We start from the raw sequence: 72,089 nt of genomic DNA on the forward strand, positions 1-72,089 counted from the left end.
GGAAAATCATGGTTACATTTTCCCCTTGCTTTCACCGGTTAGTTCATGAGGGCTAATGTTACAAGTTCTGATCAGTCAATTATCCGTACTATTTCCCCTGCAATTACTGAAAAGGCTGCTGCTCCATGTCTGGCCCCTCCCCAGTTATTATTACATTGTGTTTGCACTTACGGCGTGACTATCTCTATCGCTAAGGCACGCAGGTCACCCCGCCTCGTTATGGTCCATGGTTTATGGAGGGTGAGGGGAGAGGATGGAATAATTGTTAAATTGATCAGAAAATGGTACTTCCTATATTGCAAAAATTGGTAGATGCATCAGAGGTAGATGTAGATAATACGTAACTGCAAGAGATCAGCAATTCAAGAAAGTCCAGCTTTAGCATGTAGAGTGTGCAACACACTCATTAAAGAAGTAATGAATAAAAGCGCCACCTCATAGGTCATCATATAAACTATGTCCTATTAAGTGGCCTATTATAACAAGTATAAGTCTTATTAACAGAATATTCCGTCGGTTCTTGGTAGAACAACATTATAATAATATTGTAGATTAAAAGTAACTGGTGCTTTTCACTTATTAAGTATAAGTCTGTGTACACACTCATATTGAATCACATAATTTTTTTAAATATTCAACATAAATTAGACAGCTAAGAACTGTAAACCAAGAGCTAATGCATGTTTCTTTCATCATCTCAATTCTACATGTTTCCTCTCTTAATTTAGACATATTACTTTGAACCATAATTGTTTACAACATAAGTACGCTAACATAATTAAGTCCTCTTTCAAATCATCATGCCTCTGTAATCAGTAACCAGCTGCGAGGTAACTGTTTAAAATATGTCAGTATATTTAAACTGAATAAGTATGCAAATGCCTCTTCGTGTAATAAAGTTCATCAATATATATACAGAATTTTCAAATGCATATGCAAAGCAATAAGCATGGTAGAACACATTATTTGCTATAATCCAATAGCTTATTAATAGTACGTATTAAAATTAAAATTATTGAAACATGGATTAGCGCCTCGTTTCTTATAATCAGCATATAACAGCAATCGTTACTCCCATACGCAAAAAATGTAACTGTATGTAGAGATCATTGAAAGTGCGCAGTCGTTCTACAACATGTATTAAAAACAGTCGTTTCTTCACGGTAGTAAAGGATGTCAACATACACTCCTGGAAATTGAAATAAGAACACCGTGAATTCATTGTCCCAGGAAGGGGAAACTTTATTGACACATTCCTGGGGTCAGATACATCACATGATCACACTGACAGAACCATAGGCACATAGACACAGGCAACAGAGCATGCACAATGTCGGCACTAGTACAGTGTATATCCACCTTTCGCAGCAATGCAGGCTGCTATTCTCCCATGGAGACGATCGTAGAGATGCTGGATGTAGTCCTGTGGAACGGCTTGCCACGCCATTTCCACCTGGCGCCTCAGTTGGACCAGCGTTCGTGCTGGACGTGCAGACCGCGTGAGACGACGCTTCATCCAGTCCCAAACATGCTCAATGGGGGACAGATCCGGAGACCTTGCTGGCCAGGGTAGTTGACTTACACCAAGAGCACGTTGGGTGGCACGGGATACATGCGGACGTGCATTGTCCTGTTGGAACAGCAAGTTCCCTTGCCGGTCTAGGAATAGTAGAACGATGGGTTCGATGACGGTTTGGATGTACCGTGCACTATTCAGTGTCCCTCGACGATCACCAGAGGTGTACGGCCAGTGTAGGAGATCGCTCCCCACACCATGATGCCGGGTGTTGGCCCTGTGTGCCTCGGTCGTATGCAGTCCTGATTGTGGCGCTCACCTGCACAGCACCAAACACGCATACGACCATCATTGGCACCAAGGCAGAAGCGACTATCATCGCTGAAGACGACACGTCTCCATTCGTCCCTCCATTCACGTCTGACGCGACACCACTGGAGGCGGGCTGCACGATGTTGGGGCGTGAGCGGAAGACGGCCTAACGGTGTGCGGGACCGTAGCCCAGCTTCATGGAGACGGTTGCGAATGGTCCTCGCCGATACCCCAGGAGCAACAGTGTCCCTAATTTGCTCGGAAGTGGCGGTGCGGTCCCCTACGGCACTGCGTAGGATCCTACGGTCTTGGCGTGCATCCGTGCGTCGCTGCGGTCCGGTCCCAGGTCGACGGGCACGTGCACCATCCGCCGACCACTGGCGACAACATCGATGTACTGTGGAGACCTCACGCCCCACGTGTTGAGCAATTCGGCGGTACGTCCACCCGGCCTCCCGCATGCCCACTATACGCCCTCGCTCAAAGTCCGTCAACTGCACATACGGTTCACGTCCACGCTGTCGCGGCATGCTACCAGTGTTAAAGATTGCGATGGAGCTCCGTATGACACGGCAAACTGGCTGACACTGACGGCGGCGGTGCACAAATGCTGCGCAGCTAGCGCCATTCGACTGCCAACACCGCGGTTCCTGGTGTGTCCGCTGTGCCGTGCGTGTGATCATTGCTTGTACAGCCCTCTCGCAGTGTCCGGAGCAAGTATGGTGGGTCTGACACACCGGTGTCAATGTGTTCTTTTTTCCATTTCCAGGAGTGTATATTGAAAACTCCAGTGCTGTTACTCATTTTACAATTATTTGCGTGATGATGAATGATCACATTTTCAGATGTCTTATAAGTAATTTTAACAACAGGTATGAAATAATCTCAAGTAGAACCATTAATTTATGTTAGACGATTACAAAAGTAAATATTGCTTTACGTGACTGGTTACAATTATTTGGCCGATACTATTAATGAATGTTTTGGAAACTATGACATTCTGTCAATGGATAGGCGTGATTACTGCACTATATAAATTTTTATTTGAGACATAATAACAAAATGTGGTATTCATCGTAGCCGATTTAGTCCACACATTGATCATCTTCAGATCTGTATTGCACAGCCGGCATTCGGTGAAAAGAATTAACAGCCTTTCCGAATTAAATGTGAAAGAGTTGTGTATTTAGTGAATATGCTGTTCGGTTATTCAGAAATATTATCAAGGGGTGATCTTAAATCAGTACATTCTGTCAACATCGGAATATGCACGTAAGGTATGGAAACTCGAGCAGGCAAAGCGAGGGTCCATGAACGGTGATCAAGGAAATTTGGCACTTGTTTCAATTTAATGAAAGTGCAAGAAAATTCTCCGCATTTCGAAGGAAGGAAATATCTGAAGAATTTATATTGTTGCATTGCTGCAATATTAATATTTCATCCTCATATGCGATGTACGTTAAACAAACAGATTCGTAGCTAGGCTGAAAATCTAATCGAGTCTAAGACTACCTAAGAGCTAAACCATAAAGTTGTGTGATGTACTCCTGTTTCTTCGAAATTCTAGTAAAAGGCAAGCAGGCCATTCGGAGTTCTTTTTACAAGGTGTTCTCTGAGTGATGACACAAACTTACAGGCATATTAGGAAAGGGCACATGTACAAATTTGGGGTGGAGAGCGCGAAACTGGCAGCGAATGTTGCGGAGCCAAACTTGTAGGATCAGTTTGATGAGGGATACGAGAACCTACTAATCGTTATTTGTACGATGTAATAGACTGCTTCATTTTGTCAGCAGTCGATAGCACTGAGCGACTGAGAAATTAGACCAACATACTGGCGTACATCACGAAGACGAGGAAACAGGAAACTCAAATAACGCACTACAGAGGCCGGCGGGTGTGGCCGAGCGGTTGTAGGCCCTACAGTCTGGAACCGCGCGACCTATACGGTCGCAGGTTCGAATCCTGCCTCGGGCATGGATTTGTGTAATGTCCTTAGGTTAGTTGGGTTTAAGTAGTTCTAAGTTCTAGGTGACTGATGACTTTAGAAGTTAAGTCCCATACTGCTCAGAGCCATTTTGAACGCACTACAGATAGTGTGATGTTTACTCCACCGGGGTCATACTGATATAAGGAAATGTAAGACAGCATTCTCTTCACAAGACGAAGTGTAAAGTCTATTATTCATAGCGAAATTGTATTTCATATAATTATGGAATTATCAGATTATATTTTCGTGTATAGATGAGCAAATGGGAACTGTGAGAAACTAACAAAACTGACAAATTTCGCTGGATTCCTTACGGAATTGACATACGTAGCATACTGCTTACTTACCCAAATGTAGAGTCAGCAGCCACCTGTTAATCAGTTGCACGTGAAACGGTCGGCATGTGCACTACTTTGTGGAACGTAATGGGGGTAAAGCAGCTGGACATCTACTATGCACATAAAGTGCAACTTGTAACTACTGGTGTCTTCGGAGTTCGTTTTATACTATCTGAGTCAATGGATCCTGCAGACCTGAGCAGTCGCTCCTGTATTTCTTTGTTTTTCTAGTTTCGTTAGATAAAATCTGTTTATCGGGAAATGGAATGGTGATAACAATATTCGTGTGTGCAGCGCTTCAGATGTGAAGGGCCACCAACAAATATTTTCAATTAAACTGAATGGGGACATAGTGGCTAATTAACAGTCGTGTACTTGCTCCTTTCTTTCTTGGCAGCACCAGTGTACATAGTCTTCTAAAAACTTATAGAAGTTTCACATTATCATAGAGAACTTCGTAGCGTTTTCGGTGTATGGTACTGCACATAAATAATCTAATGAGGTTATCGTAAAGTACTTTTATAATATAAGCTACAAAGTGATTCGTTTTTTATTTCACTTGTTGCATGCACGGCAGGGACATCTGGTGAGTGGTCAACGCTACACAATACGCGGTAAACACGTCAGATTACACAATACCCAGCTTGTCGATATTCGCCGATGGCAACAAGAAATGTCTCCTACAGCTTACAAATAAATAAATGAATCAGTATTCACTATTACGTATTTTTTCAGTATGTCATGGCGTCTCTAAGTAGTAACCAAAACGTAAAGGGTACGGCGTTCAAATCCCTCCACTGCTTACAATTTGAATAAACATCTTCAAAAATGACAGCCGAAGACTTCCGCCATTAGAAGTCACCCTCATTCTGCAAACAGCCTTGTCAAAGAGGATGGAGGAGCGGACGGAGTTTCAGGGCACTTCCTTGCCTTTGGGATGGGAAACTGCCCCGAAAAGGCGGAAGACTCAGCAATGATCAGCGCCATGAGGATGCAGTAGGCAATGAAAACCACTGTATGAAAGACACAGTGTGTATCCACACAACTTGTGTCATGACGATCTCTCAACTGATAAAAGTTTCAGATTAGCCCCCCTTCTCATCCCTGAGAAAGGACTTCAAAAGGGGAGATAACTATGGTCAAAAGACTGAATAACCAACAAAGGGGTACTACTCTACGGGACAGAGCGCTGAGTATCAGGATTCTGAATGCAGAAGAAAAGCTAGAGAAACTGAACAGAGAAATACAAGGGCTCATTCTAGATATAGTGGCGGTCAGTGAAGTGAAATACATAGAAGACAACCATTTCTGGTCACATGAATATAGCGTAATATCAACACAAGCTAAAAATGGTATAACAGGAGTATGGTTCGTTATGAACGACAAAGCAGGGCAGAGAGTGAGCCACTGTGAACAGCTGGGAGATAGGGTTACTCTCGTCTATTTCGACAGCTAACCAACGCCGGCAGTGGAAGTTCAGGTACACACGCCGTCGTCGCAAGTAGAAGATGACGAGATAAAGAAACTATATAAGGATACTGAACGGGCAATTCTGTACGTGAAGGGAGGTGAAAATATAATAATCATGGTGGATTTGGTGCGGTTGTAGGTGAAGGAATAGAAGAAACGGTTATGGGAGAATATGGTATAGGCAGTATGAATGAAAGAGGAGAAAGAGTAATTGAGTGCTGCAATAAATTTTAAATGCTAATAGCTAATATTCTGTTCATGAACAAGAAGACGAAGAAGTAGTCAGGCAGAGATTCGAAAATCAGATATTGGTATGTAAGGCATACCCAGACTGATTATAAAATCTTAATTTAGCGGTGATGAAGCGCAGACTGCAGTTTAATGTAATCGTGCTGAAAAAGCAATGTGGTAGGGAGTGAGATATTGAGGAATAATAAAAAGCGTTTGAAGTTCGCTACCTACTAAAGATGTGAGGAATTGAGCAGTTACTTCGGCTTACAGAAGAAATACTTCAATTGACGGACGAAAGAAGGGGGAAAAACACGCTCGCCGAACACAGTAATACAACAGTATAAAGCACTTAGGAATGAAGTAACCAGGAAATGTAGGACAGTCATGGTGAAATGGCTGGAGGAAAAATGTAAAGAAATCGAAAAAGGTATGAAGGTATGATTCAGAATACAAAAAAGTCTTAACAACCTTTCATGAAATTAAAAGCAGGGATGGTAACATTAAAAGTGCAATGGAAATTCCACATTTAAAAGCAAAGGAAAGATCATGTACGCGCAAAGAGTACGTTGAAGGCCTCAATTATGGGGAGTACTTGTCTGATGACTTGATAGAAGAAGAAACTGGAGTCGACGACTAATACATATCAGAACCAGTAGTACACCCGGTATTTAAAAGAGCTCTGGAGGACTTGAGATCAAATGAAACAGAAGGGATAGATAACATTCCATCAAAATTTCTAAACCCACTGGAGGAAATGACACTCAAACTATTATTCAAGTTGGTGTGTAGAATCTATGACGGTGGCGACTTACCGTCAGACATTCGACACACTATCATACACAGAATTCCGAAGATAGCAAGGGCACATAGATTTGAAACAGTGGCACAACCATGTTAGCATTTCTTGCTGCAGACAACAATAATGTACAGAAGAACGGAGAAGAAAATTGATGATGTCTTACATGACGATCAATTTCGGTTTAGGGGAGGTAAAGGAACTAGAGGCAGTTCTGACTTCGCGCTTTACAACCTGAGTAAGGCTGTACGAATATAGAAATACGCGCATAGGATTTGTAGGTGTAGAAAAAGCGTTTGACAATGGGAAATGGCGAAAAATGTTTGAAATACTTCAATTGACAGACGAAAGAAGGGGGAGAAGGGAGAGAAATAGGAGCAGGCTACAGGGGAAAGGTGGGTGATATACACAATATGTACCATAGCGAAGAGGGAAGAATAAGATTGGAATACTGAGAACTAAGTGGTCATATTAAAAAGCGCGTAAGACAGGAATGCAATCTTCCACCTCTACTTTTCAGTCTGTACATCGAAGAAACAATGACGCTAATAAAAGAAATGTTCAAGGGTGGAATTAAAATTCAGGGTATCAATGACAGGATTCGATGACGACATTGCTATCCTCAGTAAAAGTGAACAAGAATTACAAGATCTGTTGAATAGAATGAGCAGTGTAATTAGTACAGAATAAGGTTGGAGGGTAAACCAGAAAACCACAAAAGTAATGAGATTCATCAGAAAGGAGAATAGCGAGAAACTCAACACCGAAAGCCTGGTGTCAAAAAGAAGACGAAGTATAGGAATACTGCTACAATGGAAGCAAAAGGATACACAACCGACGAAGCAATGGAAAGTAGGAAAAACGGAACAGAAGAGAATCGAAGCGTTTGAGATGTGCTACATAAGAATGTTGAAAATTAGGTGGACTGACATGACGAGCTTCTCCGCAGAATCGGCAAGAAAAGCAGTAAACGGAAAACTTTGACGAGAAGAAGGTACAAGATGATAGGACGTCTCTTACGACATCAGGAAATAACTTCCATGGTACTGGAGACAGTTGCAGAGGGTAAAAACTGCAGGCGAAGACAGAGGTTTGATTGCATCCAACAGGTAATTGAAGATGTAGGGTGCAAGTGCTAGTCTGAAATGAAGAGGTTTGCTCAGGAGAGAAATTCTGATTAAAAAAGAAAAAAAAGAAATGTGGCGCGCTATTGTTTATCGCTGGTGAAAAAAAACAGTTATGATGTTTATGAAACAGAATTAAAAATCATTGAATGATGTGCACTGCTATATGTCCAAAAAGTAATACATTCCTTTGTGTCTAATAGGGACTTTTAACCGATTATTTAGGCACATAAGCCAAGTTTTTTAACATTGAAAAACGCATAAACTGAAAATTATATCTTACTTATTGTTACGTTTCGACTACGAAGGTTTACAAAAAAGTATTTTTGTGTTTCACAACGGAAATGGGAACAAACGGTTTGTTGATGAAAACTTTACACTTAGCTTAACTGCGAATTATTCCTGTTGTCCTTTAACGACGGATAAAGTTAATTTCAGATAGAACTGCCAGCGCAGAAACCAACGATTTTGTTGTCTGTTTAAACGGAATTACTGGTTGTCTGGCTGATGGTGAAAACAAATAACTGATAGAAAGACTTTCCTTTCTTCGCAGTATTCTTCCACAAATGAGGTGAACCTGCATTTATTCAAGACATTAATGTTATAAACGCAAATTCTGTAAGGCATCAGACTGAGTTGAGTTGGACATAGGAAAGCACACAGTCATAAGGTGAATATTTATATTTTTACACAAAAACTCAAAACTTAGTCAAAATCAACCCTTTTCACCACTCTTATTGAAATATGGCAACTGCCTTGCCGCAGTGGATGCACCGGTTCCCGCCAGATCACCGAAGTTAAGCGCTGTGTGGGGTGGCCGGCACTTGCATGAGTGACCATCCAGGCCGCCATTTATTGTTGCCATTTTTTCGGGCTGCACTCAGCCTCGTGGTGCCAATTGAGGAGCTACTCGACCGAATAGTAGCGGCTCCGGACACAGAAAACCATCATAACGACCGGGAGAGCGGTGTGCTGAACACACGCCCCTCCTATCCGCATGCTCAGCTGAGGGTGACACGGTAGTTGGATGGTCCCGATGGGCCACTTGTGGCCTAAAGACGGAGTACTTTTTTTTATTGAAAGATGCATAAAAATGTTGCTGTCGGAATTATCATAGGATATTCATACACAAATGGTGTTGAACTATATTGTTTCCAGTGCTCATAATGCACTTCGTATTCGTGAACACACAAGGCAGGCGTTCTTAAGACTGCGCATCTGTGGAGCCTCGAAGGTTGAGGTTTGCACCGACATTGTTCAAAAGAAAGACAGTTTTAATATATGTATAACTTTTATTCACAAAAGTTTACACTTTCTTCCATGTGTTGTTGATACAAAACATATAAAAACGTATAACATAATAATTAATAGTATAAAAATAATGTGCAAGAAACTGCGACATACGTTTCGACGTAATCGCCTTTCTTCACAGTGGATCAGAAGCAGTATGCGCGCGACGGCCCTCACAAGTTGAGAGGCAGACAGAGGTGGAAAGACAGTAAGCGAGCAGTAAGGTATTGAAGAGCGGAAAGTCTCGGAAATGAAATAAGTTACTAGATGCGAAGTTACTGGCAACGGGCTCTGAAGTGGTCAGATCCTTATGTAGAGGCTGCTCCTCCGCCGACCCGCAGGCGCGTCCTGAGCACCAGCAACCAGACGAGCAGGAAGGCGGCGGCGGCGAGCGCGCAGAAGCCGGCCAGCGTGAGGACCCCTCGCAGCCGCGCCGGCTAGTAGTGGTAGCCGCCGCCGAAGCCTGCGCCGGCGCCACCGTCGCCGTGGAAGCCCCCGTGCAGGCCGTGCGCGTGCTTGTTGGCGTTGGCCTGCGCCGCCTGGGCCGCGGCCGCCGCGTGCAGCGCCGCCTGCTGCGTCGCCTCCAGGTCGGCGCGCGCGTCGCGCAGCTGGCCCTCCACCTGGCCCAGGCGCGTGCGCGCCGCCGCCACCATGTTGGACTGCGAGGCCAGCTCGCCCTGCGGCCACACATTACCAGCGTAAAGCAAGGGAAGTTACAGCTTATGGAACAGCTACGCAGATAACTGATTCGCCCAGATGGACAAAAGAATCCGTAACCTTCAGTGTGGAATCAGCAGGAATCTTAAACTGGCGACCTTGAAAGGCATGGATGGGGACAGCAGATAGGTGGCATTAGGCTGGAGTGTGGGTCCGCTGCGAGAGGTGGCAAGATAGCCTGCACGTTTGCCATGAACACTGTGTGCAGGTGGCGCAGTGGTTAATCCAAGTGCCCAGTAAGCCGGAGGTCCCAGGTTTTCACCCATCGCCGCTGAATCCGCATAGTCCAATGCTGCTGGTATCATTAGTTCCTTTATTTTCTTTTATCCCCCTCCACCTTCCAATTACGTAATAGATGGGCATATGATATTTATTAACTACGAGAAGGCCTATGACAGTGTGCCAATTACAAACGTATTAGAAGCTAAGGAAGACAGTTCAGTAGAAGCTTAGTAAGGATTCTAAACATAAATCAAAATATGTAAGAAATTCGAGTTAACAAAGGGGTTGGGACGAGGTTGATACATCTGTCTCACTGTGCTCGAAATATATATTGATAGCACCTTTGAAAACTATAGCAAGAAATGTCATAGTATGAACCAGCAAGTACAGTCTACTGTTTGTAAATGGGTAACTCACTGCAGCTAAGTAGAAGGAGATATGTTACGAGTTTAGAACATTTGGGAGCGCGGGGAACGCTAAGAGTGATGAAATGTAAAGTCTGCGGTGCAACCAATTGACTCGACTGTCATATAGAATACAGCCTTTTCATTTGCTCAGCACTAGAAGGTGGAAGATTGGTGAGTCCTTCGCCCTGGCCGCCTTTTACCCCTAAGGAAAAAGCCACGGTACTCATTTCGACAGCGGGCTGAGTGGAGCAGTGGCCGTCTCGGATGGAATGGACTAAAAAATTCACACCAGTGCATAGGACTGAACCCAGAACCCCCACGGCTGTATTCGAGCATTACACCCTCTATAACAGCTTGATCATGAAGAGTAACGTATGTACATAAATGATGATGTAACATAATGGGTGGGAGTAAGACTAAAAAGAAGCTCATATAGTTAATAAGGTCAGCAGCTTGAATTGGAAGGAAGAGGTGATCAAGGAATACAGACGAAAATACGGAAATAAATTATTGTAATTAAGAAGCTATTTCGAGAACAATCGAAACACAGAATGTGCTAAGCTACACAGAGGTGTCTATACGGGAGCTCTGTGCAAATCAGTGGGACGGAAGTCTTGACACTGGCAAAGAAACTAAAAGAAAGATTCCACACTATGCAATTGATGCATTACAGAAGCTTTTGCACAACTTTAATAACAGACGTATTAAACAACAAAAATACCAGTCAAGTAATGGAAGAAAGACACTTGCAGAAAAACAGTATAGGGGCTACTGGAATGATATGGCCATATGCTACACATGAATGGTAATATAATTCCTCAGAATATGTGGCTGTGGAGACTTCCAGGTGCGTGAAACAAAAGTAGGCGCAGAAAGGACAGGAATGCAGGATTTGCAGTGAGCATGTAAGAAAGACAGCGGTCAGGATATATTTGTGCTGATAAAGAAGCACAGAGAATAGTTTGTGTTACATGACTAGCAGTACTGGTCTCAGAAGACTGAATGATACCTGTTGCAAGTTCACACTTCAGAAAAATTCTGGTAGTAATCAAAGATAATAAGGTTGCAATAAATATTAAATGTCGACATCAGCCAGCAGCAAAGACTGACAGCAGTATGGAGACTGTCGTAAATCTCTCATAGACTGCAGGGTTTGGGAGATAAGTTGAACAGACTTAATAGTGTCATGTAAAAAACAGGTTAAGATTAACATTAACGAAAATAGAATGAAGGTAGTTGAATAAAGTCAGGTGATTGTGATGAAAGTAGGTTGAACTTTGTAGACGAGTTTTGCTGTTCAGGTATCAAAATAACTGAAGTCTAGAGAAAATAAAATTCATATTGGCAACAGTGAGAAACACTTTCCGGAAATACGGTAACAATGAATTAAAATTTAGTTCTTAGGATATCTAAGATAGTATTTGACTGAAGTGTAGCCTTATATAGAAGAAAAATGTGAACTATAAGCCATACAGATAAGAAGTGTGTGCTATAAATTTCCTTTTACTTTGGCTTTGCTCAGTATCCAGCCAAACTAATCTTATGCATTCTAATTCGTAATATTAGAAGCCAAGATCACTTGATGTGAAATAGTTTATTTCGTGACTAGTTTGACAGTAACTGACTGTCATCTTCAGATTACTAATGGTTCAAATGGCTCTGAGCTCTATGGGACTTAACGTCTGAGGTCATCAGTCCCCTAGAACGTAGAACTACTTAAACCTAACTAACCACACACATCCATGCCCGAGGCAGGATTCGATACTGTCATCGGAGCGGTCTCGCGGTTCCAGACTGTAGCGCCTAGAACCGCTCGGCCAACCCGGCCGGCGAGAAAGTAGGCTGCAGTATTTATACAGAGAGAAGGAGTATTAGTGACTGCTGCACCCAACGAGAGAGCAGCTGAAGTTTGCTACGTCTGATGGGAATCGCCGTGTGTCACGTGGTGCGCTCACCTGGGCCTCCTGCTGAGCGCGCTGCGCCTGGTCAGCCGCTGCCTGGGCGGCGTTGAGGGCGGCGGTGACGGCGCGCACCTGGTGCTGTGCTTGTGCGGCGGCCTGGGAGGCGGCCGTGGCGGCGCGCTGCGCCTGCTCCAGCTGCAGCAGCTCAGACTCCACCTGGGCGTGCGTGTCGCGCGCCTGCTGCTCCAGGTTAGCCACGATCACCTGTTCACCGAACACCACACCAGCCTGTCACCACACTGCGTGCCAGGAACTACACCCTAAACAAACTTACCGACTCAATAAACCTGTCAGATCAGCAATGTCATTCTTCCGTATTTCCTGTCTCGCAGTCCAGCTTAAAACGCACGAGACACTTTGCAAGAAAAACGTAACCAAAATATGAGGTAAACATCCCATCTACAATGCCATTAGAGACTGAGCACAAACTTGAATTGCGAAAGAGATCGGTTGATTGGATGGTTTGGGGGAGGCAACGAAATGCGAGGTCATTGGTTCCATCGGATTATGGAAGGATTGGGCCATACCCTTTCAAAGGAACCATCCTGGCATTTACCTGAAGAGATTTAGAGGAATCGAGGGAAATCTATTCAGGATGGCCGGACGTGAGTTTGAACCGTCGTCCTCCCGAATGCCTGCCAGTGTGCTAACGATTGCGCCACCTCGCTCGGTAGAGATCCGCTGTCTCAGTCTGAAGAAGACAACTAGTGCTCTCCTTAAGCGAGTTAGTGAAATCATGGAAAACTTAAATCTTGATACACAAATAACTACATGAACTCTCCTTCCCAGTAAGTGTCCAGTGTCTCACCACTGCAGTTGCTCACTTTGTGAAACTATCTGGAAAGACTATAATAATTCAGTGAAGGAACAGGGATGTTTTCTTGAAATAATCTACAGAAATGGATCATACACAAATAAAGCTGATTTTGGTATAATACAGTTACTTTCCCACGCCCTGATGGAACATCTGCCACAAAATCTGTGAACTCAAAAACAGAAAACTTCCTCTGGAAAGCCCAAGACCAATATCCTTTCATCTCCTCTCTAATCCCAGCTTGTGCTATTTCTCTAATGACTGTTGTCGACAGAAGTGTAAAATATAATCTTCCTGCCTTCCATTTCTTGAAGTGTCACCATAGTGACTTGAAAATAAGTCACAAGTTACACTTTTGTAATTTATAACATTTTTCCATGATACAGAAACTGCCATGGCTTGCTACATTTTGCTGGCAGCGTTATGCTCAGCGTTATAAAAGTTTTGTTACTCTGATGAAGGGTACCAATTAAGACAGCTGAAACGATTGTCATGATTTTCGATGCTTGGCCTTCTCCTTAGTTCTGCCACACCACAAACATGAGGCTGATTAAAGACGAAACATTCTAGCCAAAACTGGCGACATTAATGTTGTGCAATATGGGACAAAGTCAAGAAAAAAATGGTTCAAATGAGTCTAAGCACTATGGGACTTAACATCTGAGTCCCATTGACTTAGAACTACTTAAACCCAACAACCTCAACCTATGGACATCATACACGTCCATGCCCGAGGCAGGATTCCAACGTGCGACCGCACCAGCAGCGAAGTGCCTAGAACCCTTCGACCACAACGGTTGGCAAGGTGAGACGTAACGTGCCGTGATCATGCAGTGGTTGTGTGTGGTGGGCAACTAGAAACGACTGAGAAATACGTTCTGTTGTCCCCGAATGCATGGTGAGACCATTCCTCTATCACCTCTACTGACATGTGATTGATTAGTTTTGAAAACAGAGCCTCCAGTATGGTAAGACACAAAGGGATAGCGTTAATCTGATGGTGATATCCTACAGTGAAATTGTATTCTATACTGTTTCAGCTGTGTGTCATTACTTTGAAGTTGGTGAAACGAGTAGCACACAGTTATTATGATAAATACAATGTAACACGATATCCCTAAAAATGATTGCAGCACTCACTGACAATATCCAAGCAGTCTAGTGTAGTTATCTCCAGAGAGAGAAAAATTGTTGTCAACAGATGAAGGTCCCTGTGATGTCTTCTTCATAAGGGACACAGCTGTAGAAGACTCAGAGTGAGTGCAAAGAATATTCGTGGCGTGTGCCTGAACTGTATATGTTCACCTGCAATGTTGTTGTTGTTTTTGTTGTTGTTGTTGTGTTCTTCAGTCCTGAGACTGGTTTGATGCAGCTCTTCATGCTACCCCATCCCGGCACTTACTGCAACCCACATCCTTCTGAATCAGCTTAGTGTATTCCTCTCTTGGTCTCCCTGTACAATTTTTACCCTCCACACTGCCCTTCAATGTTAAATTTGTGATCCCTTGATACCTCAGAACATGTCCTACCAACCGGTCCCTTCTTCTAGTGAAGTTGTGCCACAAACCCCTCTTCCACCCAATTCTATTCAATACCTCCTCATTAGTTATGTGATCTACCCATCTAATCTTCAGCATTCTTCTGTAGCAACACATTTCAAAAGCTTCTATTCTCTTCTTGTCCAAACTATTTATCGTCCATGTTTCACTTCGATACATGGTTACACTCCATACAAATATTTTCATAAACGACTTCCTGACACTTAAATCTATACTCGATGTTAACAAATTTTTCTTCTTCAGAAACGCTTTCCTCCGCATTGCCGGTCTACATTTTATATCCTCTCTACTTCGACCATCATTAGTTATTTTGCTCCCCAAATAGCAAAACTCAGTTTCTACTTTAAGTGTCTCGTTTCCTAATCTAACTCCCTCAGCATCACCCGACTTAATTCGACTGCATTCCATTATCCTCGTTTTGCTTTTGTTGATGTTCATCTTACAACCCTCCTTTCAAGACACTGTCCATTCCGTTCAACTGCTCTTCCAAGTCCTTTGCTGTCTCTGACAGAATTACAATGCCATCGGCGACCTCAAAGTTTTTATTTCTTCTCCATGAATTTTAATACCTACTCCGAATTTTTTTTGTTTTTTTTTTTTGTTTCCTTTACTGCTTGCTCAATATACAGGTTGAATAACATCGGGGAGAGGCTACAACCCTGTCTTACTCCCTTCCCGACAACTGCTTCCCTTTCATGCCCCTCGACTCTTATAATTGCCATCTGGTTTCTGTATAAATTGTAAATAGTCTTTCGCTCCCTGTATTGTACCCCTGCCACCTTCAGAATTTGAGAGTATTCCAGTGAACATTGTCAAAATACCCGCGTGAAAAGCCTGTACTAGTGACGAGTGGATGCAGTCACTGCCCTACGTGCTTCACGTTCAATTCTGGGCTAGTGGAAGCGAGTGGACGCACCTGCTTGCCGGCGAGGGCGGCCTGCGCGGTGGCGGCGGCGGCGGCGGCGTTCTGCGCCAGCTGGTTCTTGGCCTGGAAGGCGGCCTGCCCTGCCGCCTCGTGCTGGTTGGACACGGCGTTCCTGGCCGCGTCCACGGCTCCCTGCGCGATCGAGACGAGTCCGGCGCCGATGCTGTGTCCGTGCCCGCCGTGGCCGCCGCCGTGGCCGCCGCCGAAGCCGCCGCCGAAGCCGTGGTGGCCCGAAGCCGCGCCGAAGCCGCCGTACTCGAAGCCGCCGTCACCGCCGTCGCCGTGGTCGCGCTTCACCTGTGGGCGATACCCGTCAGCGGCCACAGGCACTGGAAGCGGCAGCATTGTCGAGTGGCGGCGCATCACCAGGACACGAGGTGCAGGTGTGGGGGCAATGAGGTAAGTTCGCCGAGGAGACACGGGGAAACAGGCACTTGTGGAGGGCAGGTCATAGCAGAGGAACGTGCGGGTGGAATAAATGTACTGGAAAGCAGGTAGTGGAACTACTTTCATCTCCTCAACAAATGGCCTGTTGAGTAGAGAAACGCCTCGACGTACTCGGACATTGCTGCTCGTCTGTAAAGTGAAACACTGACTCAAGTCTACGGCATAGAATACCAGTAACGACTCTTAAAGGAAGTTTTGCATGTATGGGTCCAAGGCTGCTAATTTGTAACATTTGTTCCTTTTGTTTTGCAATAAACTCTTTATTTTACCAAAGCTGGGCAGATTTGTCACAGAGAATTATCTGCGATAGCCGTATACACGAAATACGCTTTCTCTCTCTCTCTCTCTCTCTCTCTCTCTCTCTCTCTCTCTCTCTCTCTCTCTCTCTCTCTCTGTCGATGGCTGTTTCCATTTCAAAATGATCGGTTTCGGGCAATATCACCCATCTTCAGGTCATATTTCGCAATTACAGAGTAACAGTTCACTGTCGTGTATGTCAGTCACATATGACAGTTATCTGATAGTTCCTTTTCTAGTGGTAACTGCAATGCATCATTTGATGATGGCGACATTGACCAAAACAAGCCATTTTGAAATATTAGAGGCTTTACTTTCAGCCAGACATATAGGGATAGAAATGTAACAGTTTTCCTGGGTCCTACGTAGGCTCTGTACTACACTGAAACCAGTGAACTACTTTATGTTAGTGTAGTAAAGAATTTAAACTGCTTTATGTGGTTAACAAATTATTTTGGATTTTGGCAGGTCAGCTAAAAACAGTTCGTATTTAAAAACGAATATTTCTCTACATGCTTTATGTTTAACTATACTTAATTTTCCCATGGCAGTTACATGAGCAACATACGCGAGAACAAGACTGACAGCGAGAGAGCACAACTCATCGCTCGTTGGTGTGGACTTGACACGATCTCGATGTCGGACGCCCGACACTGCTCGATTCTGAGTCAGCAGTTATAAATGACGATTCCCAGTTTACTGCTTCTGGAGGAGTTGAATACGCTCCAGGCACAAAAACTCTCGCAACGTGGATCTGAGTATATGCAATAGGTTGCGATACAGAACTTTAAGGTTGCCTATTGCAGAAACAATGGCTCTAATGATATCGATTTGTTTTAAATTACTGAAACTGAAACGGCAACGGCAATTAAAACTGCAACCTTAGAAATTACTAATGAATACTTTTCTCTGAACTAACCTTAAACGAGATGAGTGTTGCAAATTATTTTTTATGTTTCAAATTCTACCCTATTAAAAACTGAAAAAGCTGCATTAAATGCAACGCCTCTCAAGAATCCAAGTTTACGTAAATCTAGAATCAAGAAGTTTATGAACTAGAGAATTTTAAAACTTTATTTCGTCTTAACTCTTGATACTAACTGAAATGAATTTCGTTCTCTACTGAGAAACTTCCGCGACGGGTGCACAGTGCTCCTAGGATTTTGCAGAAGCAGGTGATATCGTTTGTACGTGGCGGCACACTCGTAAAAGGACCGTCATTGGATATAGTCTTACGAAACTAGACTAAATATGTAGCATGTGACGCTGTGATACTCACCCTGACTTCTGCTGCAGCAATTTCTGAAGGAGCTGCCTCGCACAAGGCGACGGCTGTTGACATAAGCAAACAATATCGCATAAGGAACATTGTTTTACATAGAAATGTAATTGCAAAAATTATGACTCTGTTCTTCCCACTTACCGAAACAGACTAGAGCGATGACACCTGTGGTCTTCATCTTGTTGCTAGTCTGTGTGTAGCAAGGATCTGCAAAGTATCAGTTCATGATTTACATTAGAAAATATCTGAACTTAAAATTGCCTTTCACAATATGGACTTTGAGTGGAAGTATCACTAACGTTTCTCACAGCAAGAGGGAACCAACACGTAAAAGAAATCTGACACAGATGACTAAAGGCATCTGAAGCTAATTAATTCATGTACCGACAGCAAACAAAATTTTCCTTTTGTCGTCTTCTCCGAATTCGTCATAGATGCTGTCAGAACTATCAAAGGCTGTCACAGCTACTCTTAGCTCTGACAGTTTGCTCTGAACAACCCAAGTATTATACAACTGGTTAGAGAGACTTTCGAATATGATTCCTGAAGGTTACCTACGTCACAACGCCTGAGGAGCTTATGTGACATCGTACAGAATGGTGAACCATAGTAAGCCTGTGTAGTTGCGGCGGTACATGAGATCAATTATCAAGATAAAGTACCTGATAATGAAGTTTTAAAGCTTGGAAATTGATCGCAAATAGACAAAGTGCGATGAACAGAGCTGATTTGAAAAAATATTACGAGAGTTTATAGTTATCTTTCCTCGGAAGTAAAGTATCTAGCAGCTGAAGTCCCTGCTGGAAGCTACATGAACGTAAAGGGCGAGAATAATTATGGCCAGTAATGATTGACGCTGGTTATAATTCTGTAAACTGTTTACTATCATGACCAAGTGGATACTTTCTACCGTTGAAGAAAAGTCTACAAAATATTTTATGCCTCATTCCAGAGTAAACACCTGTCGTCCACACAAATATTTAAAGACGTAAACACTACATCACGCTTTAATCTGGCATCTCTTAGTTGCCTAGTAGTCTCGGCTGATGTGACTATGAGGGCCTTGAGCACTATATGTTAAACTGAAATATACTGCACTGCGAACGTAAATGTGCAGTCGAGATACGTACGGACACACATTAACATTTTAGTGAAACACGAAGACATACTTGCTCTCCGTGTTACTCCACGCATTACAGAGATTATTTTGTACGGAGAGTTGAACTTACCAAGAGCGGACTCTCACGAAACGTAAGGCGGCAGTGAGGAGGAAGAGAAAGGGAAGAGAGGGCTTGTCGGCGCTGTGGAGCTGCGACTGATGCCGAACTCTGCCCGCCGCTCAGTATTTATACGGTAGCTCACCCAGTCTCGCGAAAGTACCGCTGTGGGCAGACTGGCCTAAGGTGGGGACGGGGGTAGGAGGTGGAGAATGGAGAAGGTTTCGGTCAAGCGTCCCTCCCCCCCCCACCCCCACCCCCGCGCTCCACATTCCGTGGCATACTCGTCTCTAGAGTTTTGTTTGGAATCTCTGGTCCAGCGTTATTCCCCTCTGTCCGACACTCCACCTCTCGGGCATTGTCCCGCCACACTGTTACAAAACCGTTGCTATCTTTTTGCGCGCGTGAGATCTCAGAGGCAACTGTATTGCAGGGGCACACTGGCGCAAACGTGCCGGCAGTAAGGAAAGGAACTGGCAGTCAGAAGTAGGGCGCGTGTAAGAAACCACGGGACGAAGAGCCGCTCAGCTGCCGTTAGTGACTAAAAATCGCCGGCGCGCCGAGTTCACTTCTTGCGGCGACACCCAAAAACGCGGCAGCGGCAGCCGTTCCAGCCGGCGCAAGGCACGGCGCGGGAGTCCACCGGAGGGCGGCTTTGCGTCCCTGCAGACTCACCGGCGCCGGCCGCCATCCGCCGGCCGTACGAAATGCCACCGACGAGACCTGCAGTTAGTGGTCGCTGCCTTATCAAATAGTTCAAATGGCTCTGAGCACTATGGGACTTAACATCTGAGGTCATCAGTCCCTTTAACTTAGAACTACTTAAACCTAACTAACTTAAGGACATAACACGCATCCATGCCCGAGGCAGGATTTGAAGCTACGACCATAACGGTCGCGCGGTTCCAGACTGAAGCGCCTAGAACCGCTCGGCCACAGCGGCCGGCGCTGCCTTATCAATCGCGTGTCCACTGATGAGATGCTTTCATTAATAAGTTCACCTGATAAAGTGGTAGCCATATCCGTGAAGGAGTATATTGGTCGTACTAAAAAAGACTAACTCCGCCCGAACAGGCCATGAAGACCCAATGGTAAGCCGTCATCCTCAGCCCACAGGCGTCACTGGATGCGGATATGGAGGAGCATGTGGTCAGCACACCGCTCTCCCGGCCGTATGTCAGTTTACGACACCGGAGCCACTATTTCTCAATCAAGTAGCTCCTCAGTTTGATTAAGAAGGGCTAAGTGCACTCGTATTGCCAACAGCGCTAGGCAGTCTAGATGGCCACACACCCAAGTGCTAGCCCAGCCCGACGGCGCTTTAACTTCGATGATCTGACGGGAATGACCTGCTCTTTCTTCCAGTCGCTAGGAATGCTGCGGTACAGAGCTACTAGAAGAGGAGCAAGTTCTTTTGAACAACTATATTGTTAGTCCATCAGGTCCAGTAACCTTTGCTTCGAAGAGCGATTTCTGTTGCCCTTCTATCCTGTGGTCATTTATTTAAATCTACATCCATACTCTGCAATCCAATGTGAAATATATGGCATTGGGAACACGTTATCAACGCTTTTTCCCGTATCATTCACGTATGGAATGCCAGAAGAATAACTATTTAAACGTCCCTGTGCACGCAGTAATTTACCTAATCTTGACCTCAAGATGCCTCCGGGAACAGTAGGCGCCGGCCGGTGTGGCTGATCGGTTCTAGGCGCTACAGTCTGGAACCGCGAGACCTCAACGGTCGCAGGTTCGAATTCTGCCGCGGGCATGGATGTGTGTGATGTCCTTAGGTTAGTTAGGTTTAAGTAGTTCTAAGTTCTAGGGGATGTTAAGTCTCATAGTGCTCAGAGCCATTTGGACCATTTGAACAGTAGGCAGTTGGTTGTAGTATATTCCTATAGCCATCGTTTAAAGCCGGTTCTTGAACCTTTGAAAGAAAGCTTTGTCAGGATCGGTTGCGTTTATCTTCAAGTATCTGTTAGTTCAGTTTCTTCAGCGTCTCTGTCAACTCTCCCATGAGTAAACCAAACATGTTAGAATTCGTGCTACTCTTCTCTGCAGACTGCCTTACTCCTTTCCGAGTAATATTCTATGATAGCTCACGCTGTGAATTCTTAAGCAATCTCCTTTGTAGACTGATTACATTTTCCTAATATTCTACCCATGAATGTATGTTCACCACCCGCCTAACCGCCTTCTTTACCTACGACTGAACCTATGTTATCGTTCCATTTCATATTCCTGCTAAGTGTTACAGCCAAGTATTTGTATGAGCTGATCGATTTCAACTACGACTCGCTGATATTATAGTCATAACATACTACGTTTCTTCGTTTGCTGTCATGTACAATTTTACAGTTTGAACATTTATAGCAACTAAAATCTTTCCACCCTTTCCAGATCTTACCGAGATCTCATTGACATTGGGGCACCTTTTTTCAAATAGTTCATTATAGATAAGTGCATCACCTGCGAGGAGTTTGAGGTTACTATGAGTATCATTTGAAAGGTCATTAATATACAAGACGAACCGTAAGTGTCGCTACAGACCTCTCTGGGCATAGTTACATTTACATCTCGTGATCACTTTCCATCCAAGAAAATGTACTACTTTCTCTCTCCCAGAAGGTCCTCAATCCAGTCACAATTTGCGATTGGTACCCGATACAACAGTACTTCTGATAATGAGCGAATATGTCGTATCGAGTCAAATTTGTTTTGGACACAGAGGACTACTACGTCTACCTGATTGCATTGATCCGTGACTTCCAGTAAATTTTTCACACGATCACTGTTTTCGTAGTCCATGCTGGTTGGCATGGAGGTGATACCTCGATATTTGTCATTTAGACACTCAAGCGACGGTTAAATGAGGAACCACAGAGCGTCCTTCGTTAGTGAAACTGTCCTGAAAGTTCCTTGACGCTTTCCTCGGATGACGCTGTTGTATATACAGCATATGTTTAAGGACGTCTTCTATACACCTTGAGGTACTGCCAAAACCGGTTTTCGGGTTTATAATCCATCATCAGTGGCATCTGATACAGAGCAACAAACAACTTTTTTACATCACTGTCTACAAAAGGATAAGTGCATATTTAGTATCAGTAATATAAGTCTACTTAGTAATGACTTGCATGTTCGTTGATACGATAGGATCTGAAATCTGTCTTATAACGTAGTATACAGATAGTCATGTAAGTCACTGCTTTAAAATATTAGGCAACATAAAGATAACGTTTGACGTGACTCTCATACAGAGTAAACATGGATCTTACAGGTTAAATTGCCTACGTTACCTGGATTCTGTTATTTCTAATATCATATTTATATATGTGTACGACATATATTCCTGTATATAAATTATATTTTTTGAAAACTTTTATGTGAAGGCAGACTATTAAAAAAAGGGCGATAAAATTGCAAAGTAATATACGATATCATTTTAAATTAGCCTATTTTACATGCAGAACATAGACTTAAAACCAAAATCAATCGATTAAGACATTGTTGAAATTCTGTATATACATCTTATCTGCTTGTTCATTAGGTATTTTCTCCGATTGTTTTGTCATGTGGGTGTATATTCCAGTTTCTTCTATAATACTTAATAATCTACCTTTTTCTCCTTTATGGAGAATGATGATGTTTTCGTTAGTATCATTAACAGAATGCTTGTATGCTCTTAAATGAGCACTAAATGCTGTGACAATGACTTCACTAACATTAATGCGTTCTCTAAACCTAGGCTTGAAGTTTCTCCCTGCTTGTCCATGGTAAAATTTACCACATTAACTACATGTTACTTTATACACATCAGACATATTTTTGCCTCGTATCTATACTGTGTTTAAGAGGTGATTTCACATTTTTCTCTGACCTGAAGCGAATTTGCAGCCCAGCGTTTCGAAAGAAACAACTTATTATGCCGGAAATGTGACTCCTGTGTGGTATGGTTATAAACTTATCTATTTGTACCTGCTTGCTCTTTTCCAATCGGATGAAACTGATGATGGACCATAAACCCGGAAATCGGTTTTGGTAAATAAAACATTTGTCGTACAGCCCATAGTGAGTTGAAGATGTGCTTTAATAAAAATTTGGAAGCTGTGGAGCATTAACATTCAGAATGTGTATATGGAGCAATCGCAACGTCAGAAAATTACACTGAAATGCAGGAATATTTGCAGAGGACTGACCCGTGGCCCAGCGGTTTGCAATGTAACGTACAAATGTAACGTACCGCCTGTAAGTAGGTAGAAAGACCAATTATTGAATGATTTCACAATCGCAGAACAATCAGTGGAAGCAGTCACAAACCCTCTGGTGTGGCCGAGCGGTTCTAGGTGCTTCAATCTGGGACCGCGCGACCGCTACTGTCGCAGGTTCGAATCCTGTCTCGGGCGTGGATGTGTGTGATGTCCTTATGTTAGTTAGGTTTAAGTAGTTCTAAGTTCTAGGGTACTGATGACCTCAGATGTTAGATCCCATATTGCTCAGAGTCACTTGAACCAAGCAGTCACAAATATATCTATTAGTACGCTTACAGAGTGGTTTAAAGAGGAAAATCACGCGGGTAAGGCAGGTCTAGACAGAGATTCGTTGAAAGAATCCTCAGCACGTATAGTTCACCCATAAAGGAGGTAGCTCACAAAAACCTCGGTCGATCAACACTTGAGTGTTGCCCGTCAGTCTAGGACCCATACCAGATAGGATTAATAGGGGAAATAAAAAGATCCGAAGAAGGACAGTGCATTTCATTACAGGCTCATTCATTTAGTAAGCGCGAAAGCGAGATGCATAACTAACTGCAGCCGCAGACTTTGAGAGACATGCGATGCGCACCACGGTGTCGGTTAGTATTAAAATTCTAAGAGCGTACTTTCCAAGAAGAGTCAACTAAAATATTGTTTCCCCAATATATACCTACATCTACGCCTACTTACTCCGCAAGCTACCGTACGGTGAGTGGAGGCTGGTACACTGTGCCATTACTAATCGTTTTCTTTCCTGTTCCACTCGTAGATAGAGCGAGAGATGTTGGCAGCAGCAGGGTCCTTCGGCTGTGGGCTTCGGATGGCGATTCTCTAAATTTTCTCAGTAGTGTTTCTCGAAAAGAACGCCACCTTCTCTCCAGGAATTCCCATTTCTGTTCAGGAAGCGTTAACGTAGCACCCGTGTGACGTTCGAACCTACCGGCAACAAATGAAGCAGCCCGCCTCTGAACTGCTTCGACGTCTTCCTTTAAGTCGACCTTGTGAGAATCCCAAACACTCGAGAGGGACTCTAGAATGGGTCGCGCTAGCGTCCTATATGCGGTCTCCTTTACACATGAATCAAACTTTTCTAAAATTCTCCCAATAAACCATTCGCGTTCTCCAACGCAATCCTCACATGCTAGTTCCATTTCACATCGATTTTGCAACGTAACGCCTAGATATTTAAACGGCATGACGGTGTCAAGTATGACATTAAGGGTTTCTTTTCCCTGGTCATCCACATTAACTTACATTTTTCTACATTTAGGGCCAGCTGCCAGTCATCACACCAACTAGAAATTTTGTCTAAGTCATCTTGTATTATCCTACAATCACTCATCTTCGGCACCTTCCTCTACACCACAGTGTCATCAGCAAACAACCGCAGACTGCTGCCCACCTTGTTCGACACATCGTTTACGTAGTACAGAAAATAACAGTGGTCACTGTCGATAACCTTGTCTCTGATGAGCACTTGCCACGGAGGACAACATATTGGGATCTATTAGTTAAGAATTCTGCGAGCCACTCACGTATCTTGGAACCTATTCCGTATTCTCGTTAGTTTTCTCGGAAAGAGCTCATGAACGTAAAACTGGTGAGATTCCAACTCACACTGACGCTTCGTGATGATCGTTCTTCCTGCGAACCATTAGCGACAGGAGCAGGGAGTGGTGGAAATGACAGCGGCACCTCTAGTACCCTCATCCATACTCCCGTAAGATGTCTTGCGCAGTACATTTTATGTTATCTCTATTTTGGCCATCACAAATTATTTTGCTATGCATATAGCAAAATTCAAATACTACTTTTAGCTCCTCATTTCCTAACCTAATTACCTCACCATCACCTGACATAACTTGGTTACATTTTCTTGCACTTGTTTTACTTCTGTTGATTTTCATCCTTTTTTTTTCATCAGTCTACTGACTGGTTTGATGCGGCCCGCCACGAATTCTATTCCTGTGCTAACCTCTTCATCTCAGAGAAGCACTTGCAACCTACGTCCTCAATTATTTGCTTGACGTATTCCAATCTCTGTCTTCCTCTACAATTTTTGCCCTTTACAGCTCCCTCTAGTACCATGGAAGTCATTCCCTCATGTCTTAGCAGATGTCCTATCATCCTGTCCCTTCTCCTTATCAGTGTTTTCCACATATTCCTTTCCTCTCCGATTCTGCGTAGAACCTCCTCATTCCTTACCTTTTCATCCATAACCTCTTTTAAAGATGCTATGAACTCCATTCAACTATTCTTCCAAGTCCTTTGCTGTCTCTTACAGTCTCATCGACGAGCTTCGAAGTTTTTATTCTTTCCCTGTGAGACATAACATTCTTTTCTAGATATCTCCTTGATTTTCTTTACAGCTTGCTCAAAATACAGACTGAATATTACTGTCTTACTTTCTTCTCAACCTTTGCTTCCCTTTCGCGTCCGCCTTTTACAAGAGCAGTGGTATCCCTGTTACCTTCAGAATTTCAAAGAGTCTATTTGAGTAACAGTGTTCAAAAGCTGTCTCTAAATCTACATATATTTATCTTTCTTTAGCCTATCCTCTAAGCTAAGTCGTAGGCTCAGTACTGCCTCGAGGTCGGCTTATAACAGTTTTTCCATTCTTCTACAAATAATTCTTGTCAATATTTACCATTATGACTTATTAAACTGTTATTTCGGTAAAATGTGCACCTCTCAGCACCTGCCTTCTTCGGATTGCAATAATTACGTTCTATTTGTAGTATGAGGGCATTTCGCCAGTGTCTTATATCATGTGCACCAGGTGAAATAGTTTAAATGTGTCTGGCTCGATCAAATCTGTCACTAATAATGAGAAAATGTCATCTGTTCCACATTAATTACGTGAATGCAGGTTTCTATAACTATTGAAGACCAGTTTTGTGTAACCAGTCACGAATAGTGAATTACCTCGAGTGCGCGTCACAGGCCAGTTTGCCTTGTTTTTCAAACTAGCGCTGTCACTATAGAATCGTCAGGTAACTGTTCGTTATGTAATGTAAGTAGTTTTGAAATACGTGCCTCTCGCACACTGTTCATTTCAAACCTCGCGCCACTAGAAATATTAATTTCTAACCATTGATTCCTTACCATATTATTATCGGTTTATAGTCCTACACGGTCTTTTTAATTTGGCTGAGACACACTGTATTTGTATATACGTGACGTCCTTGTCTGTTCTTGTGTTTCATTTTCTTTAGCCCCTGAATTTTTTGTCATAAATGTGAGTGTATCGCATTCTGGAGAGAGTTCAAATTGCATTACACTGTAGTTTGACCTACCTTCTTTGGATTCCACCTGACTTTCCTTTGTAGATTTGTATTAATGAATACTTGCATCTGCATGTGTGCCACTTAGATCCATTTTGATAGCCTGACAGAGAACTTTTCAAGCTCTTCCGTGTCTTGGTCCAGTGTCTCACGTTACGTTTGGCTGTGTCGTTGAAACAAAATCTCTGTGTTCCAGCCTGCCATGTTTTAGTTCGTAGCTTTCAGTTAAAGATCTATAGCGGGGATTGATCGTACATTCGGTTTAGATATGCGTCCAACTTGGCTGCTACCATATCTCAGGAGAGTCTTAGTGCATATACACTTTAGCATATCGGCGTTCCTCACATATCTCAACGTGATATATGTACCAGACACGTTTCAAATGGAAACTGTCCAGTTTCTTGATAGGTATCCGATATGAACACCAAATCTGAGCTGTATAAGGGAGTACAGAGTTCAACATTTCTGTAGCAGAGAGCTTCGTATCATGAATTTTGTAACAAGAAATTGCTAAACACAATAGATTCCGTCACATTGATACCCATGTATTCCACGACGGATTTTAGTTTCTCAGCACCAAAATGGAGATCTACAAGACTCATTACTTCAATTCACATCGCATTAATTTTTAATTTAAATCTGTTTCACGACTAATAGTACCTATTAAACGTTTTCCCAAAATACGTCTCTATCGCTTACAACTATGACCAGGTCATTGAAAAGCATCGGTGTAATTATTATACCCTGCTCGGTCTTTCTGCAGATTCGAGACTTTACAGATCCTCTGTATACATTCCCAACAGTGGATAATTGTATTGGATTTGCAATTGTGCGTTTCATTTTGAAGATGGGGGAAATTCACAAACTAGGCAGTTACAATCAATATTGTGTCTGACTGGTGTATTTTATTCCTCTGAAGATCAAAATTGTAAATCTTACGTGAACGCCGTTTTACTTGTTGCTCTTTCGTTAGCATTCTTGTTTTGTTAGTACTGTTGGCCCTGCTTTGCTGTCCCATGGACATATGCACTGAATTTCACAAGGAAATGTTTCAGAATATCATCACATAAATAAATAACGATCCTACTTAACGCTTTCGGACCCGACTTTTTTCTGGAGGAAGGAAATTTTTTATTTATATGGTAATATTCTTAGATGACATTTTAAAAAATTTATATGCAAGTTTTATACAAAATTCTGTGCCTGTTTTCAAAACATATTTCGTATATTTGACTTCATTATATTGACCAAAATAACTAATCTCGAAATTTTCTCTGTTGTATTTATTCAATAATTATCATGCAAAATAAAAATGAAAACATTCGATTATACGGTTTAATATATCGAACCAACCACAACCGTGTATACTGTTGTTCATCATTTGCTACACTGTCTTGCTGATATTTTCACAGTGAAGCTCAAGAGTTGGCAGCACTTGCACATGATGGAAAGATTGAACACTCACAAATGTATGCTTCAGGTTAACATTGGTAAAAAATACTTCTGGTGCAGCCAGGGCACAGTAACATTTAATGTACACAATAGTAGCCAGAGGGTCTGAAAGGGTTACAGTGGGTGCGTGGCGGATGCTGAGTCAAGTTGATACTTGCGATTCATGAAACGAGACTACTTACTCAAAATGACATCGCGTGCGATACTCGTCGTTAAAACGACGGTGCGCACTTTACACAAACTAAATGTGCTGGCATGGCGTTCGTGCACTGAGTTTATGAACTGTAACAGCCATCGCTGTCTGTGGAAAATCATGCTGACGGTTTCTTTCAACATTTTCCGCCAATCTACACATGAAAGTGCTGTAAAAATTACGCCAAGATGCTTTATAAGTTTTTCAGTGTCAGTCATGGCGATAATAAATTTCTTCCATTGTATTTTTGTGGTAGGGAAATTTCTAACTCCTATTAAGTGCATTCGGAATCTTCACTGTTCAAGCTTCTAAACTCTTCGCAACATCGTACACACCGTAATACGCGTCGTTAGAAGCAGTTCAAATCCGCCTATGTTTTGCATATTGCATCTCTCTGAATGTGTAGCGAGTCGTGGTAACCAAGTGCTAGTACGAGCAAGTGAAAAATTCCTTTAACAGGTACTCACAGTTTTCGAAACGGGCGCCTTAAGCTGACGTGTGCTTTTCGGGGAATATCTGCACATACTATACATCATCTAGATATAACACTCCCGGATTAGTCGATTCGCCATAGTGCTCACTTTCATTAGTAATTTAACTGTCTGAAATTGTAGCCTCATCTGTTACGATTTGTACGTTCAACTATCTACAAATATATTGTTTCATTGAGTCATTTATCTGCTCATTTTTAATTTTTGTATCAAATCAAGTACTTGAGAGCATATACAGAATGAAAAGTGTGTACACCTTAATACATAAATTTTGTCTAACAGTTTTCGACAATGGCCTCACAGAAACAGTTATCACTCTTCAAACTACAGATTTTTTGATTGATCCCCTTCTCCTTGTTACGTCCACATGTAAATGTGCTTGGTACATTGCTTGGTGGCGGATATTTGATACCAAAATTAAGCATTTTCTTTCGTTTGCGGATGAAACAAAGGAAAAAAAACTGTAGTTTTAAAAGCTGCGACATAGTCGCAAAGAAAAACTTGGCCCAGGAACTTCAGAATTTTCTTATCTAATTCGTGTCGATGATAAAAAATAAATTGTAGTTATTATTTTATCGACTTTCGCTGGAGAACATCGCAGCTGTTTTAATAAATTACACTGTAGCAAATATTGCAACCAGCCACAAGTTTTCTTGAAATAATTTTGTTATAGCATTAATAGTTTCGAGCATGAGTTAGTCGTCACCACGCTTTGCTCTCTTGACTGGCAAACGCACTCTATGCAGCATCTTCCTATCTGTAACCCTATTGTTTGTTCTTAGCGAACCTCTTCCACTCCTTCTGTCAACATGGAAGTTATTCCCTGATGTATAAACAGATGTACTATCATACTGTCCCTTCTTCTTGTGTTTGCCATATGTTCCTTTCCTCGTCCATTCTGCGGAGGACCTCCACATTCCTTACCTCATCAGCCCACATAATCTTCAACATTCTTCTGTAACATCACATCTCAAAGGCTTAGATCCTCTTCTGTTCCGGTTTTTCCACAGTTCATGTCTTACTACCATAAAATGTTGTGCTCCAAACGTACGTTCTCAAATATCATTTCCTCAAATTAAGACCAATGTTTGATACTAGCAGACTTCTCTTGACCAGGAATCTCATTTTTTTAGCGATAGTCCTTGCACCAGCCGTAATGAGTTATTTTGCTGCATAGGCAGCAGAATTCCTTAACTTCGTCTACTTCTGGTCACGTGGTGGCTATTATCAACTGATGTTCACTGCCTAATTCAGTTAGTCTTTCTCCTCTGTCATTACTACTGTCGAGCACACATTCTCCCGTAACCATTTCTTCTTCTCCCTTCCCCGCAACTGCATTCCAGTTCCGCATGACTATTAGATTTTCATCTTCCTTCACGTACTGAATTAACCTTTCAATATCTTCATATACTTTCTCTATTTCTTCAGCGTCGGCTTGCGACGTAAATGCGTATATCAGAACTATTGTCATGGTTGTTAGTTTGCTGTCGATTGTGATGAGAAAAACCCTATCAGCGAGCTATTCACAGTTACTCACTGTTCACTATGCCTTCTTATTCGTAACGAATCCTACTACCGTTATAACATTTTCCGTTGCTCTTAATATTACTCTATACCGGTCTGACCAGAAATCCTTGTCTTCTTTATGTTTCACGTTAGTCACCCTCACTGCATCATTTCATCCCCATCGACGCGCAAGTCGCCGAAGTGGCGTCAAATCGAAAGACTTGCACCAGGCGAACGGTCTACCCGACGGGAGGCCGTCGTCACACGACATTTCATTTCACTGTAAGTAGACTGAGCCTTAGCGTTTCCCTTTTCAGATTTTGTATCTTTCCTATCACGCTCAAGCTTCTGACATGGTCATTCATCAACCTAAAACACATAACAGCGGAGACACTTTGTGTGATCATATCTTGCTTGGTAGTCATTCTCCTGTCTCATTACTACTGCCGAGCACACATCAGGAATCTATCTGTTTATCTGTATACGTTGTTTGCCACATCCCGTGTATGAATAAAGCAAGCTGTCTTTCCTAAATACGTCCTGATTATTTGACAAAAACTTGTTTTCTCCAGTAATGTCCTGCAGTAGATGGACATCAGTTGTATTGGTCTGTAATTTCGTGCACAAAGACCTTTATTTTTTTTTTTTTTTTTTTTGTAAACAGGAGTGAACAGCAATGTTTTTAAGTAAAACAAGACAGTTCACTACTCAATACATTATCGATAATGCTTCACACACAGGATGAGACTTCATAGTCTGTGACTCCCCATAGTGAATTACAGCCTGTTTGTTACATTCATTCCTTGTTTGATCAAATCGTCATTAACCAGCGGCCTTTGTTAGCCACTGCAAACATCTGACGTTATTTTATAATCACTGAAATAAAATCACATAATGTCCATCCAAAACAGCCGTCAGTGTAGAATGTGTAAGTTTTCGCTGAAATTATTGCTTTCTGCTTGAGCTACTCTGTAACGCTAGTCACTCGTGGTAAACGTCATGCAGTGCAAAAAAAGATGTGTTGCTGAACACGATTTTTCCATAGTTCAGTGAACCACAGCTCGTTTCTCTGCTAACAGTATCAATATGTTCTAAACTCAGAGATAATTTACTTCTTTCTAACCCGGCAGAATAAGTAAAACATTGGGAAAACGGTTTCTTGAAAGACCACGTGCCTGCCCGCCGGATCAGAACAACTTCTGCTCTACGTGCCTATGACTACATCACGGTAATCACCGTAAGTCTATGTGATCACGAGGGATATCGTCTTGAGCGTATGATATACAGTGGGCATTTCTGCTCTCACCTTGACAAGCACAAGATTATTTACTATTGTAGTTTGGTCTCCAGTGTCGGTGTACACCATGCAGCAACGATGACATCATAACCAATGTTCAAGCATCATATGACGTCAGGAGTACTATATGTGTAATCTACAATTGTGGGCAAAATTTATCCGGGGAAAGGAGGTTGGTCCATACATTCGTTGTGATTTTATTTGGCATATTGGTATGAAGGTTTTTTTATTTCAAGGTCTAGTATCGCTCTTGCATTAAAATCGTGGTCGTAGCATATTTAAAGATTAATACCGTTGTTTACTTCTTAGAAAATAAAGTGTCAAACTGAAGAAAGTTTAACACTTGTACATTCTGTTCTCTTTGGATTTAATAGTGGTGTGAAAGCTGTGGACGAATCTCTAACATTTGTGTCTTGTATGGAGTGAGTGCTATAGAAGAAATCACGTCAGGTAGGATCGTTTTGACATAACTTGTTGGCCACATTCAGGAAGTCTATGGCTGTAGCTTTGTCTATTATGAGACAAAATGCTATTCCCCTTGGAGACTTGAACGTAGAACCAATGCATCCTTCCCATTACATAACAACGACATTTAGATAGACCTAGGGACCAAATGTAGCATTTGTTGCTCCCTCACTGTCCTAGTGATATGAAAAGTCAAAATTAGTTGATGTTTCTGCTCAAAATTAACTTCTTGGGCTAAAAACACGCTTTTGATAGTTAGAAGACACATCATAACTGAATTTAGTTCAGAAAATTTAATTAAAATACCAAGAAAATATCAAATCAATTATCAGGATAATTCTGTGTCACTCCAAGAAGTAATTCGACTCTCACAGGTTCCCACACATTTTCTACAAGTACCAAGCACTCTCGCACCAGAGAGAGCGTTTCTTGAGCGTCCTAGCAATCCGACAATGAAGTTCCGCTTGAAAGAGGCAGTGGAAACAGTCATCAATCTGATAGATTCCTGAAATACGACAGCTATAAGCTAATGTATATAAGCCAACCGGAAAATCATAAACTGAGAGCAGGGCAGCTCTCCTCGTCATAACAGTTTTATTTTATTTTTGTTTGAGTCTCTAATTAATAAGAATGTCCGTACGAGAATTGTTGAAGAGTAATTGTTAGAATGGACTGCTACGATAAGTGTAAATTAGAAATTAAAAATGTTTCGGCCCTCGTATGAAAGGCAAGTCCTTAAATACAAAGAAATTTTTAAAAAATTGGTGTTTAAACACAGCGATCTAGAGCAACATCTAGGGATACGAATGCGATGGTATAGATGAGTAGACGGTGCTGGGATGTGTGTATATTATTCAGATGCTGATCATACATTAACTCAGTCTAACATGATTCATTAACAGTGTTGGTTGGCAGACAGATTCTAGCTCAGACTTAATTTCTGCCGCTGAAAGAATCGCTCAGCAGTTTTTGAAGAGTATCAACACCTTTCTATCCCACATATATAACACAGTCCGGTCACATTCTAGTTAATTACAACAATACATCTTAAGCGCACATATTTTTGTAGATGTTTTTGTTTCTTCCTAGAAGACAGACACCTCGTTTTAGAAGCGATGAAGAAGAGTAACAGACTACCACACCATCATACAGCTCATACAGCTCTACTACTGTGCCCTTCCTCATACTCCATTGAGGATTTCTCGTAAACTATGATCCTACACACGGAACATAACTTGTAGTCACGTTGCCTTTTCGCACTCGAAATAAGCTTGGCAATTCCGTTGGGATCTCAAATGTTTCTCATATGAAATTGGTGTACTACCGAAAATAATTAACATGTTCTGCGTCCCTCATGGCAGTAGGACTTCTGTTCTATCCTCGACAATGCGTAAGCCGCGGGGTGACCACCGACTCCTAAATTCTGTGAGCTCAAAATGGCCCATGAGTTTCTTTATGGTCCGCACAATTTCGCCATCAGCATGGTACGTACACTTTTATTGGCAACTTGCTTCATCTATGGGTTTTCCACTAAAGACACTATTCTACAAAGCTTAAGTAACTCTCTCGCTGTGAGTATTAGAATATTTAATAGCAAACCACCCTATCAGCTACAGGACAGGCGACAAAAGTTGCATCTCATCATTAATGGTTGTGTGCCAATGGATGCTCCCAGCTTGCGTACTCTCAGCTCCTATTTCGTTTAATTCACCTAAGTTCTTGCAGTTCTGTTAAGCTCGTCAGTTAGACCCTCAGTAACAGAAGACTTTCGTTTCTGCTGCGGATAAAGGCGAATACACCGCTCGTTTGAGAATTATATTTACGAGCGGTAGACGGGAGCAACCTATTTTCAGTTATCTGTGTGGATACTAGTTTAGTTCCTTTTATAAGTTCTTGTGTGTTTTTGTACTTACTAGACACATTTTTTTGTTTTAATAGCAGGGTAGTGTAAAGTACTCCAGCGCTTGTATCGACTCTCGTATTGCCAGATTTTTGTTTGGTTGTTTTGGCTATATTAGCTCAATGTCGGTTAGACTGCCAGCGAGAGAGATATACGTTCCTGCTGCAGATAAAGGCGAGTACTGTTGCGAATTATGATTACGAGTACTGTGAGCTGACATAGCCTCTCTTAAGAGGCGAATGGTTTTAAATTTCGTCAGTGTTCTTTAGCTTAATTTCCTATATTTCGTGCGTGCTTGTGTATTTGTCAGGTCATCTTTATTACCGGTAGGAACCTTGACTGCTATGTTCGGATGCGAGCTGAGTTGGTGACGCTTCGCTCACAACTCGAAGCAGGTTTGGCTTCGGTCACGTTGCTTGAGGCTGTTGCTAATGGGCATTACCGTGTGGGATGGACGGAGCGATCCTAGGGATGTCGTGTGTGACCTATGTGCCCCCTGATCGATCCACTACTGCGGCTGCCGTGGGTACTGACCACACTGAGATTGATCCCCCACCTGTAGTCGAGCGAGAGGTCGTTCCAAGACTGGCTGGGACTAAAAGACTTCCCAAGGGGCGCATGGAACGGCCTGCCCGGTTCGTCTGATGAACAGGGACGGACACTGTATTTGGCCGACCAAATCCCTGATCCAGATGAAGTGGTTCGTGCTGTTCCAGAGGAAGTCTCTCTGCCGGCAAGATCTGGACATTCACAGAGGTTGGGATTGGATGCTAGAAGCTCCAACGTTGGGCGCATAATGGCGCCCCTTACAGATATGGCTGCCAGGGAGGCGAATAAATCCAATGTGCAACCGTGTGCATGCCGGGAGTTGTCATTCCAGATCTGTATGGGGGCTTCCGGATGCCATGAACAGCACAAGTTGAAACCAACAACAGGTGGTGGCTCATGTTGATACTAACGATGTGTGTCGCTCTGAATCGTAAGAGATTCTCTCTGGTTTAGGGTGACTAACTGAACTAGCAAAGACTGCCCGATTTTGTTACGAGATGAAGGCAGATATCACAACCTGCAGTACCGTCGACAGGAAAGACTGTGATCCTTGGGTACAGAGCAGAGTAGAGGGTCTAAATCAGAGACTCAAAATGTTCTGCGACCGTGTAGGTTGCAGATTCCCAAATTTGCGGCATATCATGGTGAGTTTCCGGATTCTGCTAAATAGGTTAGGAGTCCACAACACAGAGCAAGCAGCTGCATGGGCAGCGAGCGCTGTGTGGTTGTTTACATTCGAGGGTCTCGGGAAAGTGCAGCAAGGGCTTCAGTTTTGAAGGGTGAAGGACGAAAAAAAAGAGGGTAGGCTTAGGAACAATCAATGTCATAAATTTAAACTGTAGTAAATGTGTTGGGAAAGAACCAGAACTCCAAGCGCTAATAGAAATTTCTGATGCTCAGATCGTTATGGGTATGAAATCAAAATTCAAATGGCTGTGAGCACTATGGGACTTAACATCTGAGGTCATCAGTCCCCTAGAACTTAGAACTACTTAAACCTAACTAACCTAAGGACATCACATATATCCACGCCCGAGGCAGGATTCGAACCTGCGACTGTAGCAGTCGTGCGGTTCCGGAGTGAAGCGACTAGAACCGCTCTCCCACCGCGGCCGGCATGGGTATGAAAAGCTGGCTAAAACCGAAAATAAGTTCACCCGAAATTTTTATAAAGGACCTAACCGTTCAGAAAGGGTAGATTAATTACAGTTGGTGGCGGAGTGTTTATTGCTGTCAGTCGAGGAAGATAGTTCCTATGAATTCTGTGAATTAATATGCGTAGGGGTTGTACTTGACAGCTGGAAGAAACTGATAATTGGTTTGTTTTGCCGACCTCCCCCCCCCCCCCCCCGACCTAGATGATATAGTTTCTGAACAGTTAAAAGAAAACTTGAGTCTCAATTCAAATAGGTACCGCACTCATACAATTGTAGTTAATCGTGACATATGTTGGAGAAAGTACGTTTAAAGTAGGTGGCAAGCATAAAACGTCGTCTAGTTAATGCTTTCTCAGAAAATTAGTTAGAACAACTAGTTGAGGAGGCTACTCGCAGTGTAAGTGGCTGCGAAATCATAGTTGATCTCTTAGTAACAAAAAATCCTTACCAAATAAGGAGCTTAACGACAGATACATGGATTAGTGACCACATCCAAACGCACCAAAAATAAAGGCAAAATACATTTATTCAAAAAAGCAGGTAATATTCTCTTGACACTTTCCAGAGAGACACTCCTTCCAATATGGCCAAACATAGACAATATGCGGTTTAAATTCAAAGGAATGGTATCGACGGCAGTTGGGAGATATTTACCAAATAAATTAATAAGAGATGGTACTCTTCCCCGTATAGGACACGAAACAGGTCACAACACAATTGCAGAAGAAACGAATGAACCATGCCAAATTTAAAAGAACGCAAAATCCTCAAGGTTTGCGATGTTTTGCAGAAGCTCTAAATTTAGGGCGAACTTCACAGCGAGATACTTTAAATAGTTTCTACAGCGAAACTCGAAATCTGGCAGAAACCCGAAGATATTCTGCTCATATGTTAAGTACTCCAGCGGCAAGACGCTTTCAGTACCTTCACAGCGCAATAACAATGGTAATGTCACTCATGACAGTGCCACTAAAGCAGGTTACTAAACGTGGTTTTTCGGAACTCCTTCAGCAAAGAAGACGAAGTAAATGTTCCAGAATTTGAATCTACAACAACTGACAACATGAGAAACTTAGAAGTAAATATCCTCAATGTATCAAAGCACCTTAAAGCATTTAATACAGAAAAGACCTTCGGTCCAGATTGTATTCCAATCAGGTAACTGTGAGATAATGCTGATATAAGAGCGCCATACTTAGCAATCATATACAGTTCCACTCTCGACGAAAGATCCGCGCCCAAGGACTGGAAAGTTGCAAAACTGCCACCAATACCCAACAAAGGAAATGGGAGTGATCCGCTGAATTCCATATAACTAACGTCGATTTTGCCGTGAGATATTGGAACATATTCCATGTTCTTGTAAAACAAAACTATCACTTCATATTCAGGGAGTAATAATTGCTATCGAAAGGTAATACCAAATTGATTTCTTTTCTTTTTAGATGAGGCCTTCTTCACCGTTCCTCACAGGCGACTTCTAATACGAAAGCGTAACTTTTTGCGAGTTGGGGCACGTTTGAACGTGGTAGGGAAGCTAGAAAATCTGAAAATCATTCACAGAATTTCGAAGTTTGTAAGAGCCGACAGGTATGAGAATTATCCCATAATCAGCTTAAAAGATCCTTCATGCGAGTTGCCAACAAGAGTAATATACAGCACAGTGGAAAAGAAAACTAAAAATCTGTTAAATGACGATCAGTTTTGCTTTAGAAAAGGTAGCAGAGAGGTACTTCTGACGTTGCGGTTGATAATGGAAACGAGACTAAAGAAAAATCCAGACCCGTTCACGAGATTTGTCGACCTGGAAAATACGTTCGACAGAGTAGAATTGTGAAAGTGTTCGAAATTCTGAGAAACATTGTGGTAAGCTGTTGGTAAAGACGGGTAATATACAATATGTACAAGAACCTAGAGGGAACAATAAGACTCGAAGACGAAGTTCAAAGTGGTTGGATTAAAAATGAAGTAACGCAAAAATGTCGTGTTTCACCACTACTGTTCAATCTGTACACGGCAGAAGCAATGATGGAAATAAAGTGAAGGTTCAAGAGTGAACATCAAGTGAAATTGAAGCTGAAAGGCTGTCAATGATAAGATTCTGTGACGCAATTGCTATCCTAAGTAGAAGTGAAGAAGAATTACATGATCTGCTGATGGAATGAAGAGTCTTATTAGTACAGAATATGAATTAAAAATAAATCGGAGAATGAGGGACATAATAAGAAATAGAAAAGAGAATAGCGAGATACTTTATACCGGGATTGGTGATTACAAAGTATTTAGATGAAATTAAGGAATTTTTTTCCTGGGCAGCAAAGTAGCCCATGACGGCTTGAGCAAAGACGACATGAAAGGCAGACTAGTACTGACAAAATGGGCACATCTGGCCAAGGGAAGTCTTCTAGTATCACCAACCATAGACTTTAATTAGAGGAAATAATTTCTGAGAATGTACGTTTGGAGTACAGCATTGTATGATAGTGAAATAATGAGGAGGTTTTCCGTAGAATCGGAGAGGAAAGGAATATGTGGGAAATACAAGGATAAAGGACAGAATGGTACGATATCTGTTCAGACATCATGAAATAACTTCCTTGGTACTAGAGGGAGCTGTATAGGGTAAAAGCCGTGAGGAAGACAGAGATTGGGCTGCATCCAGCAGATAGTTGAGGACGTAGGTTGCAATTGTTACTCTGATGAAGACTTTCGCCCAGGAGTGGAATTTATGGCGAGATGAAGCCGTTATGAAGCCAGTCAGAAAATTGATGACTCAAAGAATATATATATATATATATATATATATATATATATATATATATATCGCCACAGTTGTGCGGCTCAATTAGTGAGTTCCTGTCAGAAAAGTCACATTTCGTAGTAACAGATGGAAAGTCATCGCGTAATATCTGGCGTTCCCCAAGAAACTGGTATGTGCTCTCTGTCGTTCGTTATCCACACGAATGACATAGGACACAATCTGAATAGCTCTCTTAGATTGTTTACTGATGATACTGTCATTTACCGTCTTGTAAAGTCACCGTATGACCAAAACCAATTGCAAAATGATACGGAGAATATATCTGTATGGTGCAAAAAGTGCTAGTTGACACTGACTCATGAAAAGTGTGAAATCACCCTCATGATCACTATAAAGAATCCGCTAAATATCTGTTGTACGATAAATCACACAAATCTAAAAGCTGTAAACTAAATATTTAGGAATTGCTGTTACGAATAACTCAAACTGGAACTATCACATGGACAATCTTATGGTAAAATCAAACCAAAGACTATGATTCATTTGCGGAACACTTAGAAATTGCAACAAGTCTACTGAAGAGACTGCTTACACGACGCTTGCCTGCCTTCTTCTGGAGTACTGCTGTCTAATGCATCAGAAGGGACTGGCAGAAGACATCGAAAAAGTTCAAAGAAAGACAGCTGTTGTTGCGTTATCCGGAAATTAGAGAGAGAAAGCCACGGACATGATACCTGAATTCGGGTGGTCATCATTAAAAAGAAAGCGCTTTCGTTGCGGCGGGACCTTCTCGTGAAGTTTCTGTCATCGAGAAATTTCAAACTTCAACTTTCTTCTCCTGTTGGCGTCCACCTACATGGGGAGAAATGATCAACATGATAAGATAAAGCACAGCTTGCACAGAAAGATTTACGGGCTCGTTTTTCCCATACACTGATCCAGAGTCGACGGTAGAGAAATACCTTAAAGGTAGTTCAATGAACCCTCTGCCAGGCACTTAACTGTGAATTGCAAAGTAATCATGTAGATGTGCATGTAGATGTAGACTCCCCGTCCAACATAGAACTGTACGTTAGGTTATTTCGAGTTTGTTACTTGTAAATTAAATCATGTTTAACATCTTTCGTGATTAGTTTGTAGGGATAATAGTTGCTGACTAAGGCAGAGCCCAGTACGAAGATTTTCGTCTTCTAATTTCAAGTTCAGGTTTACTAGTTAAAATGAAGAATGCCAAGTCTCTTTATGTCTAGTCAACAATGAAGAAATCTTTGTTTAGTCTCCATTGCCTACAGGGTTTGAATCCATATCCAGAACAAAACAGTTGATCATTTCTTGTAAAGTTCGAACACATGCACAACATGCTGCTTAAGACTTTTAATGTCACATTGCGTTAAATAACAAGGGTGACAGGCGACTTTTGAATTGCATATACATACACATGCTATCATGAATACAGTAAAATTACTAGTGATATATTGCTGATTGTGTGGTATCCATAGATCGCGGTTTTCGAACTGGTCAGTTCACTAACCAGATTATGCAAATGACGAAAATAGGTCATTGGAAAACATTTTGGAGAGGAAGAGTACTTCGAATTACGTAGTACATGCTTCGAATGATATCGTACATAGCGTTAGGCAGAGTCTCACCTCTAATAAGATGTTTCCTGACATTTGTAGTATCGTTATATTTGTTTACATCGGAAATTACTGCCACGCAGAACAATATTCTCTAGTAGCCACTTGTGGTAACCATTTTGTATAGACCAGCTACTGTGCCGAAAAGTGTTTAGAGGACCTGTAAGAAAGTCACGATATGTGGGCTGCATACAAATCTTGCGGAACGCAATTCATATCATTCGAATAGTTTTGAGCGTGGTTGTGCTGTGCATATAGAAAAAGATGGAAGTGACTTATTTCAAATTGTCAGAAGTATCAGCTCGTAGCTGCAATTTATGGGATTCGTGACGATGTTCAATTTTCGTTTACAATGAAAGCATGTTTTTACTTTTGTTCAATGGCACACTAGTATTTAAAGTTAGCGGACAGCCAGGTTTAATTACTTGTATGAATTCGTAGAGACCAGACCTGTGTATATGTGCAATGTATCACTCACTGCTATGATTAAACCTCTTTGCATCGGTTAGTGGACATAGAAAATTTTCCCACAGATGGATTTTCGTACTTTATGTCTTAACTTCTGCGTAGTACTCGTATTTACGACTTAATAAATTCTTGTACGAGTTCACGGAACAATCTGTCATTCCATTCATAACATTTAAGCAATTGTAAAAATAAACTTTTTTATTTATTTTTAATTAACTAACTACTGCATTGCTGGCTTCCCTGTAACTGACTGATTTGCGAGCAATATATGATTGGCGAATTATAAGCGTTCTTAACTCATTACGGTCACTTTTTATTCAATAAACAGTAACCATTACAGTAAGACATTACTGCCACTGTTTGTTTAATGAACAGTAACCACAATATGTTAAGAACGCTCTTATTTCGCCAATCATATACTGCTCGCAATTCAGCCAGTTATCACGAAGCTAACAGAGTAGTAGTGAGATAATGACACTGGTGTGTGGCCAAAACCGCAGATATGAGTGCAGCCAACGAACTTCAGTGGCGGCCATAAACTTTTACTAAGACCGTGTGACGTTCAATGAATTCTATAAAATCGCAGCATGTTTCTTTGCTAGTAACATATAGTTCATGCAAATTGTGCAAAATGCAGAGTACTATGCATGCGAAATGTTTAGACCAACGTTACTAATCTAGGATGCAGAATAATCCAATTCTCGCTCATCTTTCCTCTCGCAAGGTAGATCGCTGTACGTTAACCTGAGCAAAGAAGTTATCGTAATCTACACTTATTATACACTCCACGATCTTCTGTACGCGCATGATAGAGTAAATCTTGTACTGCTGGCAGCTATTCCCACTGACGTTCCACAAGCAAATGGAACGAGGAAAAATGACGTACTTCCGCAGGAGATCCGATTTCTCTTGTCTTAGCGGTCCTTATGCGACACGTAGGTTGATGGCAGCAGAACCTTTCTATAGTCTGTCGCAAACGTCGGAACTTTTTCAATAGTGTTCCGCGAAAAATAAAAAAAAAACGCCATTCTTCCTCTAGGGATTCTTATTTTAGTTCACTGAACATTTCCGTAGTACTCTTGTGTTGATCGAGTACGGTACTCAAGGATGATTCGCAAAACTGTTCCGTACGTTGTCTCCATTACAGACGAGTTACAGTTTCTAAGAATTCTCCAAAACTGAAGCCGACCAATCACCTTCGCTACAACCAGCCTTAAGTGTTCTTTCCGTTTCACATTCCTTTGGAGCCTTAAGCCTAGGTATTTAATCGACTTGACCTTATCAATTAGCACTTCACTAATACTGTATTCCAACACAGAACTGTTTTCCCTATTCATTTGCATTAACAGCATTTAGAGCGAACTACTATTCATCCTATGAAATGTAAAATCTGTGCAAGGTGTCCTGTATCCTTCTAGAGTCACTTTCTGGTGACACATTCGCGTTTACTACATTATCGTCAACAAACAGTCGCAGATTGAAACTTCCTGGCAGATTAAAACTGTGCACCGGACCGAGACTCAAACTCGGGATCTTTGCCTTCCGCTGGCAAGTGCTCTACCAGATTGCTGCTCATCCTGGCCGTCAAATGGTTCAAATGGCTCTGAGGACTATGGGACTTAACAGCTACGGTCATCAGTCCTCTAGAACTACTTAAACCTAACTAACCTAAGGACATCACACAACACCCAGCCATCACGAGGCAGAAAAAATCCCTGACCACGCCGGGAATCGAACCCGGGCATGGGAAGCGAGAACGCCACCGCACGACCACGAGATGCGGGCCCTGGTCGTCAGATCGTTTGTGCGCATAGAGCACAATGAAGTCCTATCACAATTCCCTGTAACACTCGGACAGATACCTTGGTTTCTGACGTACACTCGATGTCCAGGAGATGAACTAGGTTCTTAAAAAGTCTTCCATTCACTCACATGTATGATATGACATCCGGTAACACTCCGCAGTGTGACACTGTGTCAAAATATTACTAGAAATCTAAGAACAGGGAATCTGTCAGTTGCCCTTGATCCACGTTCCGTCGGATACCGTGCAACGAAAGGACCAACTGAGTTTCCTACGAGCGATGCTCTCGAAATCAGTCTTGATTACCGGATGGAAGCACTTCTGTCTCATGGAAATTTTTTATATTCGAAATTGTACTGCCCAGACACATTAATGTGACCACCTGTCAACAGATTGAATGGTGGAGGTGGACCGTTGCAAGCCATCCCGATTCCAGTGCCGTACCCATCATCGCTAGGATCCATGGTGCGAACTGCCCGATCGAGATGGTCCCACACATTCTCCATTTTGCATAAATACGGATAGGTGACCAGAGGAGTCTGGAAAACAAACTCTGTGTTCTCTAAACCACGCTCGTACATCTCGAGCTCTGTGACACGTTGCATTGTCTTGCTGGTAGATACCAAAAAATGGTTCAAATGTCTCTGAGCACTATGGAACTTAACATCTGTGGTTATCAGTCCCCTAGATCTTAGAACTACTTAATCCTAACTAACCTAACGACATCACACACATCCATGCCCGAGGCAGGATTCGAACCTGCGACCGTAGCGGTCACGCGGTTCCAGACTGAAGCGCCTAGAACCGCACGGCTACTCCGGCCGGACGTAGATGCGAAAGTGCCGAGGAAAAACCGACTACATGTAGGGATGGACATGATCCCCAAGGGTAGATGCATGCTTGTATTGATCTACTGTGCCTTCCACAATGAGGAAGTCCCCCTGATCATAGCGCTCCGACGGTTGCTGTAGTGTATAAGGTTTGAAAAGTTTCACGCCGTACACCCTAACGGCCATATGTCCGACGGAGCACTCATCTTGGAAGGCCACCTGTCACCACTCAGCAGAGGTCCAGTTGCGTTACATGAACACAGCACTGCGGAGACCCAATGCAGCTAGTTTTGCTGATCGGTCGTTGAGGAGACATTGTTAGCAGGCCCTTTGGTTCATTTGGTCGGCCAGTAGCTCCACATTCGTACGTCTGTTGGCCCTTACACATCTCCGCAGCCGTCCTTCACCCCTGTCACCTCTGGCCAGTGGCGCACCATTTTGCTACGCGCAGTTTAACTACTGCAGTATGCGGTCAGTTCACAGACATACCCGTTGCAGAAATGCGTCCACACTTGACCCAAAAGCCAATGACCATACCCTTTTGGACAACTGCACAGTTTTCCGTTCCCCTCCGACACGCTTTATATATGTGAAATGATAATTAACTCGAAACCCTTAGCTGCCGACAGGTGTTGTTGATATACATCAATGGGGACAGCTGAAAATGTGTGCCCCGACCGGGACTCGAAGCAGGGATCTCCTGCTTATATGGCACAGGCTCTATCCGTCTGAGCCACCGAGGCATTCTGACCTTCTACTGTGGGAACGTGCACACTTTTGCCGAACTCTTACGGGGCTCCTCAGCTTAGCCTGGCGCGTTAATGAGTGAATGCGAAAATATCTATTAGGAACACTACGAATTAGGTTGTAGACAGTTGGGAATGTGTGTCCCACAGGAAACGTGCGTGGGATAAGTCCCTGTAGTAGCACTACCCTCTGTGCACTCGGTGGCTCAGATGGGAGACGGCGCAGTAGCTCAGCGCGTTCGGTCGGAGGATTAGCTGTCCTCTGTAATAAAAAACTGAGTAAACGGCTTAACACTGAACCTGAACGGGAAATGGGACATCCGCACCGAACAAATGCAACGAACAATATCGAACAAAATCAGGAAAAAATTGGATAGAGCGTCTGCCATGTAAGCAGGAGATCCCGGGTTCGAGCCCTGAGCGAGGCACACATTTTCAGTTGTACCCATTGACGTATACTGTAAGTTGGCTTAGCGCTCTGTATGAAAATCACTGGCTGTGTTGTGTGCAGTCTGTGGTTGATTGGCATTGTTGGAATATTCGCTATTGTAGTGTTGGGCAGTTGAATGTGAACAGCGCGTAGCGTTGTGCTGTTGGTGGTGAGCCTCCAGCAGTGGTGGATCTGGGGAGAGAGATGGCAGAATTTTGAGAGCGGACGATCTGGACGTGTGTCCATCAGAAAGAGTAAATTTGTAATACTGTATGTCGTAAACTTATATATATAATGACTTTTGAATATTATTAAGGTAAATACATTGTTTGTTCTCTATCAAAAGCTTTCATTTGCTAAGTATGCCTATCAGTAGTTAGTGCCTTCAGTAGTTAGACTCTTTTATTTAGCTGGCAGTAGTGGCGCTCGCTGTATTGCAGTTGTTCGAGTGACGAAGATTTTTGGGAGGTAAGTGATCCGTAAAGGTATAGGTTATTGTTAGTCAGTGGCATTTTTTTGTAGAGATTATTGAAAGTCAGATTGCGTTCCGCTAAAAAAATATTGTGTGTCAGTTTAGTGTCGATGAGGATAAGTAAAGAGAGAAATGTCTGAGTGCGTTCAGTTCTGCTTAGCTGTTTGAAAATCAAATAACGTAAGGGGTTAATCAGTACAGAAATTCCATAAATTTTTCTAAGGGGAAGTTTCATTATCAACAACACCTGTCAGTAGCTAAGTGTTTCGATTTAATTATCATTTCATTCTAGAGAAGCTGCGCAGTCATCAATGGTATTTGTTCTTTCTGGAACAGATACCATCTTCATACTTTACATATATCTTATGTTGTGTTGCCATTTTCTGTCTGTGAGTGGTTCTTGCATGTTGACGTTGAACATAGGCGATGGTCACATTCATCTGATTGGACCATGTAGGATAGGTTCAAGAATACTGCAAAAATCTGGCGTTAAGGTTATTGCTCTGTATTGTGGTGTGTCCGTTCTGATATGCGAGGATCACCTGACGACGTAAGTAGAATTGTAGCGTTACAGTCAGGATTCAAAGGACCTGCAGAGAAGAAGGCTACAGCTGCGAGCGGCTTCTGCGAGTACAAGTCCACCGTTGCTCCCTCGCTTTTCCTGCCGCTGACCCGCAGCGGCACCAAGTTCCCAGGAGCAGAGTCGTCGCCTTTCCGATGAGTATCTGCTGCCACGTCGGGGCAGCCCCGGAGATATCGGCGGACCATCGGCAGCGGGTGCCGAGGACAAAGCACGGCGCAGAGCAGGTGGACGCCGGCACGGCCCTTCGCTGATAGCAGATAGCGGACACTCTCTCTCTCTCTCTCCGGGCGGAGAGCGGCGCGCGGCGCGCGGAGCTCCAATTGCTGTTATTAAAGCCGCACCTCTGCGGCCCTCTCCGGCCCTGGGCGAAAGGAGGAGCACGGCCGCAGACACAGCACGCTGGATTACGGTGGGCTGGACGACGCGAAAGCTCCAGCGATCGCCCACCGAGTACTTACTCGGAAGACTGGTAAAGACCCTCCCGCGTGCTTCCTGCTCTTACGTCTACCAGCTGGTCCGTGCAGTGCCGGAACTGCGTCGTAAAACGTCCACCGTGCAATCGCTACTTTCGCTTCCTTGCCGTCCAACCATAACTCATTCCAACAATACAGAGAACGCAGCGCTCTGGAGAATGTAGTATGTTCTCCAGCTGAAGTCTTGTGTTGCCCGTGGTATGGCGCTTCACGTCTTCTTCGTTCCAACCTTCGCTATTCAAAGTGACCATAAAGTCCAGCAATCAATTTAAAAAAGTCGTAACTTGGGGACTACATCTACATCTACATACATACTCCGCAATCCACCATACGATGCATGTCGGAGGGTACATCGTCCCACAGCTAGCATCTTCTCTCCCTGTTCCACTCCCAAACAGAACGAGGGAAAAATGACTGCCTATATGCCTCTGCACGAGCCCCAATATCTCTCATCTTATCTTTGTGGTCTTTCCGCGAAATATAAGTTGGCGGCAGTAAAATTGTACTGCAGTCAGCGTCAAATGCTGGATCTCTAAATTTCCTCAGTAGCGATTCACCAAAAGAACGCCTCCTTTCCTCCAGAGACTCCCACCCGAGTTCCTGAAGCATTACCGTAACACTCGTCTGATGATCAAACCTACCAGTAACAAGTCTAGCAGTCCACCTCTGAATTGCTTCTATGTCCTCCCTCAATCCGACCTGATAGGGATTCAAAACGCTCGAGCAGCATTCAAGAATAGGTCTTATTAGTGATTTATAAGCGGTCTCCTTTACAGATGAACCACGTCTTCCCAACATTCTACCAATGAACCGAAGACGACTATCCGCCTTTCCCACAACTGCCGTTACATGCTTGTCCCACTTCACATCGCTCTGCAACGTTACGCCCAAATATTTAATCGACGTGACTGTGTCAAGCGCTACACTACTAATGGAGTATTCAAACATTACGGGATTCTTTTTCCTATTCATATGCATTAATTTACATTTATCTATATTAGCTGCCATTCTTTACACCAATCACAAATCCTGTCCAAGTCATCTTGTATCCTCCTACAGTCACTCAACGACGACACCTTCCCGTACACCACAGCATCATCAGCAAACAGCCGCACTTTGCTATCCACCCTATCCAAAAGATCATTTATGTAGGTAGAAAACAACAGCAGACCTTCCACACTTCCCTGGGGCACTCCAGATGATACACTCACCTCCGATGAACACTCACCATCGAGGACAACGTACCGGGTTCTATTACTCAAGAAGTCTACGAGCCACTCACTTATTTCGGAACCGATCCCATATGCTCGTACCTTAGTTAGGAGACTGCAGTGGGGCACCGAGTCAAACGCTTTCCGGAAGTCAAGGAATATGGCATCCGTCTGATACCCTTCATCCATGGTTCGCAAGATATCATGTGAAAAAAGGGCGAGTTGCGTTTCGCAGGAACGATGCTTTCTAAAGCCGTGCTGATGCATGGTCAGCAACTTCTCTGTCTCAAGGAAATTCATTATATTCGAACTGAGAATATGATCGAGAATCCTGCAACAAACCGATGTTAAGGATATTGGTCTGTAATTTTGAGGATCCGTCCTTCTACCCTTCTTATATACAGGCTTCACCTGCGCTTTAGAGTTGCAATATCCATGGATTGTTGTAAAACGTTTAACTGTTCTCCAAGTTTCTTTTCTTTTCTGCCTAAGAATTTCTAAGTTATCCCACTCGTTCCCTTGCAGGTATTAGAGTTCTGCCAACTCACGGTTCCGCATAGCAGCATCAAAATCTGCATCTACATACACACTTCGCAAGCCAGTGTATGGTGCGTGGCGGAGGGTGCGTTGAACCACTGCTAGTCATTTCCCTTAATGTTCCATTTGCAAATAGAAAGAAGGAAAGACCACTATCTACACGCATCCATGCCAGCCTTAATGTCTTTAATATTACCTATGTGGCCCTCAAGTAAAATGTACATTAGTAGGAGTAGACTCGTTCTGCAGTCAGCCTCAAATACCGGTTCTCTAAATTTTCTCAATAGTGCTTCCCGAAAAGAACGTCGCCTCCCCCCCCCCCCTTCAGTGGTTCCCTTTTGAGTTCGTGAAACATCTCCATAATATTTAGGAGTTGTTCGAATCTATCGGTAGGAAATCCAGCAGCCCGCCTCTGGATTGCTTCTCTCTTTCTTCAATCCGACCTACTGTGGATCTCAAACATTCGAACAGTACTCAACAATGGATCGCATAGTCTTGATTGCTTCAATGATTCGTGGACGAAGTGTAGATATCTCATTCGCTGTTGCTGTATGCACGTGATCTTTGACGTAATCCCTCAAAATGAAGTCTATTGGCGGGACGTCGGGAGATCGCGGGGCTTAGCGAAGGGAATGTCAAGACCCATCTATCTCTCAGGAAATGTGTCATTCACCAAATCCGGCAGGTTCAGACTCTAATGTGAGCGAGCACTATAGTGCTGGAAGGTGATGAATGGCTGCAGTTCATCGGTCTATGGTAGCCAAGAACTGTTCGATATGTCCATGTAAACCTTCCCCGTTATGGTTTATCTCTTCGGAGGAACATGGCCTATCACGCTATCGAGCACCACTCCACACAAGATATTAATCGTTGAGATATCACTAGTGTGTTCACGGGTGTTCAAAAATGGTTCAAATGGCTCTGAGCACTATGGGACTTAACATCTGAGGTCATCAGTCCCCTAGAACTTAGAACTCCTTAACATAACCAACCTAAGGACGACACACACATCCATGTCCGAGGCAGGATTAGAGCCTGCGACCGTAGCGGTCACGCGGTTCCAGACTGAAGCGCCTAGAACCGCTCGGCCACACCGGCCGGCGTTTTATTAGGCAACCAGTTTCGACGTTCCAGTATGTCATCTTCAGGCCTATCATATCAATGACACCAAGTGCCAATTGAGCATTTACAAGACAAGGTACCAATAACGGTATCTGGTTCCACAGATACACGACCATCATGAACATGTGCACTCTGCACACGAGTGACAGAGGATATCTGCGGAACCAGATACGACAATTGCTGCCTTGTCTTATACATGCATACGTGTTATTCATGCAATAGGCCTGAAGATGATGTGACTGGAACGTCGAACCTGGTTGCCTAATAAAACAAATAAAGTAACGGCTGTTGGTAGAGTATTACACGTTACATCAATTAGCCGCTGTCCCACACTTCTGAACCGAAGATGGTGTTACTTTTACTTGATATTTCTTCCTGAAATTTGCGTGATGCATGAAGAACTGATTTCTGGGAGCTGAGTCGAAATGAAGCTTGTATTCTGTCAGCACGTTCGTGGGAGAAGGGGGCATCAACTTCGTGGAAGGTCTTTGAACTGCCTGTCTAGTAAAGTTTTGAAACCACCACATTACTGTTTGCCGACGGTGCCCTTCCATACTGACGACGATAATTCCACGTTATCATTGTCAAAGATTTGTATTTTGCATGTTAAATGATTTATTGCGCCTTCTTCTGGCCTGTCGTCATTTTGTTGCGCTACAAGTCAAAATTGCAACAACGGACAAAAGAAAAATTTTGAGAGCTGGTGAACATTTTACATAAACCCCGACTGTCTATATCCGACAGTTTCCAATTATGATTTCTTGAAATTATAGCGGCACGTTATGGACACCCTCTAACCTGTGTCTGTAGCCAGCCCGCAGTTTATCTTCACTGCCTTTAATGATTTCACCATATCTCAATCGAACTAACAGAGAAATATCTACTTCGGTTCTTCGGCAGCGTGCTGTTGCAGCAGAATTACGTCATTGGGTGCTGTAACAGTGGAACAAAATACCGCTCACTTGTATGTTACTAGTGCTTGAATTCTGGAACGCTCGACACGTTAATACCACGAAGGAAAGCAAGTTGAAATCATTACTGACAGCGTGTGCCCGAACACTGCATGCCGACCTGTCAACAGGTTTCCAAGTACTAAGACATCAGCTTGCGCGTACAAAAACATTATGAAACATGGAAAATGTAAAAAGTCAGAGACTTGCATGTAACTAATGATTCCTTCTTTCAGGTAAATCTGCTTACGAAGGACGTCCAAAAAGTAGGATACACATTACACTATGACGGCAAATTAAATAACTTTCATTGAATGCTTCACTACATTTCAAAGCGACGAAGATGCAAGACACTATTGTTCAACATAGTCACTATGTCTCTTTAAACAACGTTCGGAACATTTCTGCCGATTGTTCACTCTTCCTTGCTCACGGAGCCGTTCAGGAATTTCTATGTGACTGTCCTCATATCTGGAAAATATTCTTCCCCCAAGATGTTCTTCCAGCTTGCCGAAACCTGGAAATCGTATGTTGCAAGATGTGTACGTCCTGATCGGCATGGCCCACGTCAGCGCGGCCTTCGTCAAATTTTTTGCACCATTTCACTACTGCTGGACGCGAAACTGCATTTAATCCGTATACCGCCAGAATTTCACGATGAATCTGTGTGCAATTTAGACATTTTTCCCAGAAGAATCATATTCTCCTGCGTACTTCAGCTTTTAAGTACATTCCTGGTTGCCAAGCCATTTAACTCGCACACTTTGATGCATATGGTACCCGAGCCGCACAAAACTGCACCTGCGGGAAGCCATGAACATGAACTCTTTTCTGAAACTGCGCAATGGTCTTAACTTGGAACGGCGGGTGTACCTCGCTTTCCGAAGTTCCTATGCACATATCCCGCAAGCCACCATACAGTGCAAGTCGTAGGATACCAACACTACTAGTCATTCCATTTCCCTTTCCACCCACAAACTGAGCGCGGGAGAAGCATTTATCTACAATCTGCCGTACGAGCCTTAGTTTCTCTTCCCTCGTCTTCGCCATTCTTACACGAGATGAATGTTGGTGGCAGTGGGATCGTTCTGAAGTCTGTCGACAAAGACAGTTCTCTACACATTCTCAACGTCCTAATAGTGTTTCGGAAAAATGACGTCTTCTGCCCTCCAAGGATTCGTAGTCGAGTTTAAGGAACAGTTCCGTAAACCGCTTATTTTGATCGAACCTACTTGCAACAGTTCCAGCAAGACCCCTTCACTCCTCCTCCACCAGCACTTAAATAACATTCATTAAATATCGTAATTAAGTGAACTTTTCCGCAAGCATAAAAGGAAATGTTCAGTCAGTAAAGTGCTACAAGTTTACACCAAACAAACCCCACGTAATTATCAACAGGCTGTCGCAAACCCCCTCGCCTCAAAATTTTACGTATTGTATTCTATGTACTTTGAGAAAACCAATCGTCATAATTGAATACTTGGTTCAAATTTTCGCTGGTGGGATATCCACGACAGTTATACGCATTGGTCATGATAAAAACATCCGCTACAGTTGACAAGTTATTTGTTGACTGAAGTCTTAACACCGCCAGGTTTCAGGGACTCCGCCCCTCTAAACAATAGGTCGAAGCGTCCATGCCAAAGCTAATTAACCAGACAATACATCTGCCATACATGGCTCGTTAGGTTGTAACGTAAATCAGACTGAAGAAATATGTAGGCTCCCCTAAGGCAGATGCGTTGCCTTGTAAGTTAGTTCTGACACGGACGCGTGGACCTATTTTTTCTGATGCACTGTACACGGGACTGAGTCCCTAAAACCTGTCACGGTACAGATGTCAATCAGTAAATAAGAGTGGAACAGTATCGGATGTTTTAATCATGTATATTTAGCTCTCTTATTGATATAATTGTCAAAACTTAAGCTCATAGCAAATGTTCAAAATTATGATCGCTAGGATCAATGTACACAGTTTTCCAATGAAAACAGAACAACCTGAAGGCGGTAACAAACAAACGTCAAATCAGTGGTGAGGTGTACTATCTGCTGTAACCGCAAGTACAAGGTACGAGTAAGACAATCTATGACGGGTGTTCTAAGGAGATGTACGAAACGACACTGTGATTATAACTGAAGTTTCCATTCGTAAGTAATTACTAGAGACCTCAGCACAGCTATCCCACTGTTTCACGAGCTGCAGGATTCTCTGTTCCCAGAATTCCTATGGCTGTGTCAGGAGTCTGTCGTTCGAGATGAAGCCCTCCCTCTGAGATGTCCTTTAGCGGACCAAACACACGGAAGCTACAGGGCGACAAATCCAGGCTGTAAGGCGGATGACCTAGCTGCTCCCTCTTGAATTTCAGGATTCCACTTGATAGTATAGTCGCGCGTTATTGTGAAGCAGAATCACCTTCTCCGTGAGCAACCCTGGCCACTTGTTCTTGATGGACTTGCAGAGGCTTCGGAGTGTCTCAGAGTACATGTCGCTGTTGATGGTTTTTCCGTGCTCGAGAAATTCGACGAGTATCAGATCTTGGACATAAGAACGTGCCTGTTGACGGCACCGTTTTTAATTCTCCTAGGGGGAGGTGACGACACTGCATTTGCGATACTAAATATCTCACTACTTTATCGCAAAGCGGCGTATGCAAATTTCAACCGGTTTGGTTGTTAAGACGCTTCGTACCTTCTCATTTGAACACTCCTTATACAATCGGTATGTATGGAAAGATTACTCAGTGGGTTTCTCATTGAAAAATTGCATTTAAACGGTGTTTGTATGTTAAAGGTCGTAGTATAGCTCGCGTAAAATGAAGAAACGTCCGCCAACATGTGTCGGAATTCAACACCAAGCAGTATCATGGCCTACCGAGGCTGTTATTCATCGTTCTGCGGTATCACCGCTTACGCTGGTCAGGATCCCACAATAGATATTTTGTGGTTTTAGTTTGGGAGATCCTAAGAAATATTTTTCGATTAAAAATGTCTATACTCTCGGCATTCATCATGAATAAGCAAACGTACTATACTGTTGTAATGAATTTACATCAGTTACCATTTAAGAGGTCGATTGTGTAAAAATGATTTATTTATGTAACATGTGCTAGACTATGTTTCTGCCTCAGTTTTGTAGTTTCTGTTGCCATCATTCATTGGGCTTAGTGTTGTGTTGTGAATGTAGCGACCTACGGTATGACGTCAGCACAGATGTAGTACAGAGGCCTCAAAACCGTACGTCGCTCTTCGAGCAGAAGTCTTCCGTGGAAAAACATTAACAACAATATAAAAAAGGCAGTCAACTGAATATTAGGTGGAAGGAGTGGTTTGAGATCCTTTAGGTTGAAAAAGTCTGCTATATCAAAATACGGCAATAAATCAGATTGTTACTCTCCTGTCTATGTCTACTCAGTGAAGTCGGCTTGAGCAATGTATGTTTAGTTTCGTTCTGAAGAAGAAGGAGGGCGTGAGTTCTGTAGCTCCCAAATTCATCTAATTTTATTCTGCGGAACCCTCGCAAACTATCACGTGAATAAGGATTCGTCGGATCAGGAGAGACACTTGTAACGCCGTGCAGTATCTCACTTACGAAACTAACGCAAGAGACTACGTACACCATAACCCAAAAAGTTTCGAGACTGATTTTATGCCTGGAATATAAGAGACGTAAGTTAGTAATTACGGTGGCAGCTAGCACTAGCAGCTTCAGATATCCATTCAACCAGCCACGTGTGAGAAGGCACAGTGTTAAGCAGTGGACTTGCGACCATATGCTGTCAACATTGTTGTGTAACGAACTGCAGTGGAGCAGCATTTCTAAAGCAAATGTTCAGGACATTCTCCAAAGCAATAACATCTTCTTTGCTGTGAGGGTGCATCATATTTCTTCTACACGATTGACGTTACGACCCCTTCGCTGGGATCTTCTTCAAAATCTTGTGGTGTCCAAGGTTAACATTTATGGAACAGGAGCAGACATTAGTACCTCCTTAAGGACAAGAAAAGACCTTTCTAGTGCCTCATTTCAGGGAAATTTGGAGTCTACCTGTTTTTACAAGGAACGTGTCTTGGTACGGAAGTCCTTAATGAACGTTGCTATTTTTACAAATATCCTAGTACTGGTATTTATATAAACATCGAACATTACAGATGTGCAGTACAAACGTTGCAAAAATAAGATATTTCAAGAACCTTCCAGAAAAGGCAAATACGAAATAACGGATAACAGCTGGTTGTCAGGTCTGAACTGTCGAACTGGAGTGATGCTACTCACTACGTCATATCGCATTCACCACAGCTCCCTGCAGTATAGTCGTTGGTCATAATTGTGGCATTATTAAACTTCGAGTTCTGTAAAACAATTGACAGAGTCACCTAAAAATACATTAGGTAGTTCGATTTAGTATGTCGTTATGTAAGCAGGTTCTGTAGCACGCCTTGTGAATCAGTGGACGCACAAGCTACAAGCTGGTGAAGATGATAAGCTTTTACAGTTTTTGAGTCATTTGTGTGTATTAATATCACATTTCTTACTTATGAGGGGCTTTCAGTAAATAATGCGTGCCATTTTTTCTGAAAGCAGGTTGGTTTTATTCGATATTCCAGTATATCATGTTAATCCCCATTCTTTTGGCTACAATACCCTATTTTCACCATAATGTCCATTCAGTGGGATAGCTTTACGCCATCTTAGTAGGAGGACCCATATGGCCACATGGTACTACTCTACTGGTCAACGTCGGAGCCAACGTCTTGTTGCATCGACAACTCCCCATCATCCACGTACTGGGTCCAGCAGAGCGCATCCTTCATTGGGCCAAAGAGATGGAAATTGGAAGGTGAGAGATCCGAGCAGTAGAGAAGAAGAGGAAGAACACTCCAATGAAGTTTTGTGAGTTGCTGTCGAGTGGGCAGATTTGTGTGAGGTTCTCCGTTGTCATGGAGAAGTCGGTTAGCATTTTGTGGCGCCGAACCGTCTGAAGTCGTTTTTTCCATTCCCTGAGGGTAGCACAACACACCTCAGAGTAGGTCGTTGCACGATGAGGGAGGACATAAGTGAGAATAACACCTTCAGAGTCCCAGAAGACCGTCGCCATCTCTTTATCGGCAGAGGGTGAGACTTTGAACTTGTTCTTCGAAGGGGGATGGTATGGCGCCAGTCCATGGATTGACATTTTGTCTCTTGTTCGAAGTTATTAGCCCATTTTTCATAGGCTGGATGATTATCGAGAAAATATTGTTACGAACAGCCTCTTACGGCACAGGTAGTCCTTCATTGCACGTTATATTGTTCCGCATGGCTGCCAAGAACCCAGTGAGAACACACCTTTGACTACCCTAACAAGAGGAAGAGTGTGTTACCACTACCAACAGAGACGTCCAGTTGAGTGGCGAGGTATTTGATTGTGATGCGTCGATCACTTCGAAAGAGAGTTGGATATTGCAATGCCTGTATTATTTTGATTACGCTACAAAGTTCCTTTGGACATGCATGCTTCTCCAAAGGAACAGGCACTGCAGTGACCACAGTTACACCACAGTCCGTATCACGACAGTATATAACTGCTGGATTATGTATGCCAACACTGAATAAGCTGATCTGGAATAACAGAGAATGATAGAGACATTACTTACTTGAGACTCATTAAATCTAACTCAAATACAGTTAAGAACTCGAGAATAAGGGAAAAAAATATTCGGTCTGACTCAGCATTGGCGTAGATATCAACAAAATATTTTTATACATCCACTGATCAGCCAAAACATTATGACCACCTACGTAATAGCCGATATGTCCACCTTTGGAACGGATAACAGTGGTGGCGCAACGTGGCATGGCAGCAGTGAGGCCTTGGTAGGTCGCTGGATGGAGTTGGTTCAAATGGCTCTGAGCACTATGGGACTTAACATCTGAGGTCATCAGTCACCTAGAACTTAGAACTACTTAAACCTAAGTAACCTAAGGAGATCACACACATCCATGCCCGAGGCAGGATTCGAACCTGCGACCGTATCAGTCGTACGGTTCCGGACTGCAGCGCCTAGAAACGCGTGGCCACCGCGGTCGGCCGATGGAGTTGGCACCACATCTGCACACACAAGTCACCCAATTCCCGGAAATTCCGGGGAGGTGGGCAATGGACTCTGATACCACGTTCAATCACATCCCACATGTGTTCGATCGGGTTCAGATCCGACGAGATGAGGGACCTGTACATCAAATTGAATTCGAAACTGTGTTCTTTCAAGCACTCCATCACACTCCTGGCCTTGTGTCATGAAGCATTACCTTGGTGAAAAATGCTGCTGTTGTCAGGAAACACGATCGTCATGAAAGGTTTTGAATGGCCTGCAACCAGTGTACGATACTCCGTGGCTGTCATGGTACTTTGCATGAGCTTTCTGGACGCATGGATGCCCACATGAATGTTCCCCAAAGCATAATGGAGCCTCCGCAAGCTTGTCTCCGTCCAGTAGTACAGGTGTCAAGGAGCTGTTCGTCTGGAAGACGACTGTTCGCTCCCTCCCGTCGGCTTCATGAAGGAGGAGTCGGGATTCATCAGGCCATTCATCGCTCTGTCATTGCGCCAGTCCAGTGCCGATGGTTCTGTGTCCGTTTCACTCGTAGTTGCCGATTCGTTGTGCTAATATTATTTCATGCATAGGTCGTCAGCTACGAAGGCCCGTCGACTAGGCTGTTCGGTGCACTGTCTGTTCAGATACTTGTAATCTACCCAGCATTAAAGTCTGACGTTAGTTCCGCGACAGTTCGCCGCCTGTCATGTTTTACCCGTCTGCCCGGTCTACGACGTCCGACATCTGTAATTAGGGGTGGCCGCCCAATCTAACGAGGTCTGGACGTGGTTTCTCTTTCTCTTTTGTTTCGTCACGAGCTAAAGACACCCAACACTCTTCGAACACCCAACAAGTCGTACAGTTCCAGAAATGCTGCTGCCGAGCCTCCGGGCCATCACATTCCTTCATCGCTCAGACTCAGATACATCGCTCGCCTTGCTCATTCTACACACAGACAGCACTCTCACTGATACTGTATTCACCGTGCGTATGCCTGACTAGCAGTCATTCGCCACCAGGTGACGCTGCTATCGCCTGGACGGGTTTATATCGACAGTAAGTCGTTGGTCATAATGTTCTGGTAGATCAGTGTATGTTGGTACATGTTTGTTAGTAACGTGATCTTTGTGTCAAATTGACCTGTAGAGTAAATACGTCCTTTCAGCTTTTGAATGTACCAGTTTTCCGTGTGTTCCTTTAAAAATATAAACTAGAATACTTTGTCATTAAAAAAATCAAGAAAGATTATTAATGCACAGTTAGTACAAGTTTATAAGGAACCTGCTCATTCATTTTCAAGAAACGAACGTCTGAATTGAAACGTGCTCGTACTTTCATTGAGTATGATGCACCCGACCGCCAAAAGATACCTTCACTTTTTGAACGTAGCAGTTTCCTGTGTCTTCCTTTAAAACAGATAAACTATCGCTAAAAATCGTGAATGAATATTAATGAAAAGATAGTACAGTATTACAAAGAGTCTGCTAATTAATTTTCAATGAAGGAAAAACCGAATTCAAACGTGATTGAATGTCCATTCAGAATGGTGCACCTGATAGACCACTGGTGGATCTTTTGAGAAAATGTGCTGTGTACTATTGGGAGCTGCCAAATCAAAGTTGTATGGGATATCTGACGGTACATATACGCCACAAGGAAGAATACAGTTATTTTTGTATCAATAAATCTATGACAAAGGTTTTATGCAAGATGGGTGACAAATCTGTTGAGTGCAAATCAAAAATTGAATTTCTTAGAAAGGTTTGGAGGGTTTTAAAATAGTCCACCATACTTCATGTGAAAATTTCTCTCAAAGACTTGTGTACCTTAATGCTATAAATAACACAGCAGTCAAAAAGTTGTTGAAAGGTACTAGTCTTGCACCAGAAAACACCAAGTCGATGTCGTACCCTCTCGGGTACTAAAGATCATTCAACTGAATGTTTTTAAAAATTGAAGTAATAATGTAGCTATTACTTTCGTTTTCTGAACTAACTGCAGAAAAACAGAGAAGAGGAATCTTGCACAGTGGAATGTTTCTTCAAACAATGGTGCTTTGTCGGTAGGAAAATAAAGGTAATTTAAGTCCTAACAACTAAGCTATTGAAGGGATACAACATCCTCTGATTTCCATTTATTCGCTCAATACTTGTTTTTTTGTTGTTGTTTTTTTTAGTCCAGAGAAGATTTTATGAAATATAAGTATATGAATTTTCAGCATAGAAATCACACAGGTGAATTTTGTAGACCTTCCAAAATCACCGATCAGACTTGTAATCTGTTTACTGGAACAAAATCGGACAGTGTGCATTGACATAAGGGAGACATGCAAATTTTAAGAGCAGTTTCTACTCCAGAATCCAGTCTACAAATACCAGAAAACCTTTCTTCTGGCCGTCTTTCCGCGTAGACGTCATCTGCTTTCAATTGTATTTATTAATAGTTTGGAATATTCCACTCAACTATATTTTTTATATTACAGATACTTAAATGATACCTATTTCATAATTATACAACCCCATGTTCAGTCGTACACAGCGCAGTCCACATGAGGCGTCCATGAAGTAATACAGTAACTCAAATGCAAGACCATAACTTAATGACAAGTCAGGTGCTGATTTATAAATGGCTGCTAATCAGGTTTACATTGAAATTAGTAAATGGTTTAAATCTAATTCACTGTCACTAAAGTTCGGAAAGACCCACTGTATGCAGTTCAGAACCTGCAACAGATATCCTTCCAGAATGTGTGTAACATATGGAGACTTGCAGATGGAAGAGATTGAAAGTGTTAAATTACTACGATTACAACTCGATAATAAATTCAATTGGGAATGTCATACAGAACTGCTGAAGCGCTCAAACAAGTCTGAAATTGCTGTGCGAATGATGTTAGATGTAGGAGATATAAATATAAGGAAACATGCAACTTTGTTCATTTTCATTCTATTATTTCATGTGGGATCATATTCTGGCGTAACTCATCAAACCGAGAAAAAGTCTTTAGAGTGCAAAAGCGTTTCTGGTGTAAATAATAGAGCATCATGTAGAAACCTGTTTAAGGCACTGGGTAGTCTAACCACTGCTTCTCAGAATATTTATTCCTTAACGAAATTTGTTGCAAATAATATGTCTCGATTTTCAACCCATAGCTCAATATATAACATGAGTACTTGGAATAAGAAAAATCTACACAAATACCTAAAATCACTTACCTTGGTCCAATAAGTGGCTCAATATTCAGGAACACATATTTTCAATAAATTTCTAGCAATCATTAAAAACGTGGTTTCATATAAAGCACAGTTCATACAGAGTTTGAAAGATATTTTGATATACAACTGCTTCTCCTCTATAGATGAATATCTTAACAGGAACTACTGGACCAGCTCAAGTAAAATGGCTGTCAAATTTCACGTTTGACGACACTTGGTCACAACATTCACGATTTGGTATTTTGTGTATAGTAAATTAATTAAAAGTGCATAACTCTGTTTCGTTCCGAGAATGAATTAATTCTGTAATTACTAGCAGTTCCAGTTTGCTCTAATGCGTTAACATATTTTGACAATCTCCTGATAAATGATCAGAGAAGTGACTATTATATTCAGATGTTCTATATTTTTTACGTTATACTTTCTGACATGTTCCACACCTATGACAATCATGTCATTCTTGGATCTATGGAACGAAAACTAAATCTAATCTAATTGAAGGTACACTGTGCAATGTATCTTTAGAAACGGAAGACTGAAGAAACACTTTGAGGAGATACGTGCACCTGTCTGCTCAAAGTTTAGTTTACCACATACCTTTCCGAAAAGTCTTTCGGAGTTACGGAAAGTGACACTATCTATGACTTGTTGATCTGTAAGAATAAGGTGCCTTGAATAGTACATTTGGTGTAATTTCAGAGGTGCAAGCTATGTGACTGCGTTTGGCTGCGCTGTCTCTCACGCCTGTCATAAGCGTAAGTACCGATTAATTCTTAAACAGAACACAACAGTTCCCAAACACTCAACAGTGTTAGTCACTTGTCACAGATACGTATTCGAGACAATCAACTGAGGAAAGAAGATGAAAATATATTTAAAAAATTGCTGGACTAAATCGAGTACGTTGTGTAGTAACCTTTAACTAGACAGAGTTTGGTCTCATTGTAAATCTGAGCATATTACTCACTCTCATCACATCATTAGAAAGGGTACTTTCTTAAGCTCTACCGTGGAACAAATACTTATCTTTGTTTTCTGCTCTTGTTTCAATTCATAACCGGAAAGCTTAATGCAAACTACATCCTAGGCCACAATTACATATATTCCATGATATAACAGTCTAAACAAGAGGCAGCGCAAAATGACTATCAAGTTGGTTACACTGCTGCCAATACAATAGCCATCTACTTCGCAGTAACTTACTCCCCTGTCTTCTAGAGTCTTCCATGTATCTGCAGCGACAGATTATGAAGTAGCTGACAGTCTTAAGATAAATTTATTCACATTTTTATGCTCGGTAGCTGCTTATAAATTAAGCATTTTGGAAATTTAATTTTTATTGATTGATTTTTTTTATATCGTACCAAATTCTGTCCAATTGGGTCATTAGATCGCCAGAATCCCGAGATGTTTGGAGTCCCTTGCCAATAATGTTCCAAAGGGTCTCAATTGAAGAGAGATTCAGCGCCCTTGCTAGCCAATCTGCGGTTTTGCAAGCACGAAAACAAGAAGTAGAAACTCTCACCGTGTGCGGGAGGGAATAGACATACTGAAATGTATGCCAGGATAGCTTGCTATAAAGGGCAGTAAAACGGGGTGTAGGGTATCATCGACGTATCACTGTGCTATGAGGGTATAGCGGATGACAGCCAAAGAGGTACTGCTGTGAAACGAAATGCTGCCCCAGACCATCACTCCCGGTTATCTGACCGTTTTTCGGTCGACGGTCAGGTTGCTATCCCATAGCTGACCAGGGGGTCTCCAGACATTTCTTTGGCCTGGAATCTAACTGACTAGAGGAGAACTGTTGTCAGTGATGATGTCTCGCATCGAACTGAGCCCCGATGATCAGCGAAGAGGAGTCTGGACAGTCCCCGGTTAGCAGGGGATACCAAACTGACTTTCGTCCGCCATATGGCGCGACAACCAGTATTGATGGTCCGGAGTGCCATTCCTTTTTATAGCTGGACCGCTTTGGTTGTCATCCGCGGCACCCTTACAGAACGCCGGTATGTCGAGATACTCTACCGCTCGGTTTGTGGCCTTTCATGACAATAGATCGTGGGCTTACATTTTAACAAGGTAACACACGTCTGCACACGGCGGGAATTTCTACTGGTTGTCTTCGTGCTTGCCGAATCCTACCATAACCAGGAAGTTCACCGGATCTCTCCCCAACTGAGACCGTTTGGAGCGTTATGGGCACGGCCCTCCAACCAGCTCGGGATTTTGACGATCTGACGTGCCAGTTGGACAGAATTTGTCGCGGTATCCTTCAAGAAGGCGTCCAACAAGTCTGGCAAGCCGAATAATTGCTTGCATAAGGACTAAAGGTTGGCCAACGCTTTATTTACTTGCTGAATTTGTGAGACTCCTGGGTAAATCATCGAACTTTTCTAAAACTTTTATAATTTGTTTGCCCGTGTATGTACTTCGCATCTACCATTGTCCGTCCCATTAGGAAACTCCTTCTTAGAGAATCGTTTTCTTACTCTTCTTCTTTTATTTATTTATTTGGTGGAATCTATTTCTGCTATGGTCGCAGGTTCGAATCCTGCCTCGGGCATGAATGTGTGTGATGTCCTTAGTTTAGTTAGGTTTAAATAGTTGTAAGTTCTAGCGGACTGATGACCTCAGAAGTCAAGTCCAATAGTGCTCAGAGCCATTTGAACCATTTTTGAGTTTATTTCTTGTGTATTCTCTTTCTTGTGATATGTTGAACATCCTGGAGGACCTGCTCACAGTACAATTTTTGAAAGAGTAGTACGTCTAACGTTATATAATCTAAGTATCTTTCAGACTAATACTAAAATTGCTATAGCTTTTGCTGAGGGAATTAGATTAGGAAATGAGACACTTAAAGTAGTAAAGGAGTTTTGCTATTTAGGAAGTAAAATAACTGATGATGGTCGAAGTAGAGAGGGTATAAAATGTAGACTAGCAATGGCAAGGAAAGCGTTTCTCAAGAAGAGAAATTTGTTAACATCGAATATAGATTTATGTATCAGGAAGTCGTTTCTGAAAATATTTGTTTGGAGTGTAGCCATGTATGGAAGTGAAACATGGACGATAACTAGTTTGGACAAGAAGAGAATAGGACCTTTCGAAATGTGGTGCTACAGAAGAATACTGAAGGTGGATAGATCACGTAACTAATGAGGAGGTATTGAATAGGATTCGGGAGAAGAGAAGTTTGTGGCACAACTTGACTGGAAGAAGGGATCGGTTGGTAGGACATGTTTTGAGGCATCAAGGGATCACAAATTTAGCATTGGAGGGCAGTGTGGAGGGTACAAATCGTAGAGGGAGACCGACAGATGAGTACACTAAGCAGATTCAGAAGGATGTAGGTTGCAGTAGGTACTGGGAGATGAAGCAGCTTGCACAGGATAGAGTAGCATGGAGAGCTGCATCAAACCAGTCTCAGGACTGAAGACAACAACAACAACAACATAGCTTTTGCATATAGGAAAAGACTATATTGTAGTCGTTTTCAGAAAACAGTCATTAGGTAGCACTTCTACAGGCCAATGGATCAGAGTAGACTACTAGCTTGATTAAAATTCTAATGAAGTACAAGATTTTATGTACAGTATATTAGTGTTTTAGCACTTGCACTTGTAAAATTGGAAAGGAGTGTAATTAGAAAAGAGGAAAAAGGTTTAGCGCTGGACCAGAAGCATCTGTTTGCTAGCGTAAAAATCATGCTTAAAACTAGAAATGCCAAAGAAAGCTTTTTCGTCGTCTTCCCAGAGCGCGTCGAGGCGTGGAAAACAAAGGAGGCGGACGCCGTCTTTTTAGGGTGGCCTTTCCTCAGGCTCGCCACTCGCCACGGGAAGGAAGGAGTGCGGTGCCTGAGCTTCTTGCAGCAGACGGCGGCAGCGTGCTGCTGGTCCAGCTCCAGTTCCAGGTGCAACTGCTGACCACTGGAGCCTGCAGCGCGCGCCACGCGGCCACTCAGCTGCGACGCAGCCTGCGATTACGGGGCGGGGAGGCAGAGGCCAACCGTTCGAAACGGTTTCGTCAGCGTCCTTTAGTGTCTCTGATTGGTTATCCTGAACACGAAGTTGAAGACATTTCATCCATTAACGTTGTAGCACCTTCACAACCGAATTTTACCTATTATGTGTACACAGAATACAACGACGAATTTACTTTGTAGATAAGTTGGTGTTATAAAGCGTGCAAATTTCAGCACACAGAGCAGCCACCTGATCAGCAAGAAAAGCACTAACACGGCTGATCATACGGGAGCTTTGTTCCATGCTGTATCCACTCCGTGCCAGAGTTCATTGAACGAAGTGGCACGCGGGTGATGGCACTCCAGTCCCTGGCCAACTCATCACTAGATGTTCTCTGTGGGTGAGGAATCTGGACAAGGTGATAGCTAGGGCAACAGTCAAACACCCTCTGTGTGAAGGTGTAATATCTTGCCTTCACTATTTGTCAGACGTCGTCTTGGACACCTCGAAGGTAGGGCGATAGACAACCAACCCCTTTTGTATCCCATAATGATTCAGATGTTATGCCTAGCACGTACGTGGGCACGTCAAAGGTACTAAGGCCGAGAGCAGCAGCTGCGGGCTGCGTCATAAGAATACCCGAGATAAGAACGTTACGTGTCGAACCCAGGTGGAGACTGTTTCCCGCTGAACCTGTGGCGCGCAACGCCGCTCATTCCTTGTTGCACTTCGTAGCTGTTCGTATCGCGCGACTACACCGCCAAGCTGACTCATTTTGTTTCTGATCTCGAGTAACTACCGATTTGTATTGCTACGCAGACTTCGCTATGTCACATACCTTTTAGTGTCTCGTCCACTTCGCGAATTTCGTCTATTGCGGATTTATAGGAACATATGTTGGTTTCCTTCTTGTTCGATCTACCCACGGGAACATGTGACGATAAACCGTTTCTACCCAAGCCACACAGGAAAGGATAACACCCAACCTCTATCACGGTATACTTGTATGGCCACTCACTTTATCACGGGATAATTATGTATTTTTATTTTTATAATTACATATTTTATGATTTTGGTTGGGTGGCTTTAAATATCCTGGGCTAACATGAGACTTTTAATTAACTTATGCCACGATAACACTCGTAAGGAAATCGGCTGCCCCGAAGTACGTACGATATAGAATTTTTTAAACACAACTCGCGACTCACCGCCTTCTAATAAATAGTTTCCGTGAGCGCTGCTATTTAGGATACAAAATATGCGTATTCTTACGCAAACTGTAATTATTAATATGGGTCTCGTGGGCTACTGGTTATTTATGTACCAAACTACACAAAGATTAACTGAGATATTGCTGAATGTAATGATTTCCAATATTTCTTGTTCATTACTTGCAAGGGAAAACTGGAGAGAGTCTCATCTGCCGTTAGGCGGACAAAATGAAAGATACTGAACTCATTCAGTGCTGTTAATTTTGGTAAATGAAATCTAGCGCTACTGTCTTTAACTTTGAAATTAATGAAAGATCAAAACTGAGAAGTCTCTCGCATTTACAGTTAATAACATGAATCTTCACCGTAATGGCCGACTAAATGCTGCTAGGGGAGATGAGCTCTCTGCACTACGAAGTTCTGTAAAAACTTTGTTAGTTATAATTAATGGTTGCCATCATCAGAGGTGACAACAAAGTAAATAATACATGCTTTCTAGTAACAATTTCTATTATATTTTTCAAAATGCAGATAAAACTTACGTTAATTATCAGACAGCACTACAATGGTGGCCTACCACTAGACGAAACAAAAACAGGAGAGATTTCCATAAAGCAATAGTCTCTAGTCACGTTCATTTTCATTACACAGACAAAAAATGTTCCTTTTTTTATACCACATCGCTGTTTGTGATTTTTGATGGTATTATTTAACTTTTTTTAAACTTTTCTTATACATCGCGCATACGTGCAGGCTAGAAATTATAGTTCACAAGTTGCACGACAAAAACTTCCTTTCTCTTTTCCCTTTCTCCAAACGTCCATTTATGTGACGTACCGTCACACCTCCGACCCCTCTTCCTGCCTCCGCCTCTCTCTGCCTCTGTCCACCCCACCAGACACAACCCCTAGCTCAGCCTAGCCCGCCTGCTGAAATTCAACACTGGCATCTTGTGGAACCAGAAAGCCAAGACCGCTAAAAATCATTTGTTTAGATGACCAGTTTCGACTAAGCTATGCTGTCATCATTGGATCTGCAGGAGGATGAACAGAAAATGACAAGAAACATATTTTACGGTCATGACATCGTAACACGATAAAGTGTCGTGAACCATAAGGTATGGAATTATAACGTACCTTACGCTTTAAAATATAACAAAATATTGTTCATCAGAGTTGTTTCACATTGAATATACGCTTCTCACTATCACGAAGACAAATCAGATGTAAAATTACTATGTATGAACATAGACGTAACTCTTTTGCACCGATCACAATATTGTTCATGTTCATCACCAGCCGGCGACTGACAAAGAAGTGGTGTAAACTCAACGACCACCATGAATGTCCACCAGGTGGCACTGTCGCGGTTGAGTGGATTATCATCTTGTATACAGCACAAAACCTACGTAAGCCACACTTCTGTCGAAATTGAGATATTCACGCTTTGCCAGTCTTAACGATGCCCTCCTCATCTTGGATTGAAGACGATCCGTCTTTCCCCAACAAGTGGCAGGTGATGACGCAGGGCAGTTCTATACTCTGCCGCTGGCGTCTTTTTCAGCAGATGCATAGCCACAAGCCACATCAAAATGGCTGAAAGCTCACAAATATCTGAAGGTGTTTCGTACATTCTAGGCGTATATGGCAGTGATAGTAGTGTAATGAGGATTCTAATCCTTTTGAAAGTGATGGTGAGGAGTCTTGGTGTCCATAAACAGCAGTACTACCTCAGAAGATGTTTCGGCAAGTATACAAAAATATTTTTTACTGACATCTTGCAAGTACGACGCTGATATCCGGCAGAACACCCGACAACCCAAGATGTCATTAAAGCCTGAAGAGTTACATATTTTTTACTGCTGACCATTGTTCAGTGGCTTCTCATAACATGGCTCTCACAGTTGATCGTCGTCATTTGTGGTAATGAGGAACCTTTAGAGCCTAATTTTAAAGACCACTGATTGCTGTAATAATATAGTTTTCATGGCTACAAACTTGTAAGAACATTTTTAGTATCAATGCCATTTCAGCGGCATATAGTGATTTGTGTGGCTTCTGATTATATCTCACGGAAGTTCTGTGACTATTTTTCTATTAATATTACTGCTTGAAATAAGTAGAGCAAATGAAGTATCACCCCAGAAAACAAGCTCTTCAAGGAAGAGAAAGCGTAGTATCGATCATTGGAAAAAAGGCCAAATGCCGACGTGAAGCGGGCCAACACTATGTGTCTTCTAAAACCAACAAGACAGTTCAGGCAGCATCTCTGAGAAGTTCCTGTAGTTGTTCAAATAAGGGCTATGCCAAACTACTCGATGAAGAACAAAATATTTTCCACTTGTTTTGGGACATAGGAAACTTTAATGCCCAGAGTACTTACCTAATGGAAAATGGTATCAAAAAAGTGACGGTTCGTTTCACTTTTTTAAACACGAATGGACCAATTGTCACAAATTTACTTTACCTTGTCCTGTTTCACATTTCTTTCTTTCACAGCTATCCAAAACAGACTACAGATGAAATTTCATCTAGAGCTGTGACACTTTCTTACAGTGTGAAAGTAAATGGAATGGAAGTCATGATTTGCAAGCAAGCTTTCCTCCGGTTTCATGGCTTAGAGAACCACACAAGAAGGGTGAGGAATTTCCAACGGAAAATGAAGTTCGGTGACACAGAAGGAGATGGAAGAGGTTTGTATATTACACTTTACTATAATGTATCCATTTCACCCAAATAAAATAATTTTGAAGTATAATAATAACATGAAGTATCAACTCTTGTGCTCTTTCCTTTTAGGAAAACATGGCAATCAACCACATAAATTTCAAGACGAAGCTGTGCAGAGACTTTCTCAATGCTTTACCAAAATATAACAGTCACTATAGAAGGCAGCAGAACCCCAACAAAGCATATTTCTGATGCGATTTCACAATCAAATCCTTATTTCAGGACAAATACTCTGAATACTGCAAGGAAAAGGGTGTCCCTACCCTTTACAAAGCAAATTCTGGGCAATTTTTGTGTCCGAATTTGACATAGGTTTAAAACTACCGAAAATCGACACCTGTTCAGTATGTGATTCCTTTCTAACAGCAACGAGTAACACAGAATTATGTGTGGGAGAAATTACACAAAGGTAAAAACAACATGAGTTCCATCTAAGAAAGGCTGATAGCGTCTTTAACTTCACTGGCTAAGGAGAATGTGAAAGAGCACCACGTAATAGCAATGGACATGCAACAAACGTTTCCCACACCAAACCCAACAGTTGGCGCAGCATTCTACAAGAGAAAAATATGGACGTACAACTACGGTATCCACGCTTGTGGGTCAAATAAGGAATACCTGCTTCTGTGGAGTGAGGAGGACGGAGAAAGTGGTTCAGATGAAGGTGGGAGGTGTTTTTTAAAATACTTGGAGATAACTAACACTCAAGCCAAAAATCTCCACATAATCACAAAATATTGATTCAAATGGCTCTGAGCACTATGGGACTTAACTTCTGAGGCCCTCAGTCCCCTAGAACTTAGAACTACTTAAACCTAACCAACCTAAGGACACCACACACATCCATGCCCTAGGCAGGATTCGAACCTGCGACCGTAGGGACCTCGCGGTTCCAGACTGTAGCCCCTAGAACCGCACAGCCACTTGGGGCCAGCCATAGTCACAGGTAACTGTAACGGCCAGGCAAACAATTGGTCTCTTATTGCCCTGGAAAGGACTCTCGTTGCCACCAAACGATTTGAATTTGTGTAGCATTATTTCCCCGAGGTAGGTCATACTAGACTTCCATGCTATCGTGATTTTGGTCCCATTGAAATTTATGCGAGTAACAGACGTCCAATAGTGTACACACCAGATGAATGGGCAGAAGTAGTCAAATCTGCTAGTCCAAAAAATTTCATTGTGACGAAATCGTACGGACAAGACTTCAGAAGCTTGAGCCATCTGAAGTCATTAATCTCGATATGGGCTATGTTCAGATATGGAGATCCCATTCGTTTTAGTGAAGCGACTCAGTTGAAGGTTGAGTATAAAGATCCCTTCCGCTAAGTGTGAAGCTCTACTACTCAGATACAGGAACCTTCACGTCAGTGGATCTATGTAGCAGGAGGAAAGGAAGACCTGCTAAACCAGATCTATCTCAGCTGCCAATAAAATATAGAAATCCATTTCAAATTAATCAGAAAAATATTGATGACATACTGTTTCTTGTGGCATACATACCTGCAGCATATCAAAGCTTCCTTCGGTTATGTGCTGGAAATAATGTGAACGATGATGGCCTAGAACAACTTCCTTGGTTTCAAATTTACAGTGTAAAATAAGATATTATACTGGCTTATCTGCTATGTACGTGTGTATGTATAAGAGCAAATGTTGTTAAAAATTATGAGTTGTTACAGAATTTTCAAAATAAAACCTTAAAAATGTATTTTGTTTTCTAAATTATTTTCAGGGAGACACAGTCATAAGCCATTTTCGACCACATCATAATGAAAATGACTCTCAAATTAACATTACACGACAGAAAGAAGATCGTGTATTTTACACAAGGTTTGCAATGAATTAATGTATAATTAAAAGCAAGAAGAAATTGTGTATTTTGTCTTCAACATTTTTAAACTTCCATGAAGGCTGCAACCTGTGGCTGTACAGGTACGAGCAGCCCATATTGGCTCGCTTTCACGCATTCCTTTTTATATATTTTGTGACTAAAGCCCATCTGCCCTTCTAATTATTTTATATGTGACATGTAAGTACTGCCTCTGTCTTTTATTGTTAGTCAGTACTTACGCTTTTTATATAAAAATGTCTTTTCCTATACATTTGGAACTATGTTATAGGCCATTTTAATTGTTTTAATTCTGATGAAAGCGCTCTTAGAAGTGTTGAAACCTGGTCAATAAGATTAAAAATAATTGTGACCGAGGGATAATTTCTTTCAGTTTTAATTTAGAAGCGGTCTCTGAACCAAGCAGCCATGTCTAAAAATTAGTGATTGTATGTGTATTTTCTATGTGTGTGTGTGTGTGTGTGTGTGTGTGTGTGTGTGTGTGTGTGTGTGTGTGTGTGTGTGAGAGACAGAGAGAGAGAGAGAGAGAGAGAGAGAGAGAGAGAGAGAGAGAGAGAGTCTGTTGATGACTCAACGCTTCCGCTCTTCGGTGAATGTTCAGCTTTACTTCAGTTCAGTTTTCTCACTGTCATTTCGTTTAGAAGGAAAAGAAAAGTGAAGAAGACTAAAGAGAAAACAAGGAAGAACTGTTTTCTTGCAAGACTCATCGGCATTCATTTATCAGAACAATAATGATTAACATCAGCGTTGTGCAGGAAAAGCATAAATCTTTACGTTCAAATGACTATATAATTATATCGTCTATAGACAGTCGATAATAGTATGATTAGTCATGAATTAAAACGTTGGGTACAAGAACCAAAGACGTCAGAAGATTATGCTTTTAAAAATCAGTATATCAATAAACGGAAGGAAGATCAGGAAGGAAATGGAAGAAACCGATATTAATTCGTATTAGTGTAGTTATGGGAAGTAGGATTTGGTAGTAGCTCATCCTCTTCACTTATATCCAGTATGACTTGCTTTTTTTTGCTTAAATATTCGGAAGAACGTGTAAGAGGTCCGTAATTAAAGAATTTGTTGTTAGCGCACTCCAGCTGATGTAATTTCGATGTATTGCTCACGCGCTGCCTGCGATATGTAAGCTAGAAGAGAATCTGAGACCAAAGAGCAGTATTGACTGCAATAAGAACTGCGTAGCAGTAGCAGTATGTTGTTGCTACCGAGCAGTCTGGTCTGGTGTATCGTGTTGGCTGGGCCGGTCGTGTGCAGCGATGGCGGAGCCTGAGCGTTGTAGGATAAGGTAAAAGCAGCCTCACGCAAATGTAGTATTGTTACATCAAGTCCCATATAAATGTTTAAAAAAAATCTGTTAATAATAATCTTTCTCATAAAAAGCAACTTTTGACATTTATCTCAATTTAAAGAATTCACTAATTTCTCCAATACTTGGCAATCCCGATTATTGAAAAGAAAAGTCAGTTCTTTCCTTTTTTATAAGACAAATCTATCGGCCAGCATTGCACTTAGCTGCACCAGGAAAATTTCTTATAGGAGCAGATGTATACGCGTTATCGGGCGATCTAATTAAGGTAAGATTTTTCAGTTTATTCAGAATGATGTATCAGGGCCATGACGCAGCATTGCTGACGTCCAAAATTTACCAGGTTAAATTGACTGTCAATTATTGAAAGGTTATAGGTTTGTCACATCGTATTATATTTTCACTGTTGGGTAGTTACGCTAAATGAGAGTATTATTCATATTATTTTATTTTGTGGGGAGGTTACAAACGTATTTGCCAAGAAACGTCGTAGTGATCATCTTGGCAGGCAGAAGTGGCCGAGCGGTTCTAGGCGCTACAGTCTGGAACCGCGCGACCGCTACGGTCGCAGGTTCGAATCCTGCCTCGGGCATGGATGTGTGTGTTGCCCTTAGGTTAGTTAGGTTTAAGTAGTTCTACGTTCTAGTGGACTGATGACCTCAGAAGTTAAGTCCCATAGTGTTCAGAGCCATGTGAACCATTGGAAGTTCATCTTGTTCATTCGCCTTTTAACTACTCTATTTTGTCACCCTTGTTTACTCGTAACTTATATCTCAGTGCCAGAAAAGCAGACGAGCGTGACCTGATGCAATATCTATGGTGTCCCAGCCATCTTGTCCATCCAAAATATCTCTGGAACTATAACAGCCATCAGAAAACGACTTTCACCGGTATCAATGTAGGGCTGGGGCCCATGAATGCACATATTTGGGAACATTCTAAAACGAAAGCATAAGTGTTTTTTAACACAAACTTATATTTTTTAAATGAAACTCCTATATTTTTTCTTCAGCAATCCATAGCATGACAAAGCACATACACAATGGCGTTGATTGCATCGAAATATTCCCATTACATCCCAAGATATTAAGACGCGAAGTTGACGCTTGAAACTGCCGACATGCGCTGCTAGCGCACATCCTGAGGCTCAGGCGTGAACCCCATGCTGCCCGTAATCGCGATGTGATTGACATGCAGAATCACACTTCCATACATATCAAGAGGTCCGAAACGAATAATACGGTCTGCTGCCATCCTGCATTAACGTCGTACATTCCAGCAGGTATTTATCCCATAGGCTAGGGGTGGTGTGGTTCTGTAACATATCTGTGTACCCCAAAGTTAGTCACTTCGCTTATCGTTAATCCGTTGCTAAAAAGGTAATGCCGTTCAACGTTAAAATTTTACTTTACAGTTGATCTAGCGCAAGTGACAGTAAAATTCATGTTGATGGTTTTAGTGAAACGAGCTTGTAGACTAAAAGTTTTACCGTTGTTTAGGTAAAAACGTTTTGATTTGGGAAGTTCAGGTAGGACATAGAAGATGAATATAAACATGTTTAACCAATTAGTTTTATTATCACATAATTATCAATGTAATGTTTATCTAATGCGTTAAATGACAAATTGTTGCAAACACATGTTTCTTAACATCACTGGGTAAACTGGCCCTTTGCAGAAATTTCCACTGTGATACCAGCACTACATACTAAACATAGCGTTCACATCTCATGCTCAAAGTGATGCCCATTGGCTTGCATACATAGGGTCACTCTGCGGATGAAGGATGCCCTACTTTGTGCTACTGTTTCCTCTTTGATGGCTGTACAAGCTTCAATAATGCATTGCTTCATGTCCTCTGGTGTTGTTGGTTTATGTTGGTAAACAGCATCCTTCACTGCTCCCCAAAGAAAATAATCCAGCGGTGTAAGGTCCGGAGATCGGGCAGGCCACCTAACTGGCCCATCTCGTCCAATCCACCTACCAGGGAACTTACGGTTCAGAAGTCGTCGTGCTCGTAAGGCGTTATGTGCAGGGCATCCGTCATACTGATACCACATGACCATTCTCCGGTTCAGGGGTACGGTGTCCAAGAGAACAGGAAGATTGTGTCGTATTAATCTGCAGTGTTGTCTGCCATTTATAAAGAAAGGTCCGATAATGGTATCTCCAATAATCCCACACCAAACATTAACTTTCCACGGACGTTGATGCTCTACCTGACGGAGCC

At 42.4% G+C, this 72,089-nt stretch overlaps 1 protein-coding gene across 1 annotated transcript; it reads right to left on the reverse strand.

Moving 5' to 3' along the window:
- Positions 1–9,049: 9,049 nt before the first annotated feature.
- On the reverse strand, positions 9,050–19,023 carry LOC126267420 (glycine, alanine and asparagine-rich protein-like). Its single transcript, XM_049972668.1, has 6 exons — positions 18,928–19,023; positions 17,840–17,905; positions 17,696–17,748; positions 15,664–15,969; positions 12,369–12,578; positions 9,050–9,744 (listed from the first exon to the last, which is right to left on the reverse strand). The coding sequence occupies exons 2-6, from the start codon at positions 17,874–17,876 to the stop codon at positions 9,505–9,507; spliced, it is 846 nt and encodes a 281-aa protein (XP_049828625.1). The 5' UTR covers positions 17,877–17,905; positions 18,928–19,023; the 3' UTR covers positions 9,050–9,504.
- Positions 19,024–72,089: the final 53,066 nt, after the last annotated feature.

Source organism: Schistocerca gregaria, chromosome 4, assembly GCF_023897955.1.
Source record: "Schistocerca gregaria isolate iqSchGreg1 chromosome 4, iqSchGreg1.2, whole genome shotgun sequence".
NCBI lineage: Eukaryota > Metazoa > Arthropoda > Insecta > Orthoptera > Acrididae > Schistocerca > Schistocerca gregaria.

Coding starts and splice junctions, on each gene's coding strand:
- LOC126267420 (XM_049972668.1), bottom strand. CDS start 17,876: ATGAAGACCACAGGTGTCATCGCTCTAGTCTGTTTCG. Junction 12,579..15,663: donor CCGCCCTCGCCGGCAAGCAG/GTGCGTCCACTC, acceptor TTCGGTGAACAG/GTGATCGTGGCTAACCTGGA. Junction 9,745..12,368: donor GCGCTCAGCAGGAGGCCCAG/GTGAGCGCACCA, acceptor GTGTGGCCGCAG/GGCGAGCTGGCCTCGCAGTC.